We start from the raw sequence: 68,699 nt of genomic DNA, 5'->3' as shown, positions 1-68,699 counted from the left end.
GGAGGACAGGAACAGAAAGAGGTGGAGTCCTAGTTCCCGGATCCAGCCATGCCTGAAGCCCACCACTCTGGTTCTCTTTTTGTTAAAGCCACATTGAGTTCTGCTGCTGCTGCTAGAAAATTACCCACAGGAGGGTCATTTTCTGGGCCTCTACTTGTCCATCTCTAATTTTATAGAGGAAGGGGTTCAGGGCACTGGCTTGAGGGCCCTACCTCAGTGGGTTGGACAACCTTACTTAGCAGAACGCTGGTCCAGTGTTTATTGAGCGCTTGCTGTGTACTCATTATTCTGGTGCTCCTCTGAGTGTTGATCCCTCAGCTCCTCCCAGCAGCTCCAGGAATCAAGACTGGAGTAGACCCCCTTTCACAGCTTCATTCCCTCACTGATTCAGGAAATCAGTGTTGAGCACCTACTGTATACCAATTCCTGTCCCGAACAGGTCAGAATTGGTCCAGGCATGAGGGGTTCCTGATTGGGTAGGGAAGGCAGATGTTAATCTAATCATCACAAAGAGAGTTATAATAAACCTGGGCGAGTGACAAGTGAAAGTGTGAGGAACAGGAGTGAGGGAGGGCTTCCTGGAAGAGGTGGTGCTAGGGCCCAATGGTGAAGAGAGGCCAGAACAGCAAGAGCAAAGGCCCTGTGGCAGATGTGGTTGGTGGGGAGTAGGTGAGGGGGATGGATAGAGGTCACAGCCTCCAGGGGCTTGGGGACCTAAGAGTTTTATTCTTAAGTTGGTGGGGGGTGGGGGTGGACGTTCTGGAGCAGAAGAGTTAGAGACCTGATTTGTGAGTTGTTCAAAGATTCTTCCTGCTGCAGTTCAGCCCAGAACAGATGACTCAGCCTGTCTGGCCTCAGTGTTCCAGTCTGTAAAATGGGTAAGGTGGCTTCTCCAGAGCACTTGCCCCCACTCTCAACTTCCTTTCCTCTGAGTCTTTCTCTCTTGAGAAAGAGACTCATCCCACCATGAGTCAGGATGCATGTTTCCATCAGGGGGACAGGCTGCCTCAGTTTACCTCCCCAGATACCTGCCTCTTCTGTCTCTCCAGCAGCCTGTGGGTGGTTTGGTCACAAAGACATGTTGTCTCCGCCTCTTCCCTTGCACCAGGATGGCGCTGGGGTATCAGGAGCCTCTGGGGACAGTGGCTGCAGGAGATGACACAGAACAGGCCTGGCCTAGCTTCTTACGCGTCACAGCCTGCCCTTCCCCCAACTGTGCACCTTTGCCCATTCCTCCTTTTTTTTTTTTTTTAAGGCTGTGTTTGCATACCACACTATTCACCCTTTTAAAGTGAACAATTCAGTGGCATTTAGTACATTTACAATGTTGTGCAACCATCATTACTATCTATTTCCAGCACATTTCCATCATCCCAAAAGAGACCCCGGCACCATGAGCCGTCACTCCTGTTCCCCCTCCCCCAGCCCCAGGCAACCACTGATCTGCTCTCTGTCTCTACGGATCTGCCTGTCCTGGACATTTCATATAAATGGGATCACGTAACAGGTGGTTCTTTTGTAAAAGAAATTCAGCTTGATGTTCTCGATGTTTGAGGTTAATCCATGTTGTAGCGCATATCAAAACTTCATTCCTTTTTTTTAATTGCTGCACTGCACCGCTTGCGGGATCTTAGTTCCCAGACCAGGAATAGAACCCGGACCCTAGCAGTGAAAACGCTGAGTCATAACCACTGGACCGCCAGGGAATTCACACTCCATTCCTTTTTATGGCTGAGTAATATTCCATTGTATGGATGGACTGCATTTTGTTTATCCGTTCATCTATTGACGGACATTCGGGTTATTTCCACCTTTTGGCGATTGTGACTAGTGCTGCTATGAACATTGTGTACAGGCATGAGTGTGAACACCTGTTTTCAATTCTCTTGGTATATACTTAGAAGTAGAATTGTTTGATCACATTGTAATTCTAGGTTTAAATGATTGGTGAACTGCCGCATTGTTTTCCAAAGTGCCTGTACGTTTTCCACTCCCATCAGCAGTGTGTGAGGGCTCCAATTTTCCCACATTCTCATCAACACCTGTTATTTCCCACTTTTTGGGTCTGGCCATCCTAGTGGGTGTGAGGTGGTATCTTATGGCGTCTTGATTTGCATTTCCCTGAGGACCAACGATGCTGAGCACCTTTGCATGTGCATACTGGCCATTTGTACACTTTCTTTGGAGAAATGTCCATTCAAGGCGTTTGCCCATTTTTCATTGGGTTATTTATCTTTTTTTTTTTTTTTTTGCGGTACGCGGGCCTCTCGCTGCTGTGGCCTCTCCCGTTGCGGAGCACAGGCTCCGGACGCGCAGGCTCAGCGGCCATGGCTCACGGGCCCAGCCGCTCCGCGGCATGTGGGATCTTCCCGGACCGGGGCACGAACCCGTGTCCCCTGCATCGGCAGGCGGACTCTCAACCACTGCGCCACCAGGGAAGCCCCCGGGTTATTTATCTTTTATTGAATTGTGAGAGTTCTTTACATATTCTGGATATTAATCTCTCGTCAGATATATGATTCGCAAATATTTTCTGCCATTCTGTGGGTTGTCTTTTCACTCTCTTAAATGTCCTTTGTCAAAAAAACTCTTAAATTTGGAGCTCAATTTATGTATTTTCCTTTGGTTACTTGGGTGTTAGACCTCATAGCTAAGAATTCTCCTTGTGTTTGATGCCCCCTCTTGCAGGCCCCCCTCCCCATTCTCTCTGCCCCCCGCCAGCCTCTCCCTCTGGCGGCCCTGACCTACACCCCCTCCCCCAACTCCCCGCCACCCTGCACTAACTCGGGTTGGGGCATCTGTGTCCAACCCTGTCCCCGCACTGGGAGGCCTCTTGGGCAGGCACCAGGCAGCTTCCATCAATGTTTAATAACGGAGCGCTCGGAACCTTGGCACGGACGTGGGAAACCCCGCCAGGAGGCATCTGCCCCTTGGCCACACGTGGGAGCCTGCGACCAGGCAGGGCCCCGCTTTCCAGGTGGAGAAACCAAGATACGGAGGGAGCAGGAGGGAACTGCCTGGTCCCCTTGTTGGGGCGATGGCCGAGGTCGTGCCCTGGGTTCGGCCCGGAGCTGCTCCTGGCTTCTGTCCCCTCCCTGGATTGACCCTGCCCAGCGGGAACTGCCTGCGGGCAAGGCGGTTCCTGCTGAAACCAAAACACCCAGGAGGAGAAGAAAAACACTCTGCGGGCTGGGATGGGGAGCGGGGGAGAGGGAGTAGAAGCGGGCCAGGGGGGAGGGGCAGGGCGGGTTTCTCCTCTGCCACCTGGGATGCGCCTTCGGGTTGGGGGCTGGAGGAACGGAATGTCACACAGTAGGTGGACAAACGTCTCTCACATCCTGACCGAGTCCTGCTCGGCCTCCAACTAGCTGTGCAGCCTGGGGCTCTCCAGCCTAAGTGTCCCCATCGGTGGAATGGGGGTGGTTAACCCTCCTTGGGGGTTGTGAGAGGTGAAGAGGGTGCCGGGCCCTGGAGGCACACACTTCAGGGAGCTGTCCCTAACATCATCCTTAATAATATGCAAGTCACGGTTTGTTCAAGAGCACGCAGAGATCTGTTCCACGTAGGGGCGCCTCTGGCTGTGTTTACATCCCCAGCTTCCTGTGATTTGCCAGGTGTGGGGGCGACCGTGTCTCCCTCACTGCCCACCTCTCTCTCTGTCTGTCTCTTTTTGTCTCTGTCTCTCCAGCTCTCCTGTTTCTCTCCCTTTCTCTTCGGTCTCATCTCTCCCTTTTCTCTCCACCTCACCTGTCCCTGTCTCTCCCTCTCTCTCTATCTCTCACCGCCTCTGTCTCTCCCTCAACCCTCCTCCAGATCTCCCAGACTAGGCCTGCGTCAGCTGCCGGGGCAGCCCAGGCCTGGCCAGTGTCTTAGGCCCACATTTCCCTGAGACAAGCCCAGATCCTAATCTCCCCGCAGCCACCCACCACTGTGGCCTCAGGGTCGGGATCTAGGCATCTTGGGGCCCTCACTTGCCGCCTGGAAAACCCGCATGGCATAAGAATCCCTCTCTAAGCCTGAGAGCCTAGCAGCTCAAAACCCACAGTCTTAAGACACAAGAGTTGCCCCCCCCGCCCCATTTACTTAGATGGGGAAACTGAGGCGTGCATCATGAAAAATCCCATCCAGAGCCCCCAGCTCCAGTGCTGTCACTGGTCACCTGGTCCCCAGCCTGTGGCCCCCCTGGCCCTACCCCATAAAAGGTCGCAATTGTTCCACCCCAACAGGCTGGGTGGCGACATCCCCACCTCCCAGAGCTGGTTTCCCAGTGACAGATTTGGCAGGGGGCCCAGGCCATGTCCCAGTGGCACTGGCAGCTGCCTGGTGCCAGCTGGAAATGGGGAACAGAGGGTGGGGTCTGAGGTGGGGCCTCAGGCCCAGGAGACTCTGGGGTCAGGAAGTCCCACAGTGTCCCCACCCTCCCTGGCTTACATCTTTGTGTAGGGGGTGGGGCAGGGAGGGAGCCGCTTCTCAGTCCGAGGGTCCCTTCTTCAGGAAACATCCCTCACCACCTCCCAGACTCCTGGGGGTCCCCAGCTCCGAGTACCTCCCTCTGGGCCAACCTTGACCCTGTGGAACTGGGGGTATCTATGTTGGGCCCTGACCCTCCCAAACTGGGGCCTTGGACATCTTCCCACACAAGGCAGGCACATGAAGGTGGCCGGGAATGAATGAGCAAATGAGTGAACAAACACGTGATATACATGCGTCCTTGAACCACAGAAACGCAGGCCATGAACACTGAAACTGGAATTCTTAGCACACCTAGGGGGCTCCCACCTCAGCCTGCATCTGAAGCCAGGAACTGAATAATACATTCCCGCGTGGGAGGGACATTTGACGGTATGTGTCTGCACCCCCAGGCCACCCCAACTCAGGTAGAGTGCGGTCCCAGGACCAGGCTCTGGAGCCCTAAGTTCACATCTCGCCTCTGCCACTCATTGACCTGGACCACTTCGCCTCTCGGAACCTCAGTTTGCCCATCTGTAAAATGGGGATGGTGCCCTTGTCTCAGGCTTGTTGGGGGAAGTGAATGAATCTGTGTGAAGCAGGGTCAGGCCTATCTTCAATTGTGAGCGATGAGCCTCCTCCCTCTGACAAGGATTGAAATTATAGCGATAAAATCAAAGATGGAAGGAGGGTAGTCGTGCAGAAGGAAGCTGACGCCCTGGTGACTCCGGTGGGGGGTGGGGCACGAGGCTCCCTCCCAGGTCCTGGTTGCCTCTTGACTTCCTACTAACCCTTTCAGCCTCTCCTTTACTCAGATATCTCTGCGTCCAGAGCCTCAGTTCTCCCTCTGTGAAATAGGACCAAACAGGCATCACTGACACTCTTCATTCCCCACCCCATCCACCAGTGAAATTGTTCCCAAATCCCACCTCTCCTCGCCACCTTGTCCAGCCTTGTCATTGATCCCTGGACCAGAGCAGGCATTCCTGGCCTCCTCACTTCTGCCCTCATCCCCCATAGACTCTGTAGTGACCAGAGTCAGACTCATCTTTCCTTCCTCCAGAACCCTCTATGGCTCCCACCTCCCTCAAGGTAAAAACCAAAGTCTTCCTCGAGGCCACAAGGCCCTGCTGGTCTTACTGCTCCCATTTCTTTTCCCCTCTTACCTGGCTCAGGCCACATAGGCCTCCTCACATTACCTCCAACAAGTCTGGCAATTTCTTGCCTCAGCGACTTTGCACAGGCTGTGCCTCCGCCTGGAACCGTCTTCCCTGAGACACCCAAATGTTTCCCCCACCTCCTTCAGGTCTTGGCTCAAATGCCATTCTCACCCACATGCCCTGTCTTCCTCTCCTACCATCAGGAGTCTAGATTTTGTTCACAGCAGTGTCAAATCAATGTGCTCACAAATAATCACACTGATACTGAGTCATTTATCACATGCTACTGTGTGCCAGGCCCTGGGCTGGTGGCTGGGAACACAGCTGGGGACAATTGAGACATCCCTGCCCTCGAGGGATGCATGGTCTGGAGGCAGGGAGGGAGATGGACAGTACGGATAAAGTGGGACACACGACCAGATGTGGCAGAGGGAGGGTCTTTTCAGATTGGGAAGTCGTGGAGGGCCTCCTGGTAGAGGTGATGTTGGAGCCCAGGCCTGAATGAAGGGAGGGAGAGAGTGGGAGGTGTGATGAGAAGGTTCCAGGCAGAGGTAAAGGCTCTGACCTGGGAATGAGCTTGTTTGCAAGGAGGCCATGGAAGGAGATGATGCGGGGAGGGCAGCAGGGCTGGGCCTCATGGGGCCTTGGGGCCCAATCGGCGGGGCTTCCCTGGTGGCGCAGTGGTTGAGAGTCCGCCTGCTGATGCAGGGGACGCGGGTTCGTGCCGCGGTCTGGGAAGATCCCACATGCCGCAGAGCAGCTGGGCCCGTGAGCCATGGCCGCTGAGCCTGCGCATCCGGAGCCTGTGCTCCGCAACGGGAGAGGCCACAACAGTGAGAGGCCCGCGTACAGCAAAAAACAAACAAACAAACAAAAAACAACAATCGGCGGACTTCCCTGGCAGTACAGTGGTTAAGACTCCCCACTTCCACTGCAGGGGATACGGGTTCTATCCCTGGTCAGGGAACTAAAATCCCACTGCTGCGCGGCCACAACAAAACAAAACCAAATAAAACAAAAACAACTGGGCACGCTGGGAGGGTCTGGCGGGGGGGGGTGACGGCGCATAGGACTTGATTTGTGTCTCCCAGGGGAAAGATATGACTGTGTGTGGTTACTCTGGTGGCCGTGTATTTCTCACTAGTTCACAGCTGGAGAAACGGAGGCTCAGAGACGCGAAGTGATTTACTCAGCATCCCCAGGTCCAATCTCCCCAGCCTGGAGCTTGCGATCCCCTCCCACTCCACGCACCCCCACCCCCGCCCCTGTGCGGCCCAGATGTAGATGGGGAAACCGAGGCACAGAGGTGCTATCACTCCCCAAGACCCCCCTGGGAATGGAGTCAGCCCCCTCCACGCTCCCTGCCTTTCCCCTGCGTAGCCTCACTAGGGGACTTTCTCACAGGGAGGAAGCAGCAGCAGCTGTTTTCACAAGTGGGTGGCCAAAGCTGCAGGCCTGGGTTTCAGTCTGCAAATAGCACCCGTCTCCAACCGCCCGCTGCAGCCTGGGAGGTTTGCTGGGCCGCTGCCTGCAGGACACTCTCTGTGCTAAGAGGACGCACTACCTGCTGACTTGGGGAAGCAGGGCACCGCTGGGCCTGGGGGCGGCCAGGGGTCAGCAGTCTGGGGTGGGGGGGGGCACCAACGCCTCATTCTCATTTAGCCTCGATCACTTGTTCAATCAATAGCCAACGCTTACTTCATGCTTTGCTGTATTAGTACATTTTATTCTCCCGGTGATCCTAAATTAAGTGCATACCAGGCTGTGTACCAGGTCTTGTTCATTTAAGCATCCTGACAGTCCTAAGAGGCGATATAGGCCTATGGCCGCTGTAACAGATGACCATAAACCTGGTGCTTAACACGATAAAAATGTATTCTCTGACAGTTCAGGAGGCCGGAAGTCTGGAATCAAGGCGTGGGCAGGGTGGGTTCCTTCAGGAGGCTCTGAGGGAGAATCTACCCCTTGCCTCTCTCCCAGCTGCTGGTGGCCGCTTGCAACCCTTGGCATTCCTTGGCTTGTGGCTGCATCACTCCAATCTCTGTCTCTGTCTTCTCCTCTGTCTCTCTTTGTCTTCTCCTTTTCTGTCTCTTATAAGGACACCTGTCATGGGATTTATGGTCACCCTACTCTAGGATGATCTTGTCTCAAGATCCTCAATTACACCTGCAAGGACCCCTGTTCCAAATAAGGTCACATTTGGAGGTTCTGGGTAGGCAGATTTTTGGGGGGGCCACGATTCAACTCTCTCCGGGCAGGTATTATCAGCTCTACTTTACAGGTCAGAGAACCGAGGCACAGAGAGGTCAAGTTGCTGATCTAAAGGGCTAGGACTTAAACCTAGCTGGTTGGAGACTAGATCTACTCATTTCACTGCTCTGGAATCACCTCCAGTCTGCTGCGTTCCAGGTCCTTGTTGGGAGCTGGGGACACAGAAGGGAGCAAGAATTGCAGTATCGGGCGCGTGGCTTTTGAACCTGAGGCTGATGACTCTTCCGTGTGTTAGAGAGTGATCTTAGGATCAAGGGTCTCTTCTGTAGTGGGCTGAATGGTTATCCTCCAAAAGACATGTCCACCTGGTACCAATGAATGGGAACTTAGTTGGAAATAAAGTCTTTGCGGATTTAATTAAGGTAAGAATCTCGAGATTAGCTCAGCCTGGATTAGGACGGGTCTTAAATCCAATGACAAGTGTCCCTATAAGATAAGGGAAAGGAGGGGAAGATGTGAGACAGAGGAGACAGCCATACGAAGACAGAGGCAGAGACTGGAATGTTGCTGCTATAAGCTAAGGAATGCTAGGCGTTTCCAGCAACCATCGAAAGACAGGAGAGAGGTGTTGGACAGAGCCTCTAGAAGGAACCAACCCTGCCAGCACCTTGATCTCAGGCTTCTGGCCTCCAGAACTGTGAAAGAATAAATTTTTGTTGTTTTAAGCTACCCAGTTCTCTTGGTCCTTTGTTTCGGTAGCCCCAGGAAACTTCCACACTACTCTCATCCCGAATAACGACCCCCCTGTCTTCCCGCAGGTACCCCAGCCCTGAGAGGGCAGTGCCTACCCCCAGGGCACTCTGGCCAGGGGTAGGGAGGCATGTCTTTCTCTTTTGGGGATTTCAGGGGTTTGTGGGTTGTGGACTCTGATATGCTCAAAAACTCCAGATGCTTTTCTAAAGTGTTGGAAAGTCTGAATTTCTCATGAATATGTGACTTGGGAAACACTGGTTTTGTTGGATTTTGTAGCTTTTGTCAATCAAATGGCATCTCACTTGTGTTTTGCTTTACATCTTCCTTATCTCCAGTCGATTCTGAACATCTTGCCACATGGGTTTCTTCCTTGGTTCTTTATATATGTTCAATACTATTCCTCTGTCAGTCGTGTATATTGCAAATATCTTCCTCTTGTTTGTAATTTGTCTCTTTAATTTCTTCAAGGTACTTGGATTAACAAAGAGTTTTAATCTTAATATATACAAATTGGTCAATATTTTCTCATATAGTATACAATGCCTGTTGGCTCTTTTGGGGGAAGCCTTTCCTTAGTGAAGATCAACTATATCTTCTTTCTTTCTTTCTTTCTTTCTTTCTTTCTTTCTTTCTTTCTTTCTTTCTTTCTTTCTTCCTTCCTTCCTTCCTTTCTTCCTTCCTTCCTTCCTTTCTTCCTTTCTTCCTTTCTTCCTTTCTTTCTTTCTACATTTATTTGGTTTCTCCAGGTGTTAGTTGCAGCTCGTGGACTCCTTAGTTGCGGCACATGAATTCTTAGGTACGGCGTGTGGGATCTAGTCCCCTGACCAGAGATTGAACCCAGGCCCCCTGCATTGGGAGCACAGAGTCTTATCTACTGCGCCACTAGGGAAGTCCTGCTCACCTATATTTTCATTTCAATAAAGCTTACATTTAAGCTTTATTCAAGCTTTTTTTTTTTTTTTTTGCACGTAACCCCTTCACCCACATGGAATTGAGTTTTGTGTGATGTAGGGATTCAATTTAATGGTTTTTAGCATGGACTCTTACTTCCCAGATCCTTTTATGAGATAGTCTCCCCTCCTCACTGCTGGGACAGACCCTCTCTATTTTGGAGCAAAATTCCTGACCTGCATTGGGTGTCTGTAGGCATTTAAATCCAATCCATTGGTTAATGTGTCTCTCCCTGTGCCAACACCCCTCTGACTCAGTTACAGGTTTTGTAATGGATCCCAGTATCTGTTAGAACAGGTAACAGCACCCTGTTCTTCTGCAGAAGCATCCTGCTTATTCACAACCCTCTGCTTATCCAGATAAAAATTTGATTCATCTTAAAGTTCCCGGGGAAAAAACCCTGCTGTGACTTTGGTTGGAGTGTGTTAATACATCAGATGAGGGGCTTCCCTGGTGGTGCAGTGGTTAAGAATCCACCTGCCAATGTAGGAGACACGGGTTCGAGCCCTGGTCCGGGAAGATCCCACACGTCGTGGAGCAGCTAAGCACGTGTGCCACAACTACTGAGCCTGTGCTCTAGAGCCCACGAGCCACAACGACTGAAGTCCACGTGCCACAACTACTGAAGCCCGCGCACCTAGAGCCCGTGTTCTGCAACAAGAGAAGCCACCACGATGAGAAGCCCGCTCACCGCAACGAAGAGTAGCCCCCGCTCGCCGCAACTAGAGAAAGCCTGCGTGCAGCAACGAAGACCCAATGCAGCCATAAATAAATAAATAAAACTTTAGATGGAAAGAATCAGTGTCTTTTGAGCCTCAGCCTCCCTGTCCGTGAATATGGTACATCCACTATCCCCATTGCGTCCTTAGTATTTCTTGCTTCCTTTTTTTTTTTTTCTTTCTTTGCGGTACGCGGGCCTCTCACTGTTGTGGTCCCTCCCGTTGCGGAGCACAGGCTCCGGACGCGCAGGCTCAGCGGCCATGGCTCACGGGCCCAGCCGCGCCACGGCATGTGGGATCTTCCCGGACCGGGGCATGAACCGTGTCTCCTGCATCGGCAGGCGGACTCTCAACCACTGCGCCACCAGGGAAGCCCATACCACTGCATTCTTGATTCCACTATGAGGTGTTTTTCTTACCTGGTATTTCTGATTTCTGCCTGGTTCTTTTCTGCATTTTGTTTTGCGTTGTTTTGCTTTGTTCTGTTCAGATGGACCCACTTTCACGTGGTCGGCATATTCCCCTGCCTGCTTTGGGATGCACGTCAAGCTCATTTTAAGCTCCTGGCCTCTCTGTCCTCCTGTTCTCACTCCTGGTGGAAGCCACGGTTCAGAGATTTTTCCTGGTGAAATAATGGGTTTCTCCAGATCTGGTCATTTTGATTCCAGCCCATTTCCTCAAGAACATCAAAGATAAGGCCAGCCCCAGTTCCCCAGTCTCAGGGAATGAGATGAGTCCCCAAGTCCCCTAAAACCTCAGGCCATTACTTCTCCCTTCCCCTCCCTCCCCGAGTCCCGGCTTCCAGCAGCATGTCCCAGGGAGGCAGCTCGTGGCGGGAGTAGGTGGGTGTCAGTCTATTCCAAGTGTCCCCCTAGGGGCGAGGAGGAGTAGTCCCTGCTCGGGTCGTTCTTCTGGCAGGTGCACCGCGTGCTCCTGCAGTGGCGGGGGCCAGGGGGAGGGGCGGAGGATGCCAGGAGCAGAATTCCCAGCCGGCCCCTCGAGGCTCTCTGGCGCCTCCATCTCAGGCCCAGGTCATTCTCAAAATTTTCTCGGCATCCCCACTCTGGCGCCTCTGGGCCAGTCTCCAGGAAGAGCTGAGGTTTTCCTCAGTCCTGCACATCAGGCCTGGGATCGGCCTCAGAAGCCCAGAGGTCATTTCAAAATGCTCTGTGTCATGGAAACTTTCAACACTCCCTGCAGTCGAGAACACACAGTGACCTGTGGGCCATCCCCAGATTCACAGTGACCCAGGCCACACTCACCACATGTCCACGGCCCCCCACCCTCCTCGACCTTTATTAGGTCCGTGCTAATCCCAAGGTCATGGTCCTCACCCAAGAGGTGGAATTCTTCTTACTGGACAAACCTGGCTCCGAAAGCAAACTCACCCCTGAAACCCACCAGGAACTAGGGTCCCTTTCATTCCTTGCCCCCCAGCCTTTGGAGTCCTACCTGCACCTCTCCCTCCTGAGGGTCCTGGCCTATGTCACAGCCTTGGAGCTGCAGGTTGAGAGCTTGGGACCTCGGTTTCCCCATCTGTATGTCCAAGGGGTGCCAATCTAGTTGGCGTTGGGGAGAGGTCCACGGGCCAGACCTGGGGGGTGGAATTAATGGCCCAAGAGCTCTCTCTGTCTCTCCCCACCCCCGTGTCTCCTACTGTCTCCCTGTCTCTCTATTTCTCTCTCCCTCTCTGTGTCTGTTTTCTCTGTCTCTCCACTGTCTTCCCCCACCCCCGCCATCTTCTTCTCTCTCTCTCTGTTTCTGTCTCTCTGTCTCTCCCTCTCTCTCTCTCCCTCCCTCCTTGTCTCTGTTTCCTCATCTCTCTGTCTCTCCTTGTCTCTCTCTGTCTCTCTCTCCCTGTCTCTCATCCGTATCTCTCTTCCTGTGTCTCTCTCTCATCCTGTCTCTCCCTATCTCTCTCTGTGTGTGTCTCTCCCTGTCTCTCACTAACTCTGTCTCTCTATTTGTGTCTCTCTCTGTCTCTGTTTCTCTCTCTTCCTATCTCTCTGTATGTCTCTCCCTGTATCTCCAACTCTCTCCTGTCTCTGTGTCTCCCTCTCTCTCCCACCGTCTGTCTGTCTGTCTCACAGGTGTATTGGGTCCGCTGTCTGACTTCCCTGCTACCCTTGCATCTGCTCTTGTTGAACCTCCAGTGAATGGCTGATGGGCTGGACTTTCCAATGAGGCCAGAATTGCACACACTGGGCCCAACCCGGCTATGGCCACCTTGCCCTGACCCTGTACATCCCCCCACCCTGGGGGCCCCATTGCTGGGTCCCCAAAGCAGCCTCCCCAGGTCCCCTTGCCAGCTCATGAGCTCCTCCACTGGTAACCCTGAGTCCAACTTCCTGGTTATCCCGGGACACCAGAGTCTCAGGATACCGGCCTGGGCTCCTCACCACCCCCAAGATTGTTCCAGAATAGAAGTTGCCCCAGGACTGGACCTTGTCAAGGGGCAGCTGTGCACTGGGGCGTGGCTGGGGCTGTGCTGCTGCCTCATCGGGGTGGCCCTGGCCATGCAGGGAAGGCTCCTGCCTTGTAGATTATCAACCCAACCCGAGCATTTGGACAATGGTGAGATGCACCATCTAGCCTTTTGTTGACTTTCATTAGCATAAAACAAATAAATGCAGCAGAGAGAGCAGAAGATACTCAATCCAACCAAAGATTTATTTATCCTTCCCTGACGGTACCTACAGCATCAGCCCCAACCTACCCAGTCCCCAGTACAGACCTACACAGCGTGTGGGGGTATCATTACCCCCATAGTACAGATGAGGAAACTGAGACAGCATCTCTGTACAGCTGTGACAGCTGTAATATCTCCATTTCCAAACAACTGCTTTTTAACTTTTTTTCTGTGTTTATATAATGGTATGCTCGCATATCTTTCACAAATACTTCATGTATAACATGTTGATATTGATATTTTTTTTAATTTTTTTTTTCGGTACGCGGGCCTCTCACTGTCGTGGCCTCTCCCGTTGCGGAGCACAGGCTCCGGACGCGCAGGCTCAGCGGCCATGGGTCACGGGCCCAGCCGCTCCGTGGCATGTGGGATCTTCCCGGACCGGGGCACGAACCCGCGTCCCCTGCATCGGCAGGCGGACTCTCAACCACTGCGCCACCAGGGAAGCCCCAGATGTGTTTTATTTTGAAGGGAGAAAAAGAATATTCACTGGCACGCCTGGACAGTAAGATATTGAGTACAAATGCAGGTTATTGGAAATGCCTTTGAAATTAAAAGACCAGCAGCTTAGAACAATCATGTAGGGCTTCCCTGATGGCGCAGTGGTTGAGAGTCCCCCTGCCGATGCAGGGGATACAGGTTCGTGCCCCGGTCCGGGAGGATCCCACATGCCACGGAGTGGCTGGGCCCGTGAGCCATGGCTGCTGAGCCTGCGCGTCCAGAGCCTCTGCTCCGCAGCGGGAGAGAGGCCACAACGGTGAGAGGCCCACGTACTGAAAAAAAAAAAAAATCATGTATATATATAGACTGCTGTATCAAAATCACATGGTAACTGCAAATGAAAAAAATCTAGAATAGATTTGCACACAAAAAAGGAAAAAGAAGCCAAACACAACACGAAAGATAGTCATCAAATCACAAGAGAAAACAATGATGAAAGAGGAAAGGAAGAAAAAAGACCTACAAAAACAAATCCAAAACATTTAACAAAATGGCAATAAGAACATACATATCGATAATTACCTTAAACGTAAATGGATTAAATGCTCCAACCAAAAGACACAGACTGGCAAAATAGATACAAAAACAAGACCCGTATATATGCTGTCTACAAGAGACCCACTTCAGATCTAGAGACACATACAGACTGAAAGTGAGAGGATGGAAAAAGGTATTCCGTGCAAATGGAAATCAAAAGAAAGCTGGAGTAGCAATACTCATATCAGACAAAATAGACTTTAACATAAAGACTGTTACAAAAGGTATAATTAAGATTCCACTTTTCTTCCTTGCACGAGTTTCCAAAACGGGGGACTTTGTATAATGCATTTAGATTTTGTTCTTATTTGCCTTTTCCCTGCAATCTCAAAATAAAATATCATATACCTATTTTTAAGGTCAGCTTGGTTAGGTTATAATTCACATACAATAGATTACAGTTGGATGAGTTTTAACAAATGCATAGTCTTGGAACTGTCAATCTGGATATAATATTTCCATCACCCCAAAAATTCCATCAGGCCCCCTTTACAGCCATTCCCTCCCGACTGCAGGTATGCAGTTAATGATAAGTACTGAGTGAGCACATTTGTTTTTTCCCACTGGATACAGTAAGTTAGAGAGAGTTACAGATTCAACTGGAGGGGAGATGGGGGTTCCTCCTGCCACAGTCCCAATCCCCTTGAGTTGAACCCAGAGTGGGCCCAGGGCCTGGCGTGAAGGGTCTACCTGTGGACATCCACAGTTGGCCAAAGTCCCATTTTATAGCCAGTACTACTGAGGCTAGAGACAAATGGCCCAGTGGGTCCAGTGGCTTCAATTTTGGTCCTGGATGCTGGGCTTTCATCTCCTCACCTCAAAAGTGAGCATTAAAAGGGAAGCTAGGTGTTGCTATAGACTGAATGTTTGTGTCCCCCCAAAATTCATAAACTGAAATCCCGATCCCCAGTGTGATGGTTTTAGGAGATGTAGTGTTTGGGAGGTGATCAGCTCATGAGGCTGGAGCCCCCATTGATGGGATTAGTGCCCTTATAAAAAGAGACATGAGAGAGCCTCTTTCATCTCTCTGTTCTCTGCCACATGAGGACATAGCAAGAAGGCAGCCAACCAGGAAGTGGGATCTCACCAGACTCCGGATCTGCTGGCACCTTGATCTTGGACTTCTCAGCCTCTCAAACTGTGAGAAACAAATTTCTGCTGTTAAAGCTCTCCAGCCTTTAGTATTTTTGTCATAGCAACCGAAACTAAGACCTGCTGCATCCTGGGGTCACTACAAGTCCTCAGCCAGCAGCTTCTTCCTCCGGACCTTGTTTTTCTGTGTGTAAAATGGGGATAGTTATGGAACCAGCCTGGAGGGACTTTTTTTTTTTGAAGTATAGTTGATTTACAATATTTTGTTAGTTTCAGGTGTACAGCAAAGTGATTCAGTTATATATATGTATTTTTTTCAGATTATTTTCCATTATAGGTTATTGCAAGATATTGAGTATAGTTCCTTGTGCTATACAGTGAATCCTTGTTTCTTACATATTTTACATAGAGTAGTTTGTATCATAAAATCCCATACTCCTAATTTATCTCTCCCACCTTCCCTTTCCCCTTTCATAACCATAAGTTTGTTTTCTATGTCTGTGACTCTGATTTCATTTTTTTATAAATTAATTAATTAATTTGGCTGTACCGGGTCCTAGTTGTGGCATGTGGGCTCTTAGTTGTGGTATGCGTGATCTAGTTTCCTGACCAGGGATCAAACCCAGGCCCCCTGCATTGGGAGCACAGAGTCTTAACTGCTGGACCACCAGAGAAGTCCCTGATTTGTATATAGATTCATTTGTGTTAGTTTTTAGATTCCACATGTAAGTGATGTTATATAATGTTTGTCTTTCTCTGTCTGACTTTCTTCACTAAGCATAATATTCTCTAGGTCCATCCATGTTGCTGCAAATGGCAATCTTTCATTCTTTTTTATGGCTGAGTAATACTCCACTGTGTATATATATCTTAAACGAATCGTCTGTTGACGGTCATTTAGGATGTTTCCATGTCTTGGTTATTGTAAACAGTGCTGCTATGAACATTAGGGCGCATGCGTCTTTTCAAATTAGTTTTCATCTTTTCTGGATATATACCCAGGAGTGGGATCGCTGGATCACATGGTAGCTCTATGTTTTGTTTTGTTTTAAGGAACCTCCATACTGTTTTCCACAGTGGCTGCACCAATTGACATTCCTGGTGGGGTTTTTGTGGCTTTTAAATGAGGTCTGTCTCAGCAAGGCCTGGCTGGGCACTCATAGGTGTTAGCTGCTACTATTACCATTATAGTGGTTGCTATTGTTGCCACCCCAGCCCTGGTTCTTGACCTTGAGACTTCCCAGCTGGGCATCCTGAAGCTCTTCTCTCTGCCTCCTGACCCCACCCAGCAGCCTGTGGCCCTGTCCCATTCCCCCCGAGCCTGTCTCCTGAGGTGGCCAGGGCATCATGGGAGAGGACTGTATACCTGGGGTACCTGGGAGGCAGGCGACTCTGGAAATTCCAGGGCAGAGACGTTGCTAGGTGCTGTTTGTCTCACCCCTGCCAGGGCTGAGGATGTGCTAGGGCTTTCATCCTTCTCTCTGTGGGCGATTCAGGACACAATGTCCTATCCTGTCCTGTCCTTCCTGCCCTGCATCATAAACATAGCTTTACCAACTATCCGATTTACAGTTGGAGGCTGTAAATTGTCAAGAAGAGCTGGGCCTGGCATGAAAACAGCTCTTGAAATCATCATGTTCCTCCCACCCTGGGACCTTTGCACATGCTGTGCCCTCTGCCTGGAACTTTCTGTCCTCTGTTTACACTTACAGATCTCCCCCTGCAGGTCTCCATCACATCTTCCAGAAAGCCCTCCTGGACTCCATGCTAGGGGTCCAAGCACTGGGGGGCGGGGGGGCGGGTCTTCCTTTGGCAGGTCCTGTCCAAGTTATAATTTTGCATTTATGGTGATGACTGGGTTAATATCCATCTCCCTCGTTGATGGGGAGTCCTGGGCAGGCAAGAATTGGGGTGCCTGGCATAGAGTAAGTATTCAATAAAGAGTGATGGGCTCCATCACTGAATTCAATAACTACTTATTGAATCTCATCTGCCATCCACTCAGTAACTCTTTACCAAGCCCTGCAGGGCACCGGGCCAGACTCTGGGTTCTGAGGACACACTGTGAATGAAGAAACTCAGACCCCCTGCCCTCCTGTGGAACCCCTGTTGTCCCGGGCCTCTTGCTAATGGTTCTAGTGAAAACTCTTGAATAAGGGCACTATTCTTGTAACCCAGGCTCTGGTCCTCAGAGACAGATGATGTATTTATGAGCCAATTGTCAGAACTTACCCATCCCCATGAGCTCCTGGGAGAGACAAGGATGGTGAACCGTCAGCGGTACCACTTTCTCTGTGCCTGGGATCCCCTCAGGATCTTCACAATCTCCTGTGGTTGAGGCTTCATCAAAGTGGGGTCAGGGAATTCCCTGGCGGTCCAGTGGTTAGGACTCAGCGCTTTCGCTGCCATGGCCCTGTGTTCAATCACTGGTTGGGGAACAAAGATCCCACAAGCCATGTGGCACGGTCAAAAAAAAAAAAAGGGTGTGTGTGTCAGATTTAGCAAATAAACATCTAGGCACCCAGTTAACTTCAAATTTCAGATAACCAACCAATACATTTTTTAGCATAAGTATATCCCCAAATGATGCATGGTCCAAATTTATACCAAAAAAATTTTTTTTATTGTTTATCGGAAAGTCAAAGTTAACTGGATACACTGTATTTTGTCTGGCAACCCTGATCCATCATTGTGCCCATTTTACTGATATGGAAGCGAAGTCCCAGAGAGGTTAATTGATGTCCCTGAAGTGGCACAGCCAAGGATGGGCAGATGGAGAATCCAACTGGTACCATGGGACCCACTGCCTTCAGTGCTCAATTCCTGCCTCCAAAGATCCCAGCCTGAATGAGCAAAAGCCCCACCTCGCCTGGGTCAGAGGCACTTTCCTCACTCTCACTCCTGGTGCTGGAAGCAGCTGAAGGAAAGGGGTCCCCAGAACCAGGGCCCTCTGCAAGCAGGAGGAACCCATCCCACCATCCGGATTCCGGCATCCGGAAGCAGGGTGGCTAGTCTCCTGTAAACAGCCAGTCTCATGTCACTGTAAACAGCTGGTGTCTAGAGTTGTCACAGTGCCCGAGTCTCAGTGTGACTGCCCTGTGACTCGATACCCTGCCGCCAGCCCCGTCACTGGATACTTGGTAAACAGGGTTCTGAGAATGGGTAGCAGCGCCCCATCTGGTCAGTACGGTGCTGGGGCCAGTGTCTGAGTCCGACTTAAACCCAGATCCTGACACCCATTAGCCATCCCGGCTGCTTTGTACTGATACTTTGTAAATATCCAGTCCTGATACCCGTTAACTTGTCAATGGTCAGACACTGTTAGTCATCAACCTGCCCTAATATTTCTTAGCTGGAGATCTGGAAGCACTTTAAACAGAGTTCTGATACTTTGTAAACAGTGAATCCTGATACTTTGTTAACCATCTAGCGCCTCATCAAGATGCTGGCAAACGGCAGCTCTGGCCAGACCTAGAAATGGCTTCCACACGTTTCCATGATTGAAGACATATACCAAAAGAAGACCATGTTGTGACCCGTGAAAACTACATGAAATTCAAATTTTAGTGTCCACAAATAAAGTTTTATTGGGTTGCAGTCACGCTCACTCATTTGAGTATTGTTTGTGGCTGCTTTCAAGTGAGCTGAATTGACTAGTTGCAACACACGCTGTATGGCCCGCAGAGCTGAGAATATTTATAATCCGGCCACTTATAGAAAAAGTTTGTTGACTCCTGATCTAAGCTCTCAGGCAGTGGCTGTTCCTTATGCTATGCTTAGTATCCTGTTAGTAGTCAGTGGTCCATGGTGTTCATGTACTGGGCCAACAACGAGTTCAATAGTTCCTGTTGTTCATATACTGTGCAAACAGCGAGTTCAATGGTCCACGATGTTTGTATACCGTGCAAAGCATCCCTTTACTTTGTACGAGTCCCATTAAGCGTGATGTGATGACACTCTGGGTGCAGTGACTATTTGGTCTCTGACAGCAGTTAATGTGTCCCGAGACTGTGTCAACAGTCAATACTGGGAAATGCAACCAAGATGAGACCAAAAGGGTGACTGAGAATTAGGCAAAGGAAAAAGGAAGGATCTTGGCACACTTGGGCAGGACCTTGAACCCTGCACCGAGGAGCTGGACTTCCTCTGGAAGGTGATGGTAAGGTATGGCCAGACTATGAGTAGAGGAGGGGCACTCTCAGCCTGGACGTAGGGGCGGAACTTCTCCTGACCTTGGATTTCCCACTTGTGCTATGGGGCTGAGGAGGTCAAAATGAGGGCCTTTCTAGGCTTGGAGTCTGGAAGGAAAGGGGGCTCCGGATCATGATGGGGAGGGTTTTATGAGAAGCCAGTGTGTGAATAACTGAGCAGGACCTTCTGCTCCACTCCCCTCCACCGCCGCAAACACCAAGCCGGCTCTGCGGGAGGGCAGCAACAAGGATCTGGAGGCCAGGGGTGAGGCTGGGGACTCTCCTTTAGGAGGACATGCTCTAGGTTTCTGCACTCTCCTTTGTTACTGCGTGTCCACTGGACACTCACTGCATGCTGCAGCCCTGCCCTCTCAGAGCTCCCATTACAGAGGGGAGGCAGAAGACGACAATGAACTCACCAATACGTCATAATTATGAATTGTCAGAAGCACAAGGGAAGGGCTGAGAGAGCGAACGAGGCAGCGCAGCTTCGGTCAGGGAGGCCGAGGGGCCTGCGAGAAAGGGATGTTTGAACTTAGACCTGGAGGAGAAGGTGAGCGTCTTGGGAGGAGTGAGGGAAGGGCTCTCTGGATAGAAGGAACAGCAAGTGCAAAGGCCTTGAGGTGGGACTGAATCTGTTGTGATGGAAGCTGTGGGGGCTGGGCCTCATGGGACGTCACAGGCTTTGGGGAGGGTGTAGAAGGGACAGGATCTGAGCCTTGTTTCATAGCCCCATGGCTGCCCTGGGGCTGGGGCACTGAGACACCAGCAAGAAACCCCCACTGCACTAATGTCTCAGGTCCATTTCACAGATAAATCAGCCTGGCGCGGAGCTGATGTGAGCCAAGGCCAGGGGGGTTGAAGGCCTGGGTAAGGGAGTTTCCAGAACACAGGGGCCTCTGGGTGGAATGGAAAAATCTTGCCTGCCCTTCTAAACCACAGAGTTTGGCAGGTCCTGAGAGTGATAAGCCAGCAGGAGGCCCCTCCTGGGAATCAGGCATGGCGGGGGGCCTGAGCCAGCTCCAGGAAGTTGGCATGTGAGAAACATGGTCCTGCACACCTGTCTGGGTGATGCTAGCCTCCTGAGAGGCCTCAGCTCTGACCTGTCTGGAGGGGATAGGCATGGCCAGACGTAAATGCCCTCAGCCTGTGAGGTCAGAACTGGGTTAGAGAAAAGGGGCATTGGAGATGGGGTTTTGAAGGATGAGTAGAAGTTTGAGAGCAAGAAAAAGGCATCCCAGGAACGTGACCTGCAGGAGGCCCCAGTTTGGCCCCATTTGGTCCCTGTGGCTGAGTAACACTAGACTGTCCTGTGCCCTCGGTTGTCTCCCACTTAATATGGGAAAGGACAAAGCCTCTTAGATCAGGCTAGCCCAGGTTTGAATCCAGGCTTTTCCACTTTCCCGGTGACTCTGGGTGAGTGAGGCCACACCAAGATTGGCCCCAGGTTACAGGAAAATAAACTGAGGCTTATAGAGTGAGGCCACTCATCCATCCTAAGATGCAGAGAGAAGTGGCCAGAGCTGGGGCCTGTGGTCAGGACTTAGGGGAGGAGAGGAAGACAGTTGCAACAGAATCAGGAGAGGGGTGTCTTGCCCCAGGCCAGTGTCCTGAGAGGCCTGAGAGATGGAGAGGAGGGGAAGGAAGAGTAGGTTGGCAGTTGGCATAGCAGGTGCAAAGGCCCTGAGGCAGGAACATATTTGGCAGTCTCCAGGAACAGCAAGGAGGCAGGTGAGCCAGGAGCTGACGTGTGAGGGGCAGATGAAAGGAAAGGAGGGCGGAGCAGTCACAGGGGCTCTGCAGGGCCCTGGGGACCAGGAGGAGCCATAGTGCGTTTGGAGCAGGGAAGAGATTGAACCCAGAGTGACCACTGGCAGCTGAATCAGGGCTTACCTGGGGATTCAGAGTCCTGGAGAGTGTCGCATAGGCTCCTATCTGTCAGCCCGTATTGGCACAAGCCAGTATATTCCAGTACAAGTTAGCGCTTACCAGGGCACACCAGTACCCACTGCTGACAGACACCCAGCCTAACACCTGGACCCAGACTTGCAGATGCACCAATCAGCCCGCATCCGCTTCCTGAATTGACTGAGATGTGTACCACATTCAAGTACATAACACTTGTGTGCATGCGCCTCTGGGCAGCTCCGCAGACAAGGCAGACACACAAACACATGCACACGCTGGTGGTTCCACCTATTTCCAGGCCGTCTGCAAACACACATGTGTGTGAGCACACCCCCCAGACTGAGTCACTAGGAGGTTCAGGAAGCACTGCTGGGGGCTCCCTTGAGAACTGGCTTCCTGTTTTCAAAGAGGCTGGGAACTGCTGGTGGAATGTTCTGGACAGGCCCAGCCCTTCCCCTACTGCCTCAGCACCCCTCCCCCCATCTAGCTCCACAGATCCTGCACCCCCTCTGTACCCCAGTACTGACCCTGTCCTACAGTAAGGTCAGACTCCAGATCAGGAAACTGAGGTTCAGAGAGGTACAGCCACTAGCCCAAGTTCACACAGGAAGGAAGAGGTGGTGCCTGGAGTCCAGACCCTGAGCTCTAGCCTGCCTCCCTCTGGAGCACCATTCCCGGGGCCCAGGATTCACAGCTAGGGAATTGCCCCTTTCTGCCTGGACTGTGGCCCAGCTCCTCCTGGCTCCTGGGGCCATGCCCATGCAACCGCAGGCTCTCCTGCCCCCTGAATCCAATCCCCCCATTCACCACCCACTCTACCCATCCCATCCTCTGTGTCTCCAAAAGGAGGGCCACCTACGTCACAAACATTAATGGAGCTTCAGCAGCTAACGAAGCAGAACTGGTCTCACCCTCTAGGGGTTGGTGAAGGTGGGGGAGGACCCAGCCCAGGAGCAAATAAACAAACATCTGCAGCTGTCCCCTCTATGCTCCAGCCCCACAGAGCCACTGGGATGACTGAGGACATGCTTGGCTCTCTTTTGTCTGCTGGGTTGCACAGGCTGTTCCCTCTGCCTGGAATGCTCTTCTCTAGTTCCCCAGTGAACTCCTCTTCATCCATCAAAGCCCCAACTCCAGTGTCCTCTCCTCCTGGAAGCCCTCCCAGGACCCTCCAGCCCTCATCCTTCCCTCTGGCCCCACCCTGACTTCACAGGGTGTGGGGGGTATTTGTGGACTCCACCATAATGCCTCCGGACTCTGTTCTGCTGTCTTTGTCATGGTGGCAAAGATGGTCACTAACATCACCTCCAGGGAGTCCCCAAACTCCCACAGTGATCGGCCCAGCCAGAGTCACATGCCCATCCCTGAACCAGTCCCTGGTTCTGTGGTAAGAAAAAGCTCTGATTGGCCAGACCTGGTCACATGTCCACATCTGGAAGCAGGAAGTGGACCTGGCTCCTTTTCTTTTCTTTTATGTATTTATTTATTTTTGGCTGTGTTGGGTCTTCGTTGCTGTGCGCAGGCTTTCTCTAGTTGCAGCGAGTGGGGGCTACTCTTCATTGTGGTGTGCGGGCTTCTCACTGCGGTGGCTTCTCTTGTTGTGGAGCGCGGGCTCTAGGCACGTGGGCTTCTGTAGATGTGGCGCACGGGCTTAGTTGCTCCGCGGCATGTGGGATCCTCCCTGACCAGAGATCGAACCCGTGTCCCCTGCATTGGCAGGTGGATTCCTAACCACTGGCCACTGGGGAAGTCCAACCCGGTCCCTTTTGCCCACCAAAAGGTGTTCGGGGAGAGTAGGTGCCCTAAAGACCCTTTTACCAAGGACTTAGGGGTCCCCTGCCCGCTCAATCCTGGCTGGGGGACCTTGGGCCAAATCACCTGCTCTCTTTGCCTCAGTTTCCCCACCTGTGAATCGGGCTCAGCATGGCTGAGGTGTTGGAGCACAGAGGGGCCACCCAGGCACTCCCCAACCCCCCCACCATTCAGAGGTCCAGTTTACCATGCACCTCCTTCCCCCATCTTTTCATGTTGCTCTCTGTGATTCCCCCCCGAGACGGGGCAGCACGACGTGGCAGGCACTGATGGCCACCAGTTGAGTCACCACTTCCTCCTGGCCCCTTGCCCAGGCTGACGCTTTCTGGGGGCTTTCCTGGCCTTACCCGAACATCAAAAACAAGGTTGGGGATGACTCCCGGGTTGGGCAAGCGAGGGCAGAAGCGCGTGTGGACAAGACTGCGTACACCTTGGCATGGGTTCAAATCCCACGTCCTATCCCCACCTGTAAAGAGGCCATAACCTCCTCAGAGTTGGGGGACTCCACACGTGAGCACCCCATAGACCCTCAAGCCATGGGCGCCCTGCGCTGGGATGAGCATGGTCATTGCTGTCGTACCTGTTTGGACAGGTGTCAGAGGGCATGTGGGTCTGTTAGTGGTTTCTGGGTTGCGTGTGCCCGAGTTTGCGGGCCCGTTTCTGTGTCTGCACTTGTGTGTGCATCATGGCTGGCCCTGTGTGTACAGCCCAGCGGGCTTAAGAGACAGACCCAGCCCCTTGCTGAGAAAAAGGTGCATCTGGTGGTGCAGGGAACTCCCTGGACAAAGGTGGGAGGGCTGGGAGATTCCTGGTATGGGGGAGAGGGCGTGGGAAACAGCAGCGGGGGCGGCAGGGTCAGAAGGAGGCAGAGGCTGGGGTAGATCAGGCAGGCTGAGGGGTTGGGGAGCCGTGTGTATGAGCCTGGGAGGCTCTGGCTCTCTTCAATTCTAAAATAGTCACCAAGCGCCTACTGCGTGTGCCCAGTGCTGCGGATATAGTGGGGCCCTGGGGTAATAGACACGTAAATCAAACATGTAAGTATGGGACTTCCCTGCTGGTTCAGTGGTTAAGACTCCACAAGCTTCCACTGCAGGGGGCACGGGTTTGATCCCTGGTCGGGGAACTAAGATCCAACTGAGGAGACTCTCTGATCTAGGGACAGGGAGGTCCACAAGGGAGACGTCCTGGGGAGAGGAGCTCCAGGTGGAAGGCTCAGCAGGTGCAAAGTTCCTGAGGTGGGGATGAGCTGGCCGAGGGTCCCATTCAGGAAGATCTAAGCCCAGAGAAAGGAGGGGATGCGGCAGGCGGCAGCGCTGGTGGGGAGCAGGGTCACCGGGACTGGCTGTCCTGTAACTGGAGCCAGGCAGGAACACATCTGCCCGCCCGCACGCCCTGCCCCAGCGCTCCCTGCTCAGGACAGAATGTGCTGGGAGGAGAGGCTGGTGGTGGCTGAGCCTGGTGGCTGGAGCAGGGCGGCTGGAGGATTCCTGAACAGCAGCCCGGCTGGGCTTGTTGCCAGTGAGGGTAGAAAACAAGCAGCAGGCGCCCTGCCTGCCTGTCACCCCATGCCCCAGGCTTGGCCCGGCCAGGGCAGGAGACAGAGACGGTGAAAGAGTCAGAGACTGAGAGAGATGGAGAGATGGTGACCAAGAGAGATGGTGAGCGAGACACACAGAGATGCAGAGATGGTATGTCAGAGACAGGAGGAGATAGAGGATACGAGAGAGACAATGACAGAGAAACAGCCAAAGAGACAGTGAGAGAGCAACGTGAGGCGGAGATGGGGGAGGCAAAGATGGTGAGACAGAAAGACAGTAGTGAGAGACAGAGAACTGGCATTGACTCTGAACGGGTGACAGGTCTGATTCTAGGGGGTCCTGGGAAAAAGCGTGAGGCAGTGACACTCCCACCCCCATCAGAGTCTTTGTTCACACCAGAGTAGATGGGAAGTCCCTTCCAGTCACTCATACGTGCTGTGTGCTGGGTCCAGGGACACAGCCCTGACCCAGCCCCACCCTCAAGGTCTCAGACAAACAAGTGAATATCTAAATACGAATTTCAGAGACTGATGAAGGCTATGAAAACAATAGGACAGCGGGATAGGGGAGGGAGTGATGAGGGGTGGTGACTTTAGGTTGGGGTATCCCTGACAAGATAAGGCTGGTGGGTAAAGAGGAGCCAGCTATAGGGAAGAGCCTTTCAGCAGAGGGAACCGCATGTGCGAAGGCCCTGAGGTGGGAACCAGCTTGGGGTGTTTGAGTAGCAGCCAGGGATGGAGGGGGAGCTGGAGGGAGAGGTGGGTGGGTGGTCTTAGGGGACCAAGGAGGGGAGGGATTTTATCTTAGAAGAACATTTGGCCACCCTTCTCTACACTCTGTGGGCCCCTCTCTATGTTCAGGGAGTTCCCCAAATTCTGGGCTGCCTGGGCCAGCTCCATCCTGGTGGTCATTTATCTGAACCAGAAAAATCTGCCTCCTTTAGGGATCAGGTTCCAGACAGTTGCAGACGCAGGAGTCCTGGGGTCATGAGGTGGCTTGTCCTCCCAAGCCCCCTGGGGGAACCTTTCATAGAACTGTACCCACACCCGCTAATGCAGTAAACACCTAAGACTCTTCTCAGTTTGGGAACATGGATCTGGAAACTGGGATCTGTGTCTCCCACAATCCAGCTGAGGGGAAACTCAGCCCCTCCTGAGGCTGCCGTCTTGGATCTGGGTGACTGTGTTAAGGGAACATCTCCTCTCTGCTGCCAGGCCCCAAGGAACCCCAAGTCTGACAAGCTCCAAGCTTGATGGCAGACCAGCGGCCCAGGGTGGATGGAACTAGGAGGGCTGGGTGAACCCCACGACTAGGAATCACTGGGAATCAGCGCCCAAATTTAGACTGGTGGAGAGGAGGTGCTCCAGAGTCTCAGATGGAGAAACTGAGGCTCAGAAACAAGTGACCGGCCCCTCATCACACAGAGAGCAAAGCCCGACCCCAGAGCTCCCAGTGTCCACCCCTTGTCTCTGCCCGGCAGCCCCGCCCATGGCCACTCTGGGCTGCTAGTTAATTTTCACTACCTTGGGCAGGCTGGTGGGCACAGCCAGGGCTCTCAGAGGGTGGTCTAATTGGGCCCTGCCCATATGGGGTGTGGCCTAGGGTCTGGGGTGGAGCCCAGGCTGTCAGGGAGTGTCACGTGGGTGTCACATGGCCTGTAGGGTATGGATTCCAGAGTTCCAGGGGCAGTTTTTTGTTGTTGTTGTTTTCTTGCGGTACGCGGGCCTCTCACTGTTGTGGCCCCTCCCGTTGCGGAGCACAGGCTCCGGATGCGCAGGCTCAGCGGCCATGGCTCACGGGCCCAGCCGCCCCGCGGCACGCGGGATCCTCCCGGACCGGGACACGAACCCTGCGTCCCCTGCATCGGCAGGCGGACTCTCAACCACTGCGCCACCAGGGAAGCCCCAGGGGCAGTTTTGAGTGGCAGCTCCATCAGTCCTTACTGTGAGACCCTGGGCGAGTTACCTCATTCCGTTAGACTCACTTTCCCCACCTGCAACTCCAGAAAAATGACAACCTCCACACCGCTAGGGCTGCCTTAAAGTGCTGTGAGTATTCAAACCAACCCTCGTACAAGCACGACCACAGCAGCGTGAGCCACAACCACTAGGAGGTGGGAACGACCCAAATGTCCATCAACAGGGTGTGAGTGGATAAATAAAATGTCGTTCGTCTACACAATGGAATATCATTTGGCCATAAAAGGACTGAAGCACTGCGTCATGCTGCAACAAAAGGGGTTGAACCTCCAAATATGCTAAGCGAAAGAAGCCAGACGCAAAAGGCCGCGTATCCTGTGATGCCATCTACACGAAATGTCCAGAACGGGCAAATCCAGCGACAGAAAGCCGATTAGTGGCTGCCTGGCGCTAAGGGAGGGGGAATAGGGGCTGCTCATGGGGACAGGATCTCCTTAGCAGCTGATGACAATGTTCTAGAACTAGCTAGGGGTGATGGTGGCCCGACACTGGAAAGGGATGCCAAGGAATTGTACACTTTCCAATGGTGTATGAATTGAACCACAGTAAGAGCAAAACCAGCCCAGACTGCAGAGATAGGCAGGTTCCTCCTGCCTTTGGCACCCCTCTGCCCCCTCATCTCCATTCTGTGGGGACAGATGAGGCCTCTGCCTGCCCTCCACCGTCCACGGTCCCAGCCTCTGCTACTGCACGAGGTGAACGCATCCGGCGCCAGCCCGAGCTGTCTCCCTATGTGTCCCTGGGTCTCACCTTCACCTTCTGGACAATGGGCCCCTCAACCCTCCTCAGCCTGGAATTCCATCTGAGATCCAGACTCAGGATGGTGGACGAAGCCACCCCAGGTTCCTTGGCACCTGAGGGCAATAAACCACTAAGCACAGTCTCTTCCTCCGTGCTTTTATTTTTAAAAAATAATTGTACAAAAGAGAACGATTTAAGGCTTAACGGAAATGCAGAGTCCCAGGCGAGGGTCCTGCCTCAGCCTGGGCTGGGACTCTGCACTTGGGGGCTTGTCCAGCTGCCCCATTATGTTTTGTCCCTCCAGGACACAGGGGGTGCCCAGAAGAAGCACACTGGCCCTGCTGTGTCACCCCAGGCTGACCTCTGTCCCCGCAGCCTGGTTTAATGCTCTGCTGTCCCCGTCTTGAAATTCTGAATTCTTGAACAAGGGGCCCCACATCTTCATTTTGCAAGTGATGGAGCTGGTCTTGTCTGTCCCACTCCGAACCTGGGTTTCTCGGGCCATACAATACCCAGACAGCTCTCACGTCCTGGAGTGTGTGGAGGGGCCCCCAGGAAGCCTAGCCTGGGCCAGGAATCTCTGGCTTTCAAAGGTTTCAAAGGCTGGAGTCGCTGCCCTTGTTGCCCTGTTGCCCCACACAGCTCTGATAACCTGCTTCCCTGAATGCCTCATTCCTGGGCCCTCTCGCCTGCCGGACCTTGCAGTGTGGCCTCAACAGAGGCACTTGCTCTCTGAGCCCCAGTTCTAAGATGAAGGGGGCGGTCTCCACACATCACTCGGCTCTGACCTTCTTCGACTTTTCCTTCCCCTTGCTTGCCTGCCCTCTGAGCTCTTATTCATGCACCAAAGCCTCAGCTAAAATGCTCTTTCCTCCAGGAAGCCTTCCTGCTCCCCCTTTGGACTCTCCCAGCTCTTGGTCCCTTCCTCTGGTCCTGTGGGCCTGGAAGTATTTATGTCTGGCTCTGTCTCTCCCAGACTGGAGACTTCTGGGGGACCACAGGCTGGCAAAGACAGGTTGAACAGTCTCTCAGATCTTATGGTGGGCATTTGATACCTTATGAGAACCAGTCCAGAGATGTCAGACTCCAGACTGGCTCTTCCTCTGCTCTGTGTGATGCTGGAATGGCCCTGCCCCATTCTGAGACTCGGTTTCCCCAACTTCAGTGCAGTCAGGCTGGTCTGTTCTTGACCCAGCCACTCCTCACTCATGTCCACGCTGATGGAAGCATGTGTACAACCTCATCCCTTGAAGTTTCCACTTGCCACTCAGCAGGTCATGCAGCGGGGCCTCAAGGCCTCTGAGGGTGGGTTTGGATCCTCCTGCGGGGGGGGGTGGGGAGGAAACGATCCCATCAAGTCTCAGGAGGCCCTGGAGGCTCAGAAACACCCCTCCCCACCCTCCTCATCTCCACTCCCACACTTGGCCCGGGGGTGACACCCAGGAACAGACTAAGGTGCAAGGCGGGTTCAGGCCCTCGCACCTGTATGGGGATGTATAGGAGTTCCATCATTACTTAAAACTCATCTGTGGCTCTCTACCCTCATCTTGGCTCCCAGGGCCTGGAGAGCCACAGGGGCTTCTTGAACCCCCCAAGCTCACCTCAGAGTACAGGGGTGGTGGGCGGTAGCGGAACTCCTGGATGTAGGCAAAGAAGGGGCCTTCAGCACCCATGTCAGGGTCCTGCAGTAGTCGGAAGGGGCTCTGCTCCACGGCCGCCACCTCCTCATCGGCCACCACATCCGAGTACTCGGGAGGTGCTGGAATCGACAGACAGGGTGGTGAGGCTGGTAGAGGAGGCGGGCAGCCCCAGAATTGGGGACAATGGCTGGGAGCTGGCTTGTGCCAGTTCCGGGGCTGCTGAGCTGTGTGCCCTTGGATTGGGATCCTGGGGGAATTCATACTCCCAACATGACTGTTACTGAGCACTTTTACAGATGGGGGCATCGAGGCTGGGGGAGGGAGAGTCAGCCGGGCACCTGCCTCTCTGCCCACCCATGCCCCTCACAGCAGGATGGAGAGCTCACCTTCAGGTCGCTCTGGCAGGACGCCCAGTCCCCAGTCCAGCAGGAAGCTGGCATGGCTGCCCACGCTGGACGAGCGGCTGCCGAAAGGATGCAGAGGAATGGTGCCGATGACCAGCGGCAGCTCCAGGAGCAGCTTGGATGAGCCCGGGATGTCCACGCAGACCTGGAGGAAGGAGCCGTGATAGAGGGTGCCCAGGCAGCCTCGGCCACACACTCCTTCTATGGCAGGAGGTCTTGGTGGGGGGCGGGGGGAACCCCAGCCTGGAGGACAGAGTAGACGCAGCCACCCCAGCCCCCGAGGATACTCTACCTTGAGGGTGTAGTCCACATGTAGCACGCGGCAGTGCAGAATAGAAGGACCCACAGGAGGGATCCGCAGCGCCCGGCCCTGCCACAGTGCCCGCCGCCCAGGGCCCACAGGCTCCCCTGAGAGACTAGCCACCACTGCTCGTTTCTGTTTGCGGGCACCTCGCGCCATGAAGGTCTGTGTCTGGACCACGGCCGCCCGTGGCAGTACTGGGCGCGTGGAGCCGTTGTCGATCTCGGCAAAGACGGGGATCACCTCACCTGTAGGGTGGGACAGCAGGGCCTCAGTTTCCCCACCTGCAACCCTGACACGGACCTTCTTCCCAATCCAGCCCCTCCCACCTGCTACCTGGTGTGTAGCCCTTGCGGTCGATCTTGGCTGAGAGAGAGACAAGGCCACGGTTACTGTACCAGGATCGGGCGATCTTCTCCCGAGCTCCCGCTTGAGGGGCCTTGTGGGGTGGAGGGAAAGGACATAACATGCATCCCATTGTGCCAACCACAGACCCCCTGAAGCCTCTAAACCACCCTCAGCTGAAGGAGGATTTGGGGCAGGGCCTAGTATCCTGATTTCCTTTTAACAATCTAGAAACTATTTGTAAAATGGATCCAGGAATATGACTCATCTCGTTAAACTGAAAACGAAGTGAACAAGCCAAGCACTTAGTGCGTAATGAGCGCTTAGTAAGCCATTATTATTGCAAGCTCTGACTGAGTCCCGTTTCATGGAGGAGGCACAGGAGGCTCAGAGAAGGTGAGACACTCAGCCAGAAACACACAGCCAACTGGTGCTCCTGGGACTTGCACCTGGCTCCACTGGACTCCACAGGCATTCCCATGCCTACCTCCCCCACTGCCTCCCTCCCTGCCAGGGCTCAGCTGTGACCCCCACTTTGAGAAGGGAGTGAGGAGCCAGTCACCAAATAGCCAGGATCCTGCCTGTGATGCTCCCATCCTACCTTCCCCAAGGGCAGCAACTCACCAGCAGAGCTGGTGTGTTGATGTCCACAGGCTCGATAACAGTAAACACTTTCCTTGCCCGGCGGGCAGGGACCCAGGGCCGGTGCAGGGTGGCTTTGATGCAGTATCGGACACTGCCGTGTTTGCCTTCAAATGAAGTCACTAGCGTCCTGGGGGTGGAGGGAAGGGGCTTCAGTGGGTGAGATCCACAGACTCCCGGGTGGGAGATTCCCAAAGACTTACGGGGATGAGAGACACGAGGCACTCCTGGGCACCCCCCCCCCGGGAGACAATCTTGCGGCTCGGGGGTCCCCAGATACCGAGCAGTGGAGTCCCAAACCTGGAAGGGGCTGCAGACTTAGGGACTCCCCTGCAATCCTCCACCCCATTTGACTTACGGTGGCAGCTGGAAGCTGAATGGGAACTCATGGCGTCCAGGAGGCAGCGTTGTGATCCCTCCGGTGTCTGCAGGTAGGAGCAAGAAGGGGAGGCTCAGTGGCTGTGAGGGGCTCCCGGAGCGCGCAGCACGCGCCGTGCAGGGGTCCCCAGGTGGTACCTGGCGCGAGTAGTGTGGCATGGTGGCTCACAACCTCCACGCGCTCGCTGTAGCTCTGCGTGTACGCGGTGCTCGAGCCCGCGCTGCGCGACTCGGTCCAGTGTACGTGGGCGCGACCCCGCGCGCGCAGCTTCAGGGCACCCACGCGCGCCGGGCCCGCCAGCTCCAGCAGCACCCGGCCGGCCACCGCCTGGCCGCCGCTGAACACGGGCTCGGCGCCTGCGTTCGCACCATCCAGTTGCACCACGAAGGCCTTCACCTTGTCGAACAGCATCGCGGCTGGGATACGAACTCGCGGCGCGCGGTCCCTGGCTTCGAACCCGCGACGCGGAGGCGCGAGATGCGGACGCTGCAGCCTGAGAACGCAAACCCACCACGCGCGCGCAGGCGCACTCGCTGATCGAGCCAGAAACTCCTCACTGCCTGCGCCGGCGCCGCATTTATACGGCAGGGAGGGGCGGAGCGAGACGCAGGTCCCGCCCCCGGAGAGGAATACACCAATGGCGCGGCGAAAGGCGTGGCCCTGCCCACGCGTGGAGCAAAATAACAAACGCCCCGGCTCGCGACCCGCTGCCCTCTACCCTAGTGGACCCTGGTGTGAGGCTGAAGCACTGCGGGACAGAGCAAGTATCTCAGACTCCGGGGGTCAAGAGGAAGAACTGAGGCCTGGAGGACTCGGGCCTGAGGTCACCCAGCAAGATCATACTGCCGTCGGTTTAATCATCAACCGGCCGCCAATTGCAGACGTGACTCGATGCACGTCCAGCCCTATCTGGAGGGGTGTGTTAACAGCCAGGCCCCAATCGAGGCCCTGAAAGCCTAGGACTAACTACCTCGGGCCTCAGTCTCCCCCGCTCTGTGCAATGGGGGAGGGAGGAAGAAGTGGATGGGGCCTCCCTCCACTCGGGCGCCTACTGCCCCCTCCTCTGATTTGAAACCCGCTCAGCTGGCTGACCCGGGCTAGTGACAACCACTTAGAACCTGAGTTTCCACGTTTGTAGAGCCAGAAGAAAATCATTCCCGACCTCAGAGGGTTGTGCATGAATCACGGTGTAGCCCCTACTCGACCCCTCCCAGAGCCTCTCTCCCGAGTCATCAGCCCGCTCTTGACACACTGCCACTCGGCTGCGCCTCAGCGCTTTGGCCGCGACGTTCCTTTCCAAACTTTCAGCACCTGACCTCCCTCCTCCGCCTCCGCAAACTCCTACTTGTCCTCTAGGCCTAGCTCTTCCCCTCACAGACAGAGCCGAGTACCGGGGAAGCTCACGGAATCCCCTGATTCAAGGCTGCGGTGTGCCTTTGGGGCGGTAACCCGTCTCTGGACCTCAGTCTCCTCGGAGAAGAACCACATACACGGTTTCCTAGTTGGGAGCTCACTGATCGCGATTTGCGGAGCGCCTGCGCCCTCTGGTGACAGAGGGATGCACTGCTGCTTGAACCCACCCCCTAGTTTGGCCATCCCCTTTGAGTCTGGCTCAGGCCACACCGGGACCCCCTGAGGCCAAGGCACACCCAGCGGGCCGGCGGCCATAAACGGACACAACCAATCAGTGATAGGGGTAAGGGCAGGCCGGAAGAGAGGGGTAGAGGCTGTCCACTCAGTGATCACCCTGGGAGGGGGGGTACCCGGAGGAGGGGGCTCTGGGGCTGAAATAAGGGGCCGGGACCTTCTCCCAGGGCCAAATAGAGCCTAGAAAGAGGACAAGAGGCTATAAGCCCAGGAGGAGGTGGGGAATGGAGTGACCCTGGGGGGATGGGAAGGCTCTTTCTTTTCGGTTTTTTGTTTTGTTTTTTCTTTTGGCCAAACCAAACTCAGCTCGAGGGATCTTAGTTCCCCAACCAGGATGGAACCCGCGCCCCCTGCAGTGGAAGCCCAGAGTCTTAACCACTGGACGGCCAGGGTAGTCCCAGGAAGGCTCATTCTGAGCCAGTGCCCTCAGTCCGCTTCACAGATGGGTCCCCAGAGGCCCAGAGAGGGGCAGGGCCTCACTAGAGGTCACACAGCAACTCCACAAGCTTCACCCCTCCAGTATCTTAAGGAAGCTACCAGTGAGTGGGACCAGGAGGACTGTAGGGTGAGACCAGCCCCAATTTCCCTCGAGTCACAGGGAAAGGGAAATAACTACAGGGCCCCTTCCTGCCTCACCCCTTGCCGGCTATGCCTCGGTTTCCACAGCTGCTCAGGCAAGAGTCCCCACACCTGGGGGCCGTTGGGACAAGTTTGCAAGCCTGTAGGCAAAGCATCTAGTGTGTGCACTGATGGAAAAAAAGGGGGCTGCGGGTGGGGAGCCAGGTTCGAGCTGCTTCCTGCTTCCGCCCATCTTGCAGATGGGTATGGTGAGGTCTGCCTTCCCCAAGAGGAGGTGGCCAGGGCAGCCCAGAGAGGCCAACACCCTCCTCAGCCACATAGCACGGTGCTGGGGCACAGACTTACTCTTTCTGTTGGCCCTGTTCTGCTCCCGACTGGCTGTATGGCCTGAGGGTGGGGGACTGAGGTTCAGAGCAAGGTAGGGACATGCCCAACACCTAAGACTCCCAGCCTGATGTGACCCCACCCCAAGTCTTCTCCCTGCCTGGGATGCAGTCCCACCCGCTCACCTGCAAACACCACCAGAACCCCCAACCCAGCGAACAACCCTTCCTGTAAAAACTGGTAAGGGGCACTGGCAGGGCGTGAGACAGAGGCCTTCTCTGGGAATCAGAGACACCAGGCCTGGGGCTAACGTGGCATCCTAGGGTCCAGAGAGGAGGAACTCCCAGTTCCACCAAGGGATTCCCCCAGACTCCATATGGAGGGGTCTCCCCCACAGCATAGCCTCTAGGTCGAGGGCGTCCCGGCTCTGGAGGCCGGGGGGGGGGGGGCGCGCCCAGACCCTAGGAGGAGTTCCTGGAAAAGAGGGTTTTGGAGGGGGGTAAGTAGGTGGGTGTCCCACCCTGTAGGAGGGTCCACAACCTGAGGAGGAGGTCTCCACATCTTGAGAAGGGTCACCCGACCACACAGCCTCTAAGTTGAAAGGCTGGCTTTGGAGAGGGGCGCCCAGACCTGGGTAGAGGGTCCCGGGGGATCCTGGCTCGGGGTGGGGGGGATGAGCGGCTCACCTAGGAGCAGCAGCTGCCGCCGCCGCAGGTATGTCTCGGCGGCCGCGTAGTCGCTGGACACCGCATTTACACCCACGCTTCGGCCCTCGAGCCAGTGGGTGACCGCCCCGCCGTGCGCCGCCACCTCGAGAGCTGTCACCCGCAGCGGTGACGCTGCCTCTAGCAGCACCCGGCCGCACAGGCGCTCCCCGCCGCGGTACGCGCCGCACGGGTCCCGCGCCAGCTCCAGCGCGAAGCTGCGCACGCCCCCCGGGCGCATGGCTCGGGCCGGGGCGCACGGCTGGGCTGCCGCACCCGGCGCGGGCCCGCCGGGCACCCGGCGACCAGGCGCACAGCTGGGGCGCGTCTGCAGACCTCCCTGGTCTCAGCGTTGGTCTTCGCCGCACCGGGCGCCCCCCGATCGTTCTCTTGCTTCTGCGAACTTTGTGCGGGCGCCGCCGTACCCGGCCGGCGCGTAGTTGGCGGACTTCCTGGTCCTCCGCGTCGGCCCCCGTGACGCGCTCGGGCCTCCGGGGACGTGCCGCCCGCGTGTCCGTGCGGCTGACTTTGCTACCCCCAGGGCGGGGCGGGCCCTGTTTTTTTGAGTCAGAGGCGGGCGGGGGCGGCTGTGGCTGGCGCGGAGCGGAGGCAGCCACCGGGCTCTGTGTTGTGGACTCATTCGTCCCCTACACGGCACCTTTGGACCGGGCGCCGCCCCAGCCTCCATCTGGTTGTTCCGCAAACACACCAAGCTCGGGTCTTGCTTCTTAGCCTTTGCACTGGCTGTCGCTGCTAGGAACGCCCTTCCCCAGATCTGCTCTCCACCCACCCACGCCCAAATGTCACCAGAGTCATTCTCTGGACTTATTTCTTTACGGCTCTGGTCGCTGTGTTTGTGACCGCTGTGTGTTTACTATGCCTCCTCCGTCAGACTGGGTGCTCCCAAGGGTGAACACTGTGCCCTATTTTCGGCATCCAATCTTACAGAAGAGGAAACTGAGGCCCCCAGAGGGGCAGCCACCGCCTAGAGGCATCCACCGGTGTCAGAGTCAGGACTCGAACTCACATCTGACCACAGCCCACTGACACCTCCCCAGACCCTTCTTGCTCTTGTGCCCCACCTATCACTTCCAGCCAGGTGGCCCATGGCCTTATCGGAGGCTGCCAGAGCCTGGGCTCTCAGCTGGACCCAGATTAGCCTCCCTCTCCACCCAGGGCCCAGCATCTGCTTGCCTCCCCTACCTGACTCCAGCACTCCGAGCCCAAGGCCTGGAGGGACCCTTTGACTCTACTTATGTCTAGAACCTTCCCCTCCATCCTGCCCCAGAGGGGCCCCTCAAACGCCAGGATCACACCACTCCCCTCCCCATGGAGTGCCCTCCACCAAGTCCATTCTTCCCTTTGGCCTATGGACCCCTGAGTTTAAATCCTGGCTCACCCCTCCCTCCTCACTCTGTAGCCCCAGGCAGGTGGCTTGACTCCTCTGAGTCTCCCCATCCTACCCTGCTCAGGTTCTGGTGAAGAGTCAGTGTGATAATTTACATTACATTGCCTATATACAGCAGGTGCTCAATCCGTGTCCGCCGAAGACTGAATGGCCCTCCTCACCCATGTCACTTCCCCCACTGGACCATGACCCACAGCTCCGCTGGCCCCTAGTGGGTGCTCCAGCAAACCAGCTGGAAGGAAGTCCTGACTCTCTGCTGCCTCCTGTAGGCCAGGGCTGGGCCATGCTCTCTGCAGGGCCCCTCAATCGGTGTCAGGTGGGACCGGCGCAGATGTCCTCAGGGAGGTGTCTCTGATTGAGTTCAGGCCCGGGAGACAACCTGCCTAGGATGGGGATGGGGATGGGCTCACCTTGACCCCCACATCTGGTCTGGAACCCCAGGGCCGGGTATCTACTCCCCATGTTGTGATTATGAGTGTCCCCCAGCCACGCACAACAGGCAGCAAGTGGGTGGGTCCTGCTTTATTTGGAACTGGCAAGGACCCCTTTCCTGGCTGCTCCGCACCCACCGGGAGCCTGGGGAGAGCCGGGGGTTGGGGGCGGCAGAGGACCAGAGGAAGCTCCAGGCTCTCCCAGCTCCAATCAGGGAGGAAGCCAGTGGTGGCCCGCCCCTGCCCTTGCCTGCCGTATGGCCCTGCCCTCTGCCCGGACAGTCTGGCGGGCCCCAGTCCAATCAGCCCAACTCGGTTTCAGCTCCTTGAACTCCAAGAGGCGCCACTGTACAGGGCTTCTTGGCTGGCGTGGAGGTGGCGGCCACACGATGGCCAAGATTGAGGAGTCTGGTGGCAGGCAGAGCCGTCACCCGCAGTCTGAAGGGGCCGTGGGTGGCCGCCGGTGTGGGGGACTCCGAGCCACCGGGTCCAGGGGGCCGGAGCCAGGCCGGGGAGGCAGGGGTGGTGGAGGCGGGCGTATGGCTTGGGCGATGAGGCCCGGCAGGGCCTGCAGGGAGACGCCCAATGCGTCCAGGCGGCTTTCAAGGGCAGCCAGGCGGGCCTCAAGCTCCTCGTGCTGGGCGTGCAGCTCGGACATGAGGTTGTACATGACATTCTGGGTCTGTCAGAGACAGGGAAGGTGGGAGAGAGGAGAGGCCAGGTGAGAGAGAGGGAGGGGTGGTTGCAGAGAGATGGCAGACCAGCCCCGGTTGGGTGGCGGCCCAAGTGAGGAGCAACTGTGAGCGCACCCCCAAACCAGCCAAAGGCATCTTGCTGGGCCCCAGGGAGCGGTGGGAGGATAGGCGAGGGGAGCGGAGACACAGGTCTTGAGTGCCAGGCTCGGAGCCAGCAGACCAGGGGAAGGTCAAGGGACGTCTTGGGGCCCAGCGGATGTGACCAGAGTTGCCATGAGGGGATGAACTAGCTGCATGGTAAAGCCAGAGGGTGGTCTTGGGTGATTCTGGACTGGTGTTGCTCCAGGCTGGGGACACGGTCGAGGGGGAGGAGGCTCGGTTGTGAACTATCCCCTGCTTTCCACATTCGACTGGGGAGGGGATAGAAGTCTGGGGGCGGGGAGAGGTGACCACCCCAAGAATCTGACCCTATCACAGACCGGGCAACACGACAGCCACAACAATTACATTACAGCAGGTCGTGGGACATCCCTGCCACCTCGACTGCTCCCCACAACCCAGCAAGCAGGGGCTGGTTCTGCCACAGTCCAGATGGGCCCGGGAGTTGCAGTGGGTAGGCGGGACACGCAGAACAGCCCTAGTTGCAAATGCCGCTCTAACCACCAGGTGGCGCTAGATCACCGTTCCGAGTCTCAGCCCAGCTCCGCGCAGTCTAGACGCCCAGACAGACCGCAGCTCACCGCCCGTCCTGGGCCTCAGATGCGAGGGCTGAAGGGGCTGTGCCACACCCTACCCCACCCCAACCTCTCGATCTGTGGGAGGGAGACAGGTCATCCACCCCACAGCTCCTTCTTTCCGCACTGTACTTGCAGCCTCTCCCTTCCGGTCCGAAAACCTTTACCTGAGCCCTGCCTTCCACCCTTTCCTGTTACTGGTAGGCCAACCCCATCCAAGGATGAACAAATGCCTCTGCCCGCTTCCCCCCACCCCACCCCCGTAGGGCTCCAGACCCTCACCCCAGCCCGCCTCAAGGGGTCACACAGTCCCCCGGGGCCAGAGAGTAACATCTGGAGGCATCCAGCCCTTGGATGGTTCTTTTTTGGCCCTCTCTGAGGTTTAAACTTTTATTAGAATATACATTTTGTTTTTGTTGGAGAGATACAAATTAAATCAGCAACCTTGGAAAGCATTAAAATTTAATACTGGAAAACATTTTAACCTCGTTAAATTAAAAAAAAATTAGAAACCCTATAATCCAATCCAGTGAAAGGCTTATTTGGAAGCCTTCATTAAATGTATTTTGAGAGGAGTATACTGCTGTAATTATAAGGTTTAAATAACTTTTATAAATTCACATTTTAATCATCTGTACTAATGAAGGAAGTGTGATATGGATAATCCAAACTATAATATCTAGTACCTGAATTTTTCAAAGGCATTCGATATGTATTTGGAGCTGTAATCTCATATGACATCAAATTAGTTGGCCAAGGATTTCTACATGCTCTTAGGATTATGTTCTTTCTACTACCGATTGAATTATTTCTTCAGCGTTCTAGAATATGTTTTTTCCTCTGTAATGTTCCCTTTCAAATTAAGTTTATGTGGGTTAGTATTAAATTTTTTTTTTTATTTTTTGGCACTCTGTGCAGCATGAGGGATCTCAGTTCCCCAACCAGGGATTGAACCCCTGCCCCCTGCAGAGTCCTAACCACTGTACCTCCAGGGAAGTCCCCCGTTAGTATTTAATTAAATTGCATTGGAGCCAATTTGCAAAGTTCACACGTGAACTATTTATGAAAGGGCAAAAGGGAGTTCAGAAGAGTGTGACAAATATTCTAAGAGCTTGCCCAACTGAAGTTGAGTCGGTTGACATATCTTCTAATGGATGAATAAAAAGCGGGAAATTGGGGCTTCCCTTCCCTGGTGGCGCAGTGGTTGAGAGTCCGCCTGCCGATGCAGGGTACACGGGTTCGTGCCCCGGTCTGGGAGGATCCCACATGCCGCGGAGCAGCTGGGCCCGTGAGCCATGGCCACTGAGCCTGCGCGTCCAGAGCCTGTGCTCTGCAACGGGAGAGGCCACAGCAGTGAGAGGCCCGCGTACAGCCAAAAAAAAAAAGCGGGAAATTGGATGGGACCTGACATTAGAACCAACAAATAGATCCATTTATAACACACACCGATCTTACAGAGCTCTTGCAATCAACTTTAATTTCCTGAAAGATGTTTAATTGCTATACAAATAAGCTTTCTCCTGATGCTATAATTTGAATTTATAACCCTAGCAAAAGAAATTTGTTTTTCTCTTAGATTTTAGAGCTTGTATGTAGATGACATTTCTAAATACGAAAGTACCACTTCACCAATTTAGCCCACTAATTACATATTCTTATTAAAACTTTTTATTAGCTATTAATTAAAAATATAAAATAGATGCCCCCCCCCAAAAAAAAAGGCTGACAAAAATTGGGACTTCCCTGGTGGTCCAGTGGTTAAGACTCCACACTTCCACTGCAGGGGACGTGTGTTCGAACCCTGGTCAGGGAACTAAGATCCCACATGCCGCATGGCGTGGCCAAGAAATTAAAAAAAAAAAAAAAGGCTGATAAAACAGCCGCCAATGTTAAAAAGTAAAGATTTTACACACAGATGTAGATTTCTGGCATCACTCTAACAACTGGAGCCTCTGGTCACAGTGGACCCCTGCAGACAGGGCTCTTATTCCCTGGTGGCTGGTCCCTGCCTGCCCTGCATCACTTGCCTGGGTCACCTGTCTATACTATGGGCACCAGCCCTGTCCCTCCCTCCCTGGCAGGAGCTGGGCCTTGTCCTTTACGGAACATCCCTCATCCTCCTCTGAGGGTCTAACCAACTCCTTCTGGACCAGGGGGCTGCCCCACCTCACCCTGCCCTGCTCACCTTGGCCAGGTCTGCGAGCGTGTTGGTCTGGTCATTCAGCTTCCCTTGCTCAATCTTCACACTCCGGAGCCTGTGGGACAGGTGGGAAGGTGGGGTTGTGCAGAGGCTGCAGTGGGGTCAGGGTTCCTCCATGCACCCACCCCACCCAGAGTCACCTTGTGGGATATGCAGTGGGGGGTGAGGGGCAAGTTGGAGGTTAGCCCCCTTGCAGCCCGTTCCCTCCTGGCATGCAGGGGGCAGCAGGGCCTGGAGGGCGGTTCTGCTACCACCCACAGTGCCCACATGCACTAACCCCCAGGAAGAGACTTACTTCTGAGCTCTGGCAGGACCCAGCGGAGCAGGGAGAAACCACAAGGCAATTTTAATCTCAGCACACCTGGGCAGCCCATGCCCAACCCTCCCACGTGCACCACCCCAGGGCCAGGCTGGGGGCCCTGGACGGCGGAGGGGCTGCTGCCCTTGCTCTAGGGAGAGGTCCAGCCTCTGAGGGGGTGGTACCAGCCCTCAGGGATGCATCCTCCCTCTGCCCACTCCCTCCAGCAGTGCCTCACAGCAAATGCAGCTGCCTCCGGCCCTGCAGCCCCACTGTATGCCTGCCTGTGCCAAGCTCCTGGCCCTGAAGGGGACATTTAGTCCAGAAAACTATGCCCATACCATTTCCCAAAGGGGAAGTCAAGGTTCAGAGGGGCAAAGCCGGTGCCCACTGGCATCCTAGCAGGATTTGCACCTGAGTCTGCCACTCAGCCTCTGAGACCTTGGCCCCTGGACAGCTGCCTATGGGGCTGGTGGGGGGGGGGGTGTTGTCCTCACCCCTTCTCTCCACCCCTTCTGTAGCTAAACCAGCCCAGGGAGACCTTTCCAGGTAGGACTCTCCTTTCCTCCTCACTAGTCCAAACTCAACCCTTGCACACCCACATGTGATAGATGCTCGGAGAGGCCCCTTGGGGCCCACCTATGCTGGGTGTTGCCAGGACCCCTGAGAGGACCCAGCCCTCGGTCTGGAGAAGTGGAGGTGGATACAGACACCCCTAGCCCTGGAAGTTGGCAGGGACTTGCTAAGGAGCCACTGACATGCCTGCCCTGGGCAAGTCATTCCTGGCATCTCTGGAACCTTCCTGTTACAGGTTGAATGGTGTCCCCCCAGAAGATATATTGAAGTCCTAACGCCCAGAACCTCAGAACGTGACCTTCTTTGGAAATAGGGTCTTTCCAGATTTAACTAGGTTAAGATAACTGGTGTCCTTATAAAAAGGGGGAAATTTGGACAGACACATACAGAGGGAGGACAATGTGAAGATACAGGGAGAACATCATATGAAGATGGGGGACTGGAGCAATGCTTCTCTAAGCCAAGGAGCATCTGAGGCTACCAAAAGCTAGGAGAGAGGCCTGGAACAGATCTTCCCCTGATGCCTTCAGAGGGAGAACGGCCCTGCCGACACCTTGATTTTGGACTTCTGGCCTCCAGAGCAGTGAGATCATAAATTCTGTTTTAAACCACCCAGTTTGTGGTACTTCTGTTAAAGTAGCCCTAGGAAATGTGTACGCTTCCCAAACCTATGCTGTGTTCCTCAGTTTGTCCTCTCCAAGACCACTGTTTCCTTTTCACTGGCTGCTCATACTGCATTCCCATCATGGGGACTCTCCAGCTCAAGAAGATGCCGTGGCTCCCTCATACCTGCAGGTGGTACCTCTGGTCTCCCTCGCACTGTGCTCATTCCCACCTCCCCGCCTTTGCCCAAACTGTGCACACTCCCTGGTATGCCTGCCCGCCTCTCGGTTTCCTACCCAAATCCCATCCACCCTTCAGGCCCTAGTTCAAACTTGCTTGATTTCATCAGCTGTTCTCATAAGGCCACTGTTTTTTTGGAAGTGTTCAGGGGGACCTAAGGGTGAGCGAGATAGTCCTTCCCCAGAACAAAGGGACAAAGGTCACTCACAGAGCAGGTGCCTTCTCCACAGACCTAACTCTCCTCAATTCCTACCCTCCGACTTCTCCCAAAGAACCTTCTGGGACATCCCTTGGGGCAAGGTCCAGAGCAGAGCCATGTCTGTGTCCCCCGTGCCTGGCACACCAGCTGGTGCAGGAAATGTTTGTGGAATGACCAAATGAACATATCGAGGGTGGTAATAACAACAACAACAACAGTTCCCATTTTCAGAAAATACTGTGTGACAGGCAGGTGCAGACAAATCATCTGGTCACCCCAATTGTTTGATCCACACTCCATTCCTGGAGAAGAGGCATGTCACCGTTGTCTCCACTTTACAGATAAGAAAACGAAGCTTGGACTACTGTAGTCACTTGCTTAGGCCCCACAGTTAGGTGGCAGAGACTAGATTGGGACCCAGTGGTCAGTAAAGGACTGTTGAAGGGTCAACAAGGAGGGCCTTGGGGTCTTATGAGGAAATAGGACTAACACCTGGGCACAGTGAAGTCAAGCAGGTGGGGCACCAACTCCTCTCCCTGCTTCATAGGTGATAGGTGAAGCAGAGGTTGGGGGTACCATGTGTTACTGACTGCTTGCTCTATGCCAGGAACTATGCCAGGCATTTCTGCACATCACTCCATTTAGACCTCCCCACAGTCCCATGAAATAGGGACTGTTATCATGAGAAATTAATCCAATCATAACAGTAAACACGATAAATGTAAATGGACTAAACTCTCTAGCTAAAAGACAAGGATACTAGGGGCTCAAGGAGACTTTTAGAGTGATGAATCTGTTCATTATCTTGACTGTGGGGCTAGTTTCATGGATGTATACATATGTTAACACTGATCAAACTGTACACTTTAAATAGCTGCAGTTGACTGTATGTCGATTATAGCTTAATAAAGCTGTTCTTTTAAAAGAGGCAAAATTATTAAATAGGATTAAAAAATTAAAGTCAAGCTGACTGAGCTTCCTCTCCCATGGCCTGATCTCGCTATGGTCACACTCCATTACCCTCTTGTGCCCCAGGAGCTGACCGTCCCAGCCACACCCTGGGGTCTCCCCACAATAAGCTTCCTGGCTCTACCGCTCACACCAGGGTTCTCTGTGCTGCCTCTCATCTCTGTTCCCTATGGGTGACTTGGTTGCCTTCCTGTTGTACTAGTTCAGACCCTAACATTGTTTGCCTCGCTTTCTGGTTCATCAGCCCCTGAGTCTGGCCTGAGAGTTCTTGGGGCAGGGATCCATCTGATTTTCCTAGGGAAGCCCAATTGTGAATGAGGTTTTCCAGGATGTAAGAGCTGGGAATGCATGGGCCCATTCTGAAAAGTGCTTAAAAACACGTTGTTTTCTATTTTAAATCAGCTACTATGTGACTCAACTGTAATTTATATGTGAGTGCCCAATCCCACAAGATTTGAAACTGTTTAAATTCTAGACTGTGTACTGTCCCATACATCCTATATGTAGCTACTGAGCATTGAAATGTGGCTGGTCTGAATAAAAACGGGCTGTAAGTGTAAAATACGTACCGGACTGCAAAGATTTAGTATAAAAAACTTTCTAAAATATCTAATTAATGATTTTTATATTAATCACATATTAAAATGATAACATTTTGGATATATTAGATTGAATAAATATATTAAAATTAATTTCAACTTTTAAATTATGTATGTGGTTCACATATTTCTTGTGGACAGTGATTGGCATACTATGGTCTATAGGCCAAATCTGGACAGCTGTTTGCTTTGGAAAATAAAGCTTTATCAGAGCATAATTACAGCCATTCATCCTTGCTGTCTTCCTGCTACAACAGCAGAGTTGAGTAGCTGTGACATAGACATTTTGGCCCACAAAGACTGAAATAATTAATATCTGGCCCTTTACAGAAAAAGTCTGCCAACTCTGGCTGCACACTGGACTCACCTGAGGAACTTAAACTTGAGCTCAGGCTGTATCCCAGACTCTACTGTAACTGGTGTTGGGTATGGCCTGTAGGATTTTATTTTATTTTTTAAAAATTTTCAGCCATGCTGTGCGGCTTCTGAGATCTTAGTTCCCCAACCAGGAATCAAACCAGCACCCTCAGCAGTGAAAGCGTGGAGTCCTAACCACTGGACCACCAGGGAATTCCCAGCCTGTGAGATTTTAAAAAGCACCCCCACGTGACCCCAATGAGCAGCCAAGATGAGAACCACTTGATTAAATAATTCTCAGGAAAAAGGGACAACAGAGAAAATTAAGTAATCTCTAATTATCCCACATGATCACATGAATCAGGCCACAGATTTAATTCTGAGCTTCCTGGAAGCCAAAGCAAAAAGGGGAAATTGCTTCAGTGTCCAAGGGGAGAGTCATTTTGGCTATTTCAGAGAATAAAATATGCTACCTGCCACTATGTTGGGTGGTTTGCATGATTTATCAGAGGTGACTGTTCTGGACAAGTGCTGGGTCCATCACCTGCCTCCCTCCGACCAACCCACTATCCCACCCAGCACAGAAGCTGCAGGCCCCAACCAACTGACCACCTGGCATGGGAATGGCCATGATGTGGCCATGACGAGCTGTCTGGCCTAGTCTGCAGCCTCCTCCCCGGGGGCCAGGGCTGCCTCCGTGCCAGGTGGACACAGAAATGCAAGTGGGAAAGGTGTTGGACTTACTGATGGATGGCTTGGAGGAACTTACGCTGGTGTTTCCGAACCCGGGCGTGGTCTGGCTTTTTCACCAGCCTGGTGTGTTTGTAGATGAGCCACGTCTCCCTGAGAACGTTAGCAGCGGCGTTTTTTACCTGAGGCCAGAGAAAGAACAGTTCCTTAGAGTAGCACAAAACTATGGAAGGCTCTGGAAACCTCCAGAAACTCCTGGAAATGCCCCTCTGGGGTCCTGGGACTGTAGGTCAGGACCATGTTTACACATCCACATCTGTGCTGTGTGTGTGCACGCGTGTGTCTGCCTAACACACATCACTCACCATGGGCCAGACCCTTTCTATACAACGTGCAAATGTTAACTCAGTCAATCTACACACGCCGGTATCTCTCTCATTTTATACGTGAGGAAACAGAGGCACAGAGAAGCTGACCTGCTGAGTTCATCCGGCTTATAAATTGCATCTGGTTGCCTCACCACGAATCCCTGACTCTTGCTGAGGGGCCCGTGACTGGGCTGTGACTGGGCACAGAAGTGGACACCTGTGCACAGCTTAAGGGTGTTCACATGGTGGTACAGCCCAGGGCAGTCTGGGCACACACAGGCAGCGCGGCATGACCCGTGGGCACGTGTGCAGAAGTAAGGTGAGGAGGGTCTGCCCTTGAGGACCAGAAGGCGAAGTGGCTGTGATGGGGCTGGCGTCCTTACCCGCTTGGTGAGCTGAGTGTCCATCATGAAGTTGTGCACGTGTTTCTCTGCCTTGGTGAGCTCCAGCTTCCGGGCCACCACGGCCACCACGAGCGCCGTGCAGCCAGCCCCCTGCATGAAGAGGGCGAGGGGGCATGTCAGGGTCCACCTCGTATGGGTTGCAAGTAGGATACCCTCCTTCCTCCAGGAAGCCCTCCTGGTTCCTCCCCCTCACATTTGCCCTCCAAACCTGCAGGGTTGGCAAATCCCATCTTCTGAGTTCACTGACTCCCAACCCCGCTAGCTTAATATCCATCAAACGTCCAGGGAGCCTGTGCCATAAATTAGTTCATTTGATCCCCAACAACCGCGGGAGGTAGGACCGCTCTTATCCCCATTGGGCAGAGGGGGAAAGTGAGGCTCGGAGATAAGAGAAAGCGCAAGAAACAGGCAGGATCTGCACGTACATTTGGGGCTGAGGCCCACGGAGGTGGGAGGATTGGGAAGCATTTCCATCCAGGCTTTGGGGTCTGGATGATGGGGACAGAGACCCGGCTGACATGTTGCTGGCCAGTCATGGGGGCGGATTCTGCTGGTAGGGTCAGAAGGGTGGCGAGAAAGAAGGGTCAGGCCCGCTGCCTGCGGTGGGGCATTTGCAGGAGGAAAGAGGCAAAGTATTGGACCCAGGATGCGGGGAAGTAAAGGGAGGGGACACCTTCCCCGTGATGGGTACCCTGCTCTAGCAACCACCCTCCCCAGTATGTTCTGAATGGCAGCCAGTCCCCCGGCTAGGGAAAGAGGCCAGAGAGGACTTGCTTGTCCACTTGGGGGCCACTTGAGAGACAGAAGGGCAGGAGTGAGGACCCGAGGGGGAGGGCAAGGCTCAGAGGTAGGGGTGGGGGGCAGTGAAAAGTGATGCAGAAGGAGGGCGGGAAGGGGGACCTTCTGCCACTGAGAACCAGGAGACGGGGAGCCCAGGACATCCAGGTGTCATCAGCCCCAGGAGTGGTGTGGAGCAGGTGGCAGGGGCCAATGAGGGGGGCCAGAAGGTGGCTCCCCACCTGCGCTGGAGGCTGTCTTTGGCACCGCACCCACCTGCTGCTTCCTCCTGCAGCTACTGCATACAGGATGGAAGGAAGGAAGAGACCTGGGCTCAGCCTCTGAGGGCCAGGGGAGTGGCTAGTTTTTCTTCCGAATGGAAGGAAACATTTATGGGGAAGGGTGGGCACAAAGTCGCCCCCTGAGGAGACCCCATCATGCGTTCCTGGCCAGGACGAAGGTCTTGGGAAGACTCAGGAGTCTGTGTTCAAGAAAAGCCCTGTCAACTGGGGCAAAGAAACATACTGGAAACCTCCATGTAGAACACTATGCCCCCAGGAAAAGGACCAGCCAATGACTCCGCACAATAGCATGGATGCCACGTCCGGCAAAAGACACTGAGTTCAGAGGCCATGCTGGGATGCCTTGAAGTTCAAGAATGAGCAAATGTGTGCTTTATAAGCTATTGGACGGGGGTGAGTCCGTGGGGCAGAGACTGGGAGGGGACACACTTGGGCAAGGGTAGAAGAGGAGAGGTCTAACAGAAGAATTTGAAGGTGGCTTAAAAGACCAATGTGTGGGGAATTCCCTGGTGGTCCAGTGGTTAGGACTCTGCGCTGTCACTGCCGAGGGCCCGGGTTCGACCCTTGGTCAGGGAACTAAGATGCCACAAGCCATGCGGTGTGGCCAAAAAGAGAGAGAGAGAGAGAGAGAGAGAGAGACCAATGTGTGGCTTCGTGTGATACCTGGCTGTGTGGTGACAGAGAAAAGCAAAAAACATCCCTGGGTGTAAACATTCCTGCACGTGCCGGGGGCGCGGGTCTGGAATGAGCCACAGGGTAAACAGGGAACTAATTTTCTGGAAGGAGCCTCATCCCAGAGAAGAGAACCTGGCTTTTCTGTTTCGCTGCGGGTTTTCTGGGTTTAAAGCCATCATCTTATCTGAGAGCTCTTCTTTTTTCGTTTGTAAAGTTCATCTGCCGGGGATGGGGGTAGGGGGGTGGATTGTGGCCGATCTTTAGTTTTTTTCCCTTCCAATCTCACAAAATAGCGTAAGCAAACAGGCATAATGCCTTTTAACTGAGAGAGGGTCTAGGTCAGCTTGTCCAGGAGAAGCGAGGCCCCGGTGGGGGCCAGAGGAGGACGTGGACCCCCAGCTTGTGTCCAAAGAGGAGGGGACAAGAGGTGAAGAGGGGAGAGAGCCACGGGCCTCGGGAGATGGTGACAACAGGGTCAGTCTACATTCAGTGAAGGGGGCTGGGAGGAGCCAATGGAAAGACAGCGCTTCCCTCTGCAGGAGGAAAGGAAACCATGGTGGGGACGGCCTAGTACTTTTCGTTTTTTTTTTTTTGCGGTACGTAGGCCTCTCACTGTTGCAGCCTCTCCCGTCGCGGAGCACAGGCTCCGGACGCGCAGGCTCAGCGGCCATGGCTCACGGGCCCAGCCGCTCCGCGGCATGCGGGATCCTCCCGGACCGGGGCACGAACCTGTGTCCCCTGCATGGGCAGGGGGACTCTCAACCACTGCGCCACCAGGGAAGCCCAGCATAGTACTTTTGCAAGAACAAAAGCATCTCTCTATGAAGAAAAGGAAGTGGCCTGGGGCGGACCCTGGGGGGAATCGGGTTGGTTGACTTCCTTTGGATTGTGGGTGTTCATTTATTTTTTTTCACAAATTGAAACCAAGCAGGGCCCTGTGGGGCTCCTGGGCAACAGAAGCCTTTGGAACAGTTGCTAATCAGGGAAGGGAGGGGAAGGGATGCAGAGACAAGGGAGGGGCAGCCAAGAAACCGTAGTGCAGCCTTGGGGCAGGTCCTGGCTCCACCTTAAAGGATGCACAGAAGAGTATCTTTGAGCTCTTCTGCAGAACTAAGGCCCCCAGCAAATGGAAGATGAACTATTTGATGAAGCAGTCTTCATTCCAGAGAGAAGGTCGTAAGTTTGATAACCTCAAGAACCACAGAAGCTCATCAGGAGATCACCTCAGGTCAGATTAAAGGAATGCAGGCCCTGCACACACTCTGGGCCTTATCAGCAGCTCCGTCCATGAACCATCACATAAAACTCCTCACCAAATCCTCCCAGGTTGGGACACACAGTTTTGCGGGGCATGAGCCTGCTGTGTCCCCCTTTGCCTGGCAAAGCAATACAGCTCCTTTTTCCTACTTCACCCCAAACTCTGACTCCAGGATTTGATTCAGCACCAGTGCACAGAGGCTGAGTTTTCGGCATCAAGATGAACATGCTAGTTGGGGGCTGGGGAGAGAGGGGTTCCCTACTGTACGTCGAACAGTTCATAATTCAAAACACGGAAAAGCACTTGTGGAGATGCAAGAAACTTGGAGAGAAAGAAGGTTCCAGAAGGAAGGGATGGGCAGGGAACCTAATGATCAGATCAGGGTAAAGGGAAGGCACCAGACGCCAAAGTTTGCCCATACAAGCAGGTGGACTTGAGAAGTCTTTAGGGAAGAAGCGGTGCTGCCTGGGCCCACAGGAGTCACAAGAGATAAACCTTACACCCAGGGGCTCAGTGGGGTGCTCAGGACACCCCGGTAGTCAGGAAATGATGGAGAATTGGGCTGTGATGGCAGGGCTCAAAGGGCATTGACTGGGTATCCGAGGCATTCATGACTCTAGGCATTTCCTATAAATGAACGGACTCAGTCCTTGCAACAGGCAGAGGGAGTGGCGGAAACAGAGGCACAGAAGCATCAAGCCTGTTGCCCTGGATCCAAGGGCTGTGAATTGAGCAGGCTGCGGAGCATAAAGGGGTAAAAATGACTCTTGGTTCAGAGTGGACCACAGCATCTGGACTGGAGAATACAGTGGAAGCTACATATCTAGGGCTGGAAGAACCCAAGAGGAGATGTCCCCGGGAAGCCTGAAGGTGTCTTCTGTGTCCCATCAGAGGGAAGGAGCAGGGTGGCGGAGGGGTGGGCTGACACAGGGAGGATCTCTGAACAAGTCCACCTTGAGACGGCGTGGGCTCCCCATCAGTGGGGATGTGCAAGGGCCCTCGCCCTTACCATGATGCCAGTGAGCAGGCACACGCCCTTCCCGCAGTAAGTGTGGGGCACCATGTCGCCGTAGCCGATGGAGAGGAAGGTGATGGAGATGAGCCACATGGCCCCCAGGAAGTTGCTGGTCACTTCCTGCTTGTCGTGATACCTGGGGGTTGGGGGGAGCCAGGGAGGGCCCAGTCAATCCACACTGGTCCCTCTGCTTTCATCACACCCCCAGGAAGGCAGGGCCCTGGGTCTACCTGGCTGCATGGGGGCCTTGACTGCAGGGAGCTGATCACTCTGGAGGCTCAAAGTGTCCAGGGCACCACTATAGGGCAGGGTGGGGGGATGGTTAGTGCCAGGGGCAGCCCTGTGGTCCTCCTGAGGGTACCACAGGGCAGAGGGCAACCACTCCTTCCCAGCATCCCTTCCAACCTTCTTTCACCTGACCCCCAAGCTGCTGGTTATTGGGCAGAGAGGGGTCCACAGGTGGGTGACGCACATGAGCGTGCGCACATGAGGGGGCATGCACATGTGTTCACGCGTGTGCACACAATCCCCCTCCCAAAGACAGACACACAGACAGAGGCGAACACGGGTGGCCACGGGCACCAGAAGCGGCAGGAAGTAGAGGCGAGGATTCAGGTCAGACACTAGGAAGAACTTCCCCAGCCAGCAAGGTCCCAAGGAGGGAGGAGGACCCTACGGGGAGACAGGACCACACCCTGGGGCTTGGGAGTATTAGGAAAGTCAATCTGTGGAGGGCAGTTGCCCCAACCTTGGGCCTGGGGCTCTCCTGGCAGTCAGGAGGGAAGGGGCAGCCTGCATGGCACTGGGGAGAGGCCTGGGACTCAACTTTTGTTATTCAGGGGGACAGACCCCAAGGCTTTGCAAGGACATGGTTTTGTCCCAATCCCAGGCTGTGTGGCCTGGGACCCTGGCCACACAGGCTATGAACTGTTTCTACCTATGGTTAGCCCAGGCTGGGGGACTAAGGGATTGGTTCTCTGGGTCTGGGGATGGCTCAAGGTTCTGCTCCAGCTCAGCCCCCTACCTGCAAAGCCCCTTCAGCTCTGGGAGGTCAGGAAGCCCTTTCCAGCTGACCCCCTCCTTCCTAGGCCGCAGGGGCAGGGCAGGGGGAGCTGGCGGGTAGGGCTGTCCCAGGCAGATGGGGCTGGGGTCAGGGGCTCAAGGTAAGGAGGAGATGGAAACCCAAAAGGTGGGAGGGAGGGTTGGAGGCCTTCCCAGCAGGTCTGGGCTTTGAGAGTCCCTGCCCCCCTGGAGGGTCGGGTGCCATTCCAGGCCCCTTCAGCCTGGACTTCCAGGCTGCTTGCTGGACAAGGGGGACCAGGGACTGCACCCCATCTTTCACGGAGGTATGTGAGCCCCAAGCGGCACCCGCTTCCACCTCTCAGGAGACCAGGGCTCCACACCCAGGAGGCAGGAGGAGGGGGGAACCCATCAGCCATCAGGGGAGGCTCCAGCCCCAGCTGGAGCTATGGTGGGTGCTACAGGACCACCCAGGACCAGGGAGTGGGGGGCATGCAGGAGGTGGGGTGGGACAGAGCCACAGGGGTGGAGCGAGGCAGGCGAGAGGGCGTCAAGCGGTGTCAGAGGGCTCAGAATTTAGGATTGGCTGCCCCCCCGGGCCCTGCCCTATTCCCCACCCTTACCAGGCACCCCTGCAGTGACCCAGCCTGGACCCCAGGGATGCCCGATGCAAGGCACCCTCTCCCACTCCCCAGATCTCAGTCCTGAGGTCTGTAGGAACTGGCACGGGGGCACATTAGGGGTCCAAGGAGTCCCTGTGTGACCCTCAGACAGTAAACCTTGATGACAGAAAGAGCTAGGCCCTCACCCCCGTCAGCCCGACATCAGGCTGAGGCAGGGGTCATGGAGGGGGCGCTTGAAGGGGTGAGGACTGGGGATCTGGGGGCAGGTCCAGCCCAGGAACCTCCCAGGAAGCCCCGGCCCAGCCCCAGCTAGGCACAAGGCAGGAGAGACCCCTTCCCAGACAAGGCACCCCCAGGCCCTGAGAGGTCCAGTGGGGCCCCTCCTCCTCCTGGAACCGCTGGGGGTTTCTGGAAACAATCAGGAACTAGGCCCTCAGGGATGTCCCTTTGCCCCTCAGAGCCTCAGTGTCCTCATATATAAGTCGGGTGGATGGCCCCGCACCTTCCAAGGCCGTTCAGAACAGACCCCTTACGGGGGTCTTAAAAGCTTGGATGGGTTTCTCGTTCACCCCAGACCTCCTTAACTCTCCAAAGGAGCTGTCTGAACCCCTGGGGCCAGCTGCCCCGACAAGGCACCAGAGCTACGTAAGCTCTTCTCCCCCCTTCTCCCCGCCACTGCCCCGCCTTGGTGACAAGGACCCGAGGGATGCCATGTGCACACAGCCCGAGAGTGGCCTGCCTCCCGCTATCCTGGGCTTGGCCCCAGACCCACCTGCCTGGCAGCACTGGGACAGTCTCTCCGCGGGGCCCTGTGGGCTCGGGGCAGGGCCCAGCCACTTGCCTCACCTCCCCACTCCCTCCCCTGGTGGCAGCGGATCTTAAATTCCTGGCGGGCAGGGCAGCTGGCAGCTCTGCACACATAGCTCAGCTGAGGGTAGGACTCACATGTTTTCCCTACAGTCCGGTGGGGCGGGCAGAGGGGAGAAGGAGAGCAGGTTAAATTGTGGGGGGGATAGGTGGATGAGGGGAGGGCCCTGTTCCTGCTGCCTCCGCCACCCTGGGCCAGAGGTTGGGCCAGGGGAGGGGCCCCTGGGGGAGGGGGAGGAGGAAGAGGGATGGGGTCCTAGAGGGGTGCGGGGTAGGGGCTGGAGGGGAGTGGGGACACAGGGCTGGAGTCCCAGGGATGAGGGAGCTGCACTTGAGGGACTGTCACTGAGGCCAGGAACTGGGTATGGTGGGGGGGGCGGTCACCAGGGTCAGAATCATGGAGATGGAGTGATGGCTGGGGGGAGGCCTTGGATGTCTGAAGTCGTGGGTAGGCATGGGGTTCACCAGGGTCAGAAGTCAGGGGGACAGAGTGACGGCTGGGAGAGCCCTGGGGTCACTAAAGTCGTGGGTGGGCATGAGGGTCAGTGGGATCAGGGGTCAGGGGCGCACCTCTCACAGACCCGCACGGTCCAGGCGGCGATGATCCAGGAGGAGATGCTGAAGACAAGGAGCACGGTGCCCGGGCAGATGGTCATGAGCGTCTTCATGACGAAGCGCGTGTTGAAGGTGATCTTGTTGAGGGCGCCGATGCTGCGGCTGGAGGCGTCCGTGAAGATCCTGCTGTGCAGCAACATGACGCGGCCCAGCAGGTAGAGACGCAGGAACATGGGCACAGACAGCAGCACGTCCACGTCGGCCTCGGCCGCTGCCGGCGCGTACGTGAAGGCTAGCCGCGCTGTCCACGTGAAGCGGTAGTGGCCGGGCACCGGGTGGATGGCGCACACGGCCAGCTCCAGGGAGATGAGGAAGACGCGCTCGCACGTCATGGCGATGCGCCAGTCGTCTGCCCCGTTGTCCACCATGAACAGCTGCGGAGGTCAGGCGGGCGGGATGAGGCGGGCCTCGGACACGAGGCCAGGCCCCGGAGCAAGATCCCAGCCGAAAACCCCGTCGGCTTTTACAAGAAACACGGCCTCAAGAGCAAAACTCCCTAGTTCTCAGGGTCGGCCACAATTCAAGCTAAATGTGGCACAGATGTTTCCCCAAAAGTCAAACACAGAGTTACCAATGACCCGGCCACCTCATATAGGCGAGAGAGTTGAAAATGGTCGTTCAGACACGTCCTTGTGTGCACGCAATCACAGCAGCACTGTTCATGGGCACCCAAAGTGGAAACAACCCAAGTGTCCATCAGTGGATGAATGGATAAACAAAATGTGGTCCTTCCACACAATGCAACATTACTCAGCCATAAAGAGGAAGGAAGCATTGACACATGCTACAATGTGGATGAACCTTGAACACATCAAGCTGAGTGAGAGAAGGCAGTCACAAAAGGCCACCACTCGGGGCCAACGAGGCAATGTTGCCACCACAGTGGGCCTCGAAGTTGGGGCGTCGAGCCAAGGAAGACCACACTCCAGCCTTCAAATCTAACGGGATTTGCCTGGCTAGGTCTGAGAGAAGTGTAGGACCTGCCACCCCTTTCTTCTTTCATATTTCTCCCTTCTGGAACGGGAATGTCTATCCTATGCTTATTCCACCATTGTATTTTGGAAGCACACAACTTGTCTAGTCACAGTTGGAGGAAAATTTTGTCTCAGGAGGAACAGTACCTCGAATCTCACCCATGTCTGATTTAGATGATATTTAAATGAGCCTTTGGACTTAGAGTTGACGCTGGAATGAGTTAAGACTTTGGGGGCTGCTGGGATGGGATGAGTGCATTTTGCATGGGAGAAGGACAAAGATTTGCAAGGTGGGCCAGAGGGTGGAGTGTTATGGACTGAACTTTGTCCCCTCAAAATTCATCCGTTGAAGCCCTAGCCCCCAGTATGACTGTATTTGGAAATAGGGCCTTTAAAGACATAATTAAGATTAAATGAGGTCATAGGAGTGGGGTCCCAATCCTACAGGACTGGTGTCATTTTATAAGAAGAGGAAGAGATACCAGGGATGTGTGAGCACAGAGCAAAGGCCATGTGAGGACACAATGAGAAGGTGGCCGTCTGCAAGCCAAGGAGAGAGCCTCAGGAGAAACCAACCCTGCCAGCACCTGATCTTGGACTTCCAGCCTCCAGAACTGTGAGAGAATACATTTCTGTTGTTTAAGCCACTCGGCTGTGGTGCTACAAACACACAGCGCTTCCTTCTTTTTTCATTTGGCTGAATGGTATTCCATTGTACGGATGGACCACATTCTGTTTATCCATACATCAGTCAGTGGACATGTGGGTTGTTTCCTCTTTTTGGCGATTGTGAATAATGCTGCTATGAACATACGTGTACAAGTTTTTGTGCGGATGTAGGTTGTTGTGTCTCTTGGGTGTGTAACTAGGAGGGGAATTGCTGGGTCATATGGTAACTCCATGTTTATCTGCTTAAGGAACTGCCAGACTGTTGTCCACAGCTGTATCTTCAGAACTGCTTCCTTTAGTTCAGGGGTCACTGTCCCCCTCCCCCCAACCCCCAGCCAGATCAGGGACCCCTCCTGTGTGCCAGACCCTGGGTGTCCCCTGACAGGTCTGCATACAGTGCAACGCAGGCAGGATTTTCCTACACCCATCTCCTGCCATACTGTGGCTCCTTGAGGTCAGGGGTCAAAGGTCAGACTCAAGAGCCACATCTGACACCTTTTGGTGTCCCCAGGCCTTGGTGCCAGCCTGCTGTGGTAACGCCTGCCTGACAAGCCCTGAACTGGGCTCTCCAGGAGCCTGACCAGGTTTTGATCAACCCCTGAAATAGAATAAACTCTCTGGCACAAGATAAATCTTTCAAAAACAGGGTGCGATGGACTAGGAAAAGGAGCCTGGTGCTACAAACACTGGACCCCATGGCTGCAAAACCTCGGAAGACCCAGGGCTGTGAAAACAACCCACGTGCACCAGAACCCCAGCCCACCTCCTGCTCCCCCAATGTTGGTGTTCTTTACCAAAGAATCAATGAAAATTAAAATGAAGATATGCATTCCAAGGAAATTTAGAGTGATCTAAACAGTGTGTCTCCACAGAAGTCCTTTTTTTTTTTTTTTTTTTTTTTTACTATAAAGAGGCTACTGATACTTTTATGTCTTAGAGGGCTGGGTTCCCAGGTGGCTGGGGGGAGGGGAGCTGCCCCAACCCCACTGGGCACTGACCTGGATCTCCCGGGCGTGGTAGAGGACGACCAGGCCCAGCAGGATGACGGTGGAGAGGCTGATGAGGCATTTGAGTGCAAATGAGTACAGGGACTCCTGGACAAAGAGAGAGGGCAGAACAGACACTGTCAAGGCAGGCAGCCCTCCTGACCCCCCACCTGGTCACTTCACTCAGAAAGTGAAGCTCCGGTCCTCACTCCTCAGGCCTGGGCTGAGAGCAAGGCGGGCCCAGCACTTCGGCTTATAAGGCCTGGCTTCACATGGGTACAGCACGCTACAGTTTACAAAAACTGACCTCATGCAGACGTAGCACTTCCCGGTTTACAGGCTGACATGGCTCTCATCTCCCTCTGTCCTCACATCCACTTGGGGACCCATGTAACCTGGTCCTGACCGCTCTTGAAAAAGGGAAAGCTCTTTCCCTGCTCCTCGTGCAGCCCTTCTCTGGGGCTCCCCCCTCCCCCCGCTTGACCTTGGGAGGCAGCCCCATCCCCACCTTCAGCCAAGGTGCAGCCCCTTGTTGCAGGGCAGAGGAAACGGGCTGGAGGCTTCTGGGCCCACCTGCAGCCTTCCTGCTGCCCCCACGGGGTGGACACAACAGGAGGCCCAGGGGCCCCCACCTTCCCACCTCCAGGGACCCCTCAGCATCCCCCACCCCCCTCTCCCAGGGCTGATGTGGCCCCCCACCCCGTGCCCAAGGGGTCTCAGGGAGCCCAGTGGGACCGGCAGGGCCTCCCTGGGGTGCCAGGGGGAAGGGCCACACCTACCTTGCTGTAGACCCCCCAGGACAGCTCCGTCTCCGTCACCATGACAACGATGCCGAACATGCCGAAGATGAGAGCGTAGTCACTGAGACGCTTCCGCTTCTCAAAGAGCGCCCGCCGGTGGCCCAGACGGTGGCCCACGCTGGGGGGCTTTCCCGAGCCCCTCTGCCTACCCGCCTCATCCTCCTCCTCATCTTCCTCTTCTTCCTGGTCCTGGGGCTGCCCCCGGGGGCTGCCGGACGAGGGCTGGGCCGGCTCACTCTTGGCTACCACCACCTGGATGCCTGGGCCGTTTGGAGGCTGAGGCGGGTGGCCGGCCTCGGGGTCCGGAGGGTCTCGGCCCAGGGCACCCAGCCCGCCACCCAGTGGCCGTCCCCCGAAGCCATTGTGTCTGTGGCTGTTCATGACTATGTGGGTGCTGGGGTTGGGCTTGCTGCCGGCCGCCCGGGGCCCGGCATGGCTCAGCAACTGGGCTCCCGCGCTGACCTGCAGGGCATGGGGGACACGGTCGTGTCAGGGCCTCAGCAACGGACCAGAGGGCTACGGACCCCACCCCAGCACATTCTGAGGCTGGAGAGGCCAGGAACCGACTGCGGCTGACACGTGGATTGGCCACTCCAGAAACCTGCCTATGTCCCTCCTCTGCTCCAAGCCTCCCCATGGCTCTCCAGTGCCATTGTATAAAAACTCAACTTCTCACTGTGTCCAGGAGGCCTCTGTGGTCTGGCTCCCACCCACCTTATCCTTCTCACTTTCCCCAGAGTCACTCCCTTCCAGCCACGGTGGCCTACCCATTACCAGATCCCGGCAAGCCTGGTCCTGCCTCAGGGCCTTTGCACCTGCTGTGCCCTCTGCCTGGAACACCCTCCTACCAGACCTTTGCCCACTGACTTTTCTGTGTCTCCAGGTACCTAGAACAATGCCTAGCATTCAATAAACACTTCTGAATGCCTCAAGATGGAATCCGCTGGCTGGTTTGCCTGGGAGGACTAGAGGCCGGGTAAATGAGCAGCTGGGAGGTGGTTCCAATCCAGGCTTGTCTCCTTCTGACCTTCAGGCTCTTGGACAAGTTAATCTCGCTCTATTCCAGTTCCTCCCGTAGAGCCGTCCAAAGGCCTGAACACACTTACATAGTCACGGGATATGGCCAGGGGGAAACTGGGGACCACAGCCATGGCTATGAGACTCTCAGCTCCCTCCTGCTTAGATGGAGGGAGGTCTGTGATCTCCAAACACATTCCAGGACCAAAACAGCAATCCAGGATTTAACTCTAAGATCCCAGAATTGATGCTACAGGGTCTTGGGAGACGTGCTTGGCCCGGTCCTGTGACCTCGGGCCAGACTCAGTTTCCCCACCAAGGAAACTGGCTACCAAGGAGGAGACTGTCTGATCTGCCCCCTGCTCCTGCACAGGGCAGTGTCCCCTGGCGTCACATGAAAGGACAAGGACCTTGAAGACGATGACACGCACATGATGAGGCTGCCTGGAGTCCAATCTCCTGGGTCCCAACTTGCCAGATCCTCCTCTGCCACCCCCACCCCCAGCCCACTCTCTCACTCCCCACCCCTGCAGGCACCCCCTGCTGCCACCACAGCCTGTGTTTACTGAACACCTACTACACGCCAGGCTCTGTCCTTTGCACAGATTTTTCTCCTTAATCCTCACAACACCCCCAAGAAGAGGGTCCTGGGATTTGGCCAGTTGTATAGATGGGGAAACTGAGGTACTATGTGGTGAAGGGACCATCTCCTTACAAGGCAGATTCTGAACCAGGCTGCCTTGTGGGATTCTCCCAAGAAGCCACACAGTGGTGGGCTGTGGGCCAAGTGTTGTCCCCTTGGAAAAGGCCAAGCTGGCATGTGCTGGGGGCCCAGGAAAGGGGGCTGCGTGCACAGAGAGGACACCTCCCTGGCCCTGAAGCCATGTTCCCGGGGGTGACAGGCTCAGAAAGTGTCACATCAGGACCTGCCAAGGTGAGCCATGTTGCCAGGCGGGACAGGGGTGACCTTGGCCAGGGCACTACCGCATGCATTGCAGAACCACCTGTGCCTGTGTCCGTGCCCCGCCCCAGGCAGTATCTGTCCCACTCACTACACGTCTCCAGACGAGGGTGCCAGCACACAGTAGGAACACAAGAAACATGAGTCTTAGAATGTGTCCCACTTCCATCCATGTCACCTGTGACTTGACGCGTCACAGTTTATAAGAGCTGGCCCCATGTGGTCCCAGGACATCACAGATTATATGGGCTCATCTCCTGCAGGGCCAGCACTTCACAGTTTATAAGGCTGACCTTGGCCCTGATCTCTCTCTTCGTTCTCACAAGCACTCAGGTGCCACTCTCCTCTGGGCTAGAGCCCCTGCTTGCCACCTGAAGGGCTGTCAGCTGCTAGGCAGGGCTAAGAGCTTGCCACCAGGACACACACAGCGGCCCCAGACCCTGCCCTCGCCCAAGACACAAGGAAACCTCAGGCACCCCTCCCATCTTCCCTCCTGAAGGTGCAGAAGGCTCCTGCCCAGGGCTTGGGGAGCAAAGGCAGGAGAGGTGGTGGCCTGGCAGTCAGGACCGGAAGCGGGTGGGAGCGGTGCAAATGACCTTCCAAAATGCACCGATGAAGATGCAATTTGGGGATGTGACTCAGCCGCCCAACACACAGGCCAAATTCGGCCGTGTTTCCGCCATGCTCCTCCTTGCCTGGCAGCCGTGTCCTAACGTGTCCTGGGCAGGGAGGGGGTGGGGTAGGGCATGTGAACAGGCGGCAGGTGGCTTCTGGGAGGGCCTTCTTAGTGCCCATGTTGTTAATGCGGACCTATTGCTTATTGCGGGCCGAGACCTTGATGAGAATTACCACATTTAATCCCTATTGCCACTCAGCAAGGCAGGTGGCATTCTTACTCCCATTCTACAGAGGGGAGACAAGGCTCAGAGAGGTTCAGCACTTTGCCCAAGGTCACACAGCCAGGAAAGGCAGGGACTAAGTTAGTGCAGTCTGGGGGCAGTGGATGGCAGGATCTGCCTGGGTCCCTCTTGATGAGTGGCTGTTTGGAAAGGGAGCCAGCCTGGCCCTGTCCTTGAGGGGCCACAGAGCTCAGAACACAGGCATGGTGACTGTTCCACCCCTCCCACGACCTCTTAGGAAATGGAAGGACAGAGTGGCCTGCCTGCGATCCCACAGGAGAAGGGGGCAGCCCGTTTCTAAAGACTGGGTGGGACCCTAGGGCCCTGGGGACAAGAGACCCCACCCCTCCCCAGATTCACCTTCCCCTCCCTCAATGCAATCTGGGCCTAAAGCTGGGGTCCCCGGGACCCTCAGAGATTTCCCAAAGAACCAGAAGTCCCTGTGACACCCCAGCCAAGGTTTGGATGTCCATGAAAGGGTGTGTTTTTCTGGGTGAAGGCCCTGGGTTCTCCAAGGAGTTCCTCTAAAAAGCAACAAACATCCTATGGGCTGCATTTCGTTTTGAGGGTTCCTGGAATTCCCCAAATTGTCTGGGGCACAGGACCTCTGTTCCTTGAATGCTGGGGTGAGGGGATGAGCAAAACCCCGCCTTCGTGTCCCATCCCACGAGATGCTGTGGGAAACCTGTAGGCCAAGCAGGGCCGGGGGGACCCAGGAGGGCTCTTGAGGAGTGGGCGAAGGTGTGCAGAGAGCAGGGAGCAAGGAGGCCGACTCCTCTGAACTGTCCCACCCAACAGGAAGAGAAAGAAAATGGCCAGACCCGAAAGGCCCTCGAGTGAACTCTTTTACAAATGATGGGTTGATTGCAGAGGGACCTTTGGGTGTCCCAGCCAGGACGAAGTCACTGCCACTTCCTCATTTACCTCTTTAGTAAAGGGGCGTCTCGGTGCCATCCCAGCAGGGTCAGTGGCCACAATGGAGTGAGATGTCATGTGGAAAATGCTTAGCACTCAGCCATGGGTACGCCTGTTGTGGTGACACTACCGAACACTGTGATCTGTCCTTCAGAGCTGGACCAGGAGAACGCGACCCCTGCCCATCAGTCTCCAAGGCAGAGCCTCCTTGGGGCAAATGCCCACCCCATTGCTCCCAGGAATCATGGCCAGAGCAGCACATGGTAGAACCTTCCAGGATATGTGGGTGAATTGTGGGTTGAGTGTCCCTGCGGAGGGTGGGGTAGGACCCTCGGACACACCTCCACCAGCACTCTTGGGGCCACAGCTCTGCAGGGTGGACAGGATCTGTTCGTCCTTCCAACCCCATGGGCTGCCCGACAGTGGGTGCAGCAAGTCGTTGGCTGACTGCCCCATCCCTTAGGCATTCCCCCCATCACCACCCGTCAGGAACCTGCCAGCAGCCAACAGGGTGCAATTAGCCTGCCCTAGCCTGCTGTCCCCAGTGCCCTCCACTCTGATGCATCTCCGTTAGCATCTCTGGCTCACCCCCAGCCTTCAGCACTCACATTTGTGGCCCCACCCTCCAGGACAGCCCAAGCAGTGCACTGTGCTGGGTACCCAACCTCTGTCCAGGGAGAGCTGGGGGACCCGGCTTTCCGACCCCTGCCGTGCTGCCCCTAATGGCTGGATACAGGGGCCAGTGGTGAGGGTCTCCTTCCTCCCATTACCATGTCAGTCCTGGGTCACTGCCTCCACCCCGAGAGCTCCCCCACCGTATCTATGGAGTTTAGAGACTCACTGCTCTGCCCCCGCCGAAGTGAACCCAGTACCCTCCCCCTCCAGGATGGGGGTCCGTGAATCTTTACTCACTCGGGCAGTGCACATACACACATTCCCCCCGTCGCCGTATCCCCTGGGCTGCGGACCCCACGGAAACCCTCCTAGCCCCTGCCCCAAACCGCATCTCACTCCGGGACATGCCGCCCTGGGTGCCCCTGCCCATCCCACTCAGTACCTGCGGGACTCGTCTTGGGCAGGCGGACGAGGCTGGAGGGGAGAGGGTCCCGCGCGGCCGCAGACCCCCAGGCAGGGGCCGGGGACGGGGTCGCGGGCGGGGCGGGCAGCAGCGGGCGGGCGCGAGGCCCCGGGGCGGTGGGGCCGGGGGCGGTGGCAGCGTGCGCATCCCCCGCCGCCCTGCCCACGGGCCCGGCCGGGGGTCGAGCGCCCGCCCGGGCAGGGAGAGGAGGGGGCGGTGCGACGCCGGCGGCGCAGCCGATTGGCCGATCCCGGGTTGGCACCGCCCCCGGCGACCCCGCAAGCCCCGCCTCTATTTAAAGATCCCTCATTTCCCCGCTTCCCCCTTCGCTCCCCAGCGAGCTGCTGCTCCTCAAACTCACCCTTGCCCCGCGCCGTGGAGAGGACCTTAGCGAAGCGAAAACTCCCGACCTCGAAAGCCTTTGAGAACTAACCACTCCTTTATCAAAATCAGGTCCCCAAACTCCAGCCACCTCTCAACATTTGCGCGCCTGGGGGCTGATCACACCACGCACTTGCTGAGGGGACAACTTTGCAAAGTGACTGGACATCTCCCTCCTGAAATGACCTCATCAAAGTCCTCTCCGTGTGGGGGAGTCTTGGGGTGGGAAGCAGGATGTTGGCAAGTAGAAGATGCCTCGGAGTTGGGTATGGGGGCTTCCAGGGGTGGAGGGGGGTGCCTGCTGGGGCAAAGGTAATCTTCTTTGGAAGGAGAGAGCCCACTCAGACTTAGCCCCCTCCCCCAGTCCTAACTCCCCAAACCAATGCCAGGATGGCAGAACAGCAGGAGACTATTTTGGGGGTCCCGCAAATGGTGTCCCTTTCCCCTGGCACTGAGGATGGCCTTGGGCAACATTCATTCAATGTTAATGGCAGCTCAGAGGAGCCGTGGGGACTGGAAGGTGGGGAGCCCTTACCTCCTCCTTTTCCAGGCAGCCTCACTACCTCAGCCTCACCCTGTCCCCACCCTGTCACCTGGGTGACTGAGTCTGGCTCTGTCCTCCCCAGCCCAGGGGCTCCTGGGGGCAGCAGCTTCCCCGCATCTCTCTCCCAGCCCCCCATCTGTTTTATTCCTGGCCCTGAGCTTTGGACCAGGTCAGGAACATCTGATTGCTCATCACTGCCTGAGGGCAGCTGATCTGTTTTGTTTCTTCTGCGGTACCCAGAAAATAGCTGAGCTGAATGAATAAATGAGCGGACAGCTGCTTGGGCAGGGGGTAGTGTCCTGGGGCAGTGATGGTGGTGAGGCTGAGCACAGCCAGGTGATGGCCAGGGGTCAGCAGATGGGACTCCTGTTCCCTCCTCTCGAGAGCCTGTTCTTTAGCCCAGGCTGTCGGGGACACCCTGAAGAAGGCCTAGCCATGGTGACAGTGCACAGGTCTGTAATAGGTGGGAAGTAGAGGCCTGGGGACCACCCTGCTGTATCCACAGGGGATCCAGGAGTGGGGTTGTGGGAACCCGAAAGGGATGCATTCTCAACCCTGCTCCAGCCTGCATCCCACTCACCCACTCACCAGCCCCCCATCCCAGGCCTCCTCAGACTCCCCTCAGCTCATTCCAGGCCTTTGCACTTGCTGTTCCCTTGCCTGAGCCACTGGGAGCTCTTTCTAAAGCGCAACAGTGATGGAGCCACCCACGTCTCTCTCAGGGTCTGGCACACATCCTTGTGCCGCATGCAATGCCCTGTCCCCTGACAGCCTGAGCCTGCCCCCGTATGGGTTCCTGCCCCACGAGAAGCATGCTCACCGTGCCTACGGGTGTCCCTGCAGCATCTGATGCTTTCTGAATTCAAGTCCAACAGGTAAACATCCAGAAATTCACAAAAGCATCGGCCACAGCCCCCAGAGGCTTCTCCAGCCCTCCCACCCTGCCCAGGCCCTGTAGGCTCTGCATCCACCTTCTCTCCCTGGAAACATCCCTATTTCCCTTTTGGGCTCACCTGCCCTGAGGAATCAGGGACCTTCTTCAAGGAGCTGACAGTCAATCTGGTGACCGTCACCTCCTGCCCAAGTTGGCCATGCTATCTGCTTGAATCTCACCCCTCTGAGACAAGGCTGGCATTGGTGGACAAAGGTAGGGGGTGGATGAAAGTGAAGCTCTGGATGGGATATACCCGAGTCTCCATTCTAGACAGCCTCTCAACAGCCCACAGTCGGCTGGAAGGGACCTGAGGAACATGCAAATGAACTTCAGCTGGGAGGCCCTCAGGACTCAGCCCCAGAAAATGACCTACAGACTGGTGAGGGGGTGGAGGCTAAACACAGAGCCCCTCCTCCAGGGGCCCAAGGGCTGGGCCACAAGTTCAGGGCAGTTGCCATGGGTCTGGGTGCAGGAGACCTGGGAGAACCTCCCAGGAACTGAAGGACCCAGAGGCAGTGGCCTGAGGAGGGGCAGACTGGCCACCTCCCCCCTCACCCCCAAGCTGCGCATTCACAGAAATCTCAGACCCATCCTGGGTCTAACCAATGACTGCCTGGAAGGAGGCAGGACCCTGAGTCCCCTGTGAGTGTGGGGATAGCAGAGTGGGGAAGGTATTCACTCACTCTCTCATTCATTCATTCATTCATTCATCCACCCATTCATTCACATACCCACTGAGCTCCTTCTCTAAGTCTGGCGCTGGGGATGCGGAGTCTGAGACAGATACAAACCTGCTCCTCTTTGAGCTGATCTTCTAGAGAAAGGGAACAAACCTCTCCACGTAAAGGACTACTAAGGCTTCCACACAAAAGCATTGGAAAAGGATCCCATGAAGTTGAGAAAAATAGGAATGGGGATGGGGAGCCTTTAACTACAGTGGTCAGGGAAGGCCTCTCGGAAAAGAGAACATTTGAAAGGGGCCAAGGGGCCACCCCGGAAGAGCTGGAAAAGGGTACACCTGGCAGAGGGCACTGCAAGGGCAAAGGTACTGAGGTGAGACAGAGGAGGGTGTGCTGGAGGAAGAGAAGGGAGACCAGTGGGGCTCGAGAGAAGGAGTAAACAGGGTGGGGCGAGTCCCAGAGGCGGGCAGGGGTCCCACTCACAGGGCTGTGTGCAGGAGGGCTCTGAGCAGAGCGGAACTCCTGGAGGGTTAAGCCCCCTAGTGTCCTGTGAACTATGAGGGCAGGAAGGGGACAGGAAGGTCGGGGGGGGGGGCGGGGGCAGCTGGGGCGGGCATCACAGAGGGCTTGTTCCTGGGTTCTCCAGTACAGGGACCTGGAGAAGCTTCATTTATTCTATCGGCATTTATTGAGCACCTCCTGTAGGCAGGGTTTGCACCCCAAGCGGGGGATACTTGTGGACAAAGTCACACAAAATCCCCCAAACTCACGGTTTCGGGCCAGTGGGCAAGATAAGACCTTGAATCAATAAATATATACAACTGGCCCTTGCAGATGGTTCACAGCGGAAATGAGGCCAGGGAGGGGTGGAAAGGGACTGTGCCTGGCATCCCCTGGTCCTCGCCGCGGGCAGCCCAGTGAGGAGCCCTCAGTCCCTACTCTGAAGGAGGAGGTGGCAGCCTGGGGGTGACACGCAGGCAGGGAATCGGCTTTGTCATTAGCACGGAGTTCCCGCAAGCAGCCGAGGTCTGGGAGACCCTGCCACATCCACCTGGGGACCTGCCCTGGGGCTGTCTTTTTCATTCAGCTGGCAGCGGCGTCGCTGCTCCAGACACTTCACTTCTCCTCCCTCCCTCCTCACTCTCGATCTGGAAGGCTCCAGACTAACTCTTCCCCCCCAGAGTCCCCCACATCCAATGGGACCCCAGGCCTGTCCACCTAAATTCGCTCCAGGCCACCCCTCTGTCCCCATCCCTACAGCCCCTGCCTTGGCATAAGCCCTGGGGCAAAGGCTCGATCGTCAAGCACAGCACTCTCCTGCATGGCTGTTCTGGTTTGAACAGTATCTCTCCCAGATTCCAGTTCATCCAGGACCTCAGAATGTGACCTTATTTCGCCACGTTATTGGTCTTTGAAAGATGTAGTTAAATTAAGGTGAGGTCATACTGGATTAGGGTGGGTGCTAATCCGATGACTGGTGTTCTTACAAGAAGACCACATGAGAAGACACAGACACACACACAGGGCAGAAGACCACGTGAAGACAGAGGCAGAGACTGGAGTGATGCAGCCACGATCCAAGGAACATCTGGTGCCACCAGAGGCTGGAAGAGGCTTCTCCCAGAGCCTTCAGAGGGAGTGTGGTCCCACCAACACCTGGATTTCAGACTGCTGGCCTCCGAAATGTGAGAGAATGTATTCCTGCTGTCTTAAGCCACCCAGGTTGTAGTCATTTATTACAGCAGCCCCTGGAAACTCATACAGTGGTCATGGACAACAGACTGTCCCTCTCTGAGCCTCAGTTTCCTCAGCAGGGCAACGAGGACCCTCCAAGGGCAGGGGGGAGGGGCCAGGGAGCTAATCCCCATTAAACGTGCCAGGCATACTGTGATGGCTGACTGGATGCTCCCAGTTGCTACTGGCCTGATCATGACCTGGACCATTTCAAAAGCTCCTTCCTGACCCCTCGGGCTCCAGTCCAGTCTCTGCTAGGCCCCCACAGGGATCTTTCCTTGCTAAAATATGATCATGTTGCTGCTAATTCCTAGTGCTCCGTGGCTCCCCGTGGCCTGCACAGCATCTGTATGGATAGATCCCTGGCATGGCTCCAATTGGCCACTGGCAAACTCCTATTCACCCTTCAAGACCCAGCTCAAAGAGCAAGAACACCTCCTCCAGGATGCCTTCCTAGATTTCCCCAGGCACAGTGAATCCCTCCTTCCCTCCCCATGGTCCCTCAGCATGAGGCAGAAACCTGGCCACAAACAGTTCATCCTCCATGGCCAGCTCAGTCCCAGAATCTGCCCACTCTTCTGTATCCCTGAGACCCCACCCTGGTCCTGGCCCAGCTGACTACTCAGATGCCCTTTTGGCCTCCCCTCTGGCCTTCTGTCACTTCCACTCCTGCCCCCAATAGTCCCTGTTCTCCACGGAAGCCACAGGGGCTTTTGAGAATCATAAATCAGACTATGTCTCTCCCCTGCTCACACACCCTCCATGGCTCCCCAGTGTTTTGCATTCCACTCCTTCACCTCAGCCCCTTCCTGCAGACACCCCTACCCTCACACTTTCCTCCTTGCTCATTCTGTTCCAGCCACACCAGCCTCCTCACTGTTCCTCAGACATGCCAAGCTTCTTTCCACCTCAGGACCTTTGCACATGCTGTTCCCGCTGCCTGGTATGCCGCTCTCCCAGCTCTTGCCTGGCTGGCTACTCCTCCTCTTTCAGGTCTTAGCTCATGGTCAGCTCCCTGGAGAGGTCCCTCTGCCCAGCTACAGGAGCCTCCCCTATGCCCCAGTCATTCTCTAATACATCTCCATGTTTTATTTTCCTCCCAGCACATATCACAAGGGCATATTTGGCCCTGCCTCAGTCCTTGCTGTGTTCCCAGTGCCCAGTCCCGGGCCCGGCATACCATAACTGCTTAGTCTTTGTTGCTTGACTAAATGATCCCACACATCTGGGACTGGCACTTCTGTCCTCTTCACATAGGCAGCTCACTGCCGATGCCAGAATGTCCATCAACATTTGCAGGAGAAAGAAGCAGCAAAGGAGCTGCTCCCCAAGGGTTGTCCCCAGGAAGTGAGGCCACGGGATCTGGGGTGGGGACCGTGGGGGTTAGGGTCCCTCCAACCCAGTTCAACTCCCTCCTTCTGGCTGTGTGACTCTGGGTGGATCACCGAGCCTCTCTGAGCAGGTTCCCCACCACCAGTGATCAAAGAAAGTGGACAGTGATTCTCCAGGGGGCTCTAGAATGCATAGTCATAATAATAATAATTATTATTAAATTATTAGTATTGTTTCAAAGGTTGGCACTTTTTTCTTACATCACCAGTTTTTCTATCCAACTCCTGGCCCCCTGCCCCCGACCCCCAAATGTGACCTGAGTTTGCGATTCACTCACCCTCCCTCGGGTGCAGGGGTCTTCCTGATGAGGCACCACCAAACGGCCTGTCCCCTTCAGTCCCGCTGGGCTACCACTTGGCTGGCAGGGGGTTGTGGCCGCTTTTCTTTCCCCCTTGACCTGTAAGGACCAGACATGGGTTGTGGGGTGGAGCAGGGCCCCAGGAGGGCAGGGGACGGACAGCTCCCAGACGGCCATGGTCTTTAGAACAGATCTACACTCTGACAAGCTGGGTTACCTTGTAAGTTTTAGGGAAACTCAGGATCAGTGGCGTTGTCTGTCCAGTGGAGCCCTGTTTCCTCCCGCATGCCCCTTGATGAACCCCGGCTGATACATTCCCCCCAGGCCCCCTCCCTGGAGGCCCCCCTCCTTCCCCTGACACTGAACGCTCTATCTGCCTTTCCTCATGCAGCTCCCTGTCTTCTTCCTCTCCCCCCCTCGCCCCCACCAATTCCTTCACCACAGGGAGAGCTGGGTGGGTGAGGCTAAGAGGGGCTGGTGTGAGGGTAAAGGAGTCAGGAACCTCTGGCTTGCCTGGCTCTATTCTTGGCCGCCCCTAAGTCCTCCCCTTTCTGCAGCTGCCCTGGGAACTGTAGCTCCCTCACAGTATTCGCTGTCTATACAGGGCTGTCTCCAGAATCCCCATATGACCACAGTGCCCGTCTTGCCCTGGAGGAGAGGGCAGAAGGGGACACAGGGCAGCCCCATGGTGCAGAGGGGTGGGGGAGACCCCAGAATGGGACTGAAGGGAAAACTCAGCTGGCTGTGAACATCACAGCTGTCCTTTCTTTTGCCAGCGTCTGGGGTGGGAGCCAATGGCCGCCTGCATGGCTCAGGGGCTGCCTGTTCTAGCCAGGGGGACTTTGGAGTTGACTCTGGCCCTGGTAGGGCAGGGGGATGGTAGAAGGTCAACCAGCAGATGGGTGAATCAGACTGGACATTATTCTACGGGCTCACGATGCTCGGCCTGCCCATCTGGAATCCCCCCCACGTCCCAGGGATTTCCTTCAAGGTCTTGGGCTGGCTTGGGGAGAGGGGCTAGGGGGCACGAGGGACCTCGGAGCCAAAAGGAGGGAGCCAGGTGGTGGTGGTGGGGCTTCCCCATTCACTCCTGTCTGGGCCTCTAGCAGGGCGGAGAGACTTGGGGAGAGTGAGAGAAACCCTCCTCCAGTTCCAGGGTCCCCAGACAGGGCCCTCACACCTGTGGTTAAATGCAGGGAGCGGAGGACCCTAGAGCTGACACCATCCGCTGGGTTCTGAGGTTAGTGAGCCACAAACCCGGCTCTGCTCCTGCCCAGCTGCATGACCTTGGCTAAGTGCTAACCCTCCCTGGGCCTCTCTCCCTGTCAATGGGGGTGGGGGTAGGAGAAGAAGCTTAGGGAAGAGAGAAGAGCGTGAGCTCCAAAGGGCAGGCGCTCAAACGCACAGTAGGCTGGCAGGAGGGGGTTCCCTTCCACTCTGCAGCAAGGCCGGCCGGGGGAATCCCTGCCACACACTGGGAGAGAAAGGCCTGGGGGGGAGGGGGAGGTAATGGGGAGGGGCAGTGGGACCAGTCCTCCCCCCACCACACACACACACACGGAGGGCGGCGCGGGAGGGTGCCCATGTCTCCACCCTCTCCTCCGTGGGAGGATGTCTCCGCATCCCAAATTCCGGGAGCCAGAGCCCCCTTCTCCAGGGGTTGGGGGCCCTGGAGCTGACTCGGGGCTTGGTGTTGGGGGAGAATGGAAGGGGTTTCCTTCCCTCCCGCAGCTCCCCCTTTGAATTCCCCGACTCGGGCAAACCCAGACCTATACTCCCACCGAGGAGAAGGGGAGCGCCGCTGACACCTCCACCCTGTAAACCCACCCCCCTACTGCCTACTCACCGGCCGGAGTCGGCCGCAGCAGCTGGAGCCCCCGCGCCTGGCCCGAGCGCGAAGACAAGTGCACCGCCGGGCAAGGGCGTGTGAGCCGGGAGGGTGTGCGCGCGCCGCCGCAGAGCTGACCCCCTCCCCGCCGTTCTGGGCCCCGCCCTGCCGCCCGGGGAGGGGGCGCCGACCGCGCAGAGGGAGAGGCAGCCGGAGGCTGCCACCGCGCGACCCCCTCCCCCGCCACGCTGCTCTAGAAGTGGGGGGCGGGAATCCCCGTTCTGGTCTCGCGCAAGCCCCCTCCTCGCAGGGGCGTGCCAGCAAATCTCCTAGGATGCTCAAAGAGCCGGGAGGACCCTCTGCCGCCGCTACCCCGCGGCGCTCATTTCATAGATGGGGAAACTGAGACCCAGACTGGGGGAGCCTCTGGCCAAGGCCCAGAGACCCAGCAGCACAGAATACGGCTGCCCCCTCACTCTGGGGGCCTCTCC

General features: G+C 55.5%; 2 protein-coding genes across 9 annotated transcripts; both read right to left on the bottom strand.

Moving 5' to 3' along the window:
- Positions 1-27,369: 27,369 nt before the first annotated feature.
- ARRDC2 (arrestin domain containing 2) lies at positions 27,370-34,797 on the bottom strand. Of its 6 annotated transcripts, XM_027084674.1 has the most exons (9): positions 34,178-34,794; positions 31,079-31,434; positions 30,921-30,987; positions 30,545-30,692; positions 29,912-30,014; positions 29,567-29,823; positions 29,257-29,419; positions 28,832-28,989; positions 27,370-28,551 (listed from the first exon to the last, which is right to left on the bottom strand). In XM_027084674.1, the coding sequence occupies exons 2-9, from the start codon at positions 31,350-31,352 to the stop codon at positions 28,498-28,500; spliced, it is 1,224 nt and encodes a 407-aa protein (XP_026940475.1). In that variant the 5' UTR covers positions 31,353-31,434; positions 34,178-34,794; the 3' UTR covers positions 27,370-28,497. The 6 variants fall into 6 exon arrangements, with proteins under 6 accessions (XP_026940475.1, XP_026940473.1, XP_026940478.1 ...); XM_027084672.1 differs by having other exon boundaries at positions 29,257-29,823; positions 34,178-34,797; XM_027084677.1 differs by lacking the exon at positions 31,079-31,434 and having other exon boundaries at positions 34,178-34,556.
- Positions 34,798-34,910: 113 nt separating this feature from the next.
- On the bottom strand, positions 34,911-68,279 carry KCNN1 (potassium calcium-activated channel subfamily N member 1). Of its 3 annotated transcripts, XM_027084671.1 has the most exons (10): positions 68,227-68,279; positions 66,360-66,479; positions 55,527-56,009; positions 54,760-54,855; positions 52,074-52,492; positions 48,988-49,129; positions 44,946-45,056; positions 44,249-44,376; positions 39,649-39,718; positions 34,911-36,716 (listed from the first exon to the last, which is right to left on the bottom strand). In XM_027084671.1, exons 3-10 carry the CDS (start codon positions 55,926-55,928, stop codon positions 36,462-36,464), a joined length of 1,623 nt encoding a protein of 540 aa, XP_026940472.1. In that variant the 5' UTR covers positions 55,929-56,009; positions 66,360-66,479; positions 68,227-68,279; the 3' UTR covers positions 34,911-36,461. The 3 variants fall into 3 exon arrangements, 2 of the variants coding, with proteins under 2 accessions (XP_026940472.1, XP_026940471.1); XM_027084670.1 differs by lacking the exon at positions 68,227-68,279 and having other exon boundaries at positions 66,360-66,575; XR_003428325.1 differs by lacking the exon at positions 68,227-68,279 and having other exon boundaries at positions 36,606-36,716; positions 44,274-44,376; positions 66,360-66,577.
- Positions 68,280-68,699: the final 420 nt, after the last annotated feature.

The sequence above is a fragment of the Aethalodelphis obliquidens genome, unplaced genomic scaffold, assembly GCF_003676395.1.
Source record: "Aethalodelphis obliquidens isolate GAN/ISIS:26980383/991018 unplaced genomic scaffold, ASM367639v1 scaffold53, whole genome shotgun sequence".
In the NCBI taxonomy this organism is placed as follows: Eukaryota; Metazoa; Chordata; class Mammalia; order Artiodactyla; family Delphinidae; genus Aethalodelphis; species Aethalodelphis obliquidens.
The sequence above is the reverse complement of the archived record's forward strand: the minus strand, read 5'-3'. Positions and strand labels throughout refer to the sequence as shown.

Excerpts from the sequence above, each read along its gene's own strand:
- KCNN1 (XM_027084670.1), bottom strand. The coding sequence starts at position 66,557 with ATGGCCGTCTGGGAGCTGTCCGTCCCCTGCCCTCCTGGGGCCCTGCTC. Across the intron at positions 54,856-55,526 it reads CCTGGGGGGTCTACAGCAAG|GAGTCCCTGTACTCATTTGC; the intron begins GTAGGTGTGGCC and ends CTCTTTGTCCAG. Across the intron at positions 52,493-54,759 it reads ACCACGCCCGGGAGATCCAG|CTGTTCATGGTGGACAACGG; the intron begins GTCAGTGCCCAG and ends TGACCTCCGCAG.
- ARRDC2 (XM_027084672.1), bottom strand. The coding sequence starts at position 31,352 with ATGCTGTTCGACAAGGTGAAGGCCTTCGTGGTGCAACTGGATGGTGCG. Across the intron at positions 30,988-31,078 it reads TGCCACACTACTCGCGCCAG|ACACCGGAGGGATCACAACG; the intron begins GTACCACCTGGG and ends TCCTACCTGCAG. Across the intron at positions 28,990-29,256 it reads CCTGCCAGAGCGACCTGAAG|CACCTCCCGAGTACTCGGAT; the intron begins GTGAGCTCTCCA and ends TGTCGATTCCAG.